Source organism: Somniosus microcephalus, unplaced genomic scaffold, assembly GCF_052327205.1.
Source record: "Somniosus microcephalus isolate GS21.2 unplaced genomic scaffold, FLI_Smic_1.0 unresolved_chr3, whole genome shotgun sequence".
In the NCBI taxonomy this organism is placed as follows: domain Eukaryota; kingdom Metazoa; phylum Chordata; class Chondrichthyes; order Squaliformes; family Somniosidae; genus Somniosus; species Somniosus microcephalus.
The window spans coordinates 35,039,395-35,111,483 of NW_028225181.1; the positions used below are offsets into that span (position 1 = coordinate 35,039,395).

A 72,089-nucleotide genomic window follows, 5' to 3' on the forward strand; every position below is an offset into this window, starting at 1 on the left:
TTGTGGGAGTCTGAAAGAACTCCTAAACTCTGACCTAACACTGTGTGTGGGAGCCTGAATGGGCTCCTGATCTCTCATCTAACAGTGTGTGTGTGGGAGTCTGAATGGGCTCCTGGTGTCTGATCTAACAATGTGTGTGTGGGATTCTGAATGAGTTCCTGGTCTCTGATCTAACAATGTGTTTGTGGGAGTCTGAATTAACTCCTGGTCTCTGATCCTACAGTGAGTGTGTGGGAGTCTGAATGAGCTCCTCGTCTCTGATCCTACAGTGAGTGTGTGTGAGTCTGAATGAACTCCTGGTCTGTGATCTAACAGTGTGTGTATCAGAATTTATTTGTGAACAGACCTGCTCCATGGTTCAGGGGTGTTGTCTATGTTTTTCTTCTCCGGGTGAATTGGATAGCCACTGAAATGACAGGATTAGAATTTATCACCAAAAGTACCTGAAATATGTGACTGAAAAGCTGCTCTGACTTCCGGCCAGTAGATCAGACTGTGGGGATCTTATTCTCTGAACTTCCGAATAGCGAGTGAAATAATATTCAGCTCTTGGGGAGTTCACCTTACAGATGGGCAATACTTGTCCAATTTTAATATAGATATAAAATAATATACTTTCTGTTTCTTATATAATGTGCCGGACCAGAATGGGTTAATTTGAGCCGTTCAGTGACTGTAATTGGTGCCAGTCTCCATGGGAACTAATTGTCTCTGCTTCTTATTAATTCCAGTCAGTTGAACACAGCAGGTCAGAGAGCATTCATTCCAATATTTATTATAATGGATATATATTTAAAATATATCACAGATCTGCATTTTGCTCACGTCAATAAATCAATTCCTATCATTTGATCATTAAACGCTCTCACTGTACGAGATGTTCTTCTCACTGAGCGAGGTTGCACTGTGGGTATCGGGTTCACTCTGCAGGATTGAATATGTAGACAGCTGGGTGGACCGGTGATAAGTAATATCAGGACTTTCAATATACGGCAACAGGTTTTCCCCAGTGTGAGCAGCACCTTTCCGGGATTCACTATTCCTCTTTCTGAGTTCAGTCTATACAGCATCAGTGTGAAAATCCCCAACTGTCCTAATAAGGCAGAGAAATGCAACACGGACGGTCCCTCATTGCACGGGATGGAGATTTAACTGAAAGTTCTGTCTACACTGCTGAGAATCTGGTTCATATATTGTAATGTTGTGATACTGAGCTGACTCTGACCAACACAGGATCCCTCTGAAATGTCCACCAGTCACAGTGAACCTGAATCCCAGCATTAAACAAGGCAGGTTACACTCCCGGCCATGGTTACATCTCTTACATCATTCAATCAGTTAAAGTAATGATTGAATTGTTGGGAGCTAATTGTTTATTTGAGCTGAGATTTGTATTGGGGAATCTTTTAAAATATGCTCTGTGATCTCAGAAATTGTAATGGGAGACTTGTGTAAGTCTGTTGTGCTCAGCTTACTGTAACTAATAAGAAACAGAGACTAGTAGGTTCCAGTTCAGTGATGTATCAGGAAGGGTAGTGAATATTTAAGTGAGATCAGTGACTGAACAATTGAGGTCAGTAATGTCTCGGAATGGGTAGTGACAGTACAATGGATGTCAGAGATACTCCCAGAGTTGTAATTACAGTACAATATCTGTCAGTAATGCAGCTCGGTTTGTATTGACAGTACAAGTGAGGTCAGTAATGTACCTGGAATTGGAACGATGGCGCAAGTGAGGTTCCTGGACTACAGACTGGATAGTGACAGTATAACTGAGGTCAGTGACATATCGGAATGGGTAGTAACAGTAGATATGAAGTCAGTGACATTTCTAAGTAACTATCAAATCTTCCCGCATGTTCTGTGAGAAGCGATGATTTCTGTTGCTTGTGTTGAAAGCGGCAGTGAGCCTGTCAGCATTGAGGGGCATATTAGTGCCAGTCAGTTGGTCACAGCAGCATCAGACATTATTCCTGCTCATGTTTTTTACAGAACTGAAAATATCTAAATTGAGATATCGAGGAGGGGCAATCAGGACAATCCACTTCTCCCAAAGATCAGCTTCTGAACATTTCAGATTTGCTGAATCAAACTGATCATTAGGTCGTGCTGTACCAGAGAATTTTATTTGTGAACTGACATGCTCCATGTTTCAAGGACAGCGTCTGAGTGTAAACTGACCGGGAGAATTGGATGGACACTCGCTGAAATGACTGGATTAGAATTTATCACCGAAATTGTCTGGAATCTGTAACTAAATCTGTGCTCTCAATGCAATGCTATCGGACTGTGGGGCTCATATTTTCTGTTATTCCCAATTCTAGTGAAATAATATTCAGTTCTTTGGGGAGTTCACCTTACAGACGGGCAATATCTGTCTAATATTAATTTATAGATTTAAAATAATATACTTTATATTTGCTATTTGAAGTGCCAGACCAGAACAGGTTAATTTCAGCCGTTCAGTGACTGTAATTGATGGCAGTCTCCATGGGAACTAATTGTCTCTGCTTGTTATTAACTCCAGTCAGTTGAACACAGCAGGTCAGAGAGCATTCCTTCCAATGTTTATTATAATGGATATAATTAAAATATATCACAGATCTGCATTTTGCTCACATCAATAAATCAATTCCTATCATTTAATGAGTAAACACTCTGACTGTACAAAACCAAGAGATGTTCATCTCACTGAGCGAGGTTGCACTGTGGGAACCAGGTTCACTCTGCAGGATTGAAAATGTAGACTGCTGGGTGGAACGGTGCAAAATAATATCAGGACTTTCAAAATATGGTAACAGATTGTCACCATTGTGAGCAGCACCTTTCAGGGATTCACTATTCCTCTTTATAAGTTCAGTCTATGCAGCATCGGTGTGAAAATCCCCATCCCCCTAATAAGGCAGAACACAGACAACATCGAATGTCCCTCATTGCAGGGGATGGAGATTTATCTGAAAGTTTTGTCTGCTCTGGTTAGAATCTGTTTCATATATTTTAATGTTCTGGTACTGAGCTGACTCTGACCAACACAGGATCCCTCTGAAATGTCTGCCAGTAACTGTGAACCTGAATCCCAGCATTAAACAAGGCAGGTTACATTCCCGGCCATGGTTATATCTCTTACTTCATTCAATCAGTGAATTTAATGATTGAATTGATAGGGAGTTAATTTTTATTTGAGCTTAGTGTCACTTTGGGGAATTTTTAAAAATATATTCTGTGATCTCAGAAATGATAATGGGAGACGTGTGTAAATCTGTTGTCAGCTCACTGTAACTAATAAGAAGCAGAGACATGTAGGTTCCAGGGTGAGTCACATTAATTCCAGTCACTGAACAGCAGCAACTTTAAACCATGTATTGGACAGATGTATATTAAAAACCCCACAAACCATAGAATAGGCTCATTTTAATAACTATTGGCAATAACAGATGGTGCGAATCGCTTGGTCTGACGGGAATGATGTGAAGTGGGAGCCGATTCATTTAAAGCTTTCAAATCATTTCCATGAGCCGTTGTAATCATGTCATTCCATAAAATTTCTATGCACTTCTCAGGGGTGGGCTGAACACTCACACATAGAAACTGAAACATTTCACTGGTCAAACTCCCCCAAAAAAATCAGAAATGGGGAAATCAGCAGATTATATTTCTATTATAATTCACTTCATAGTTCCTCACCTGTGATCTTTCAGATAATCTAAAATAGGTTCTATGTCCTGTATTTAATTAAATGAATGTATAAATCTACTGTAATGTTGTACTATTCGTTTATATTGGACAGTGCTGCCCTGGATCCATGAGATTTCAGGAGTAGTGATAGAGTGAGCCTTATGTCTGTGGCAGCGCCATCATGCAACGGTGCACCAGCGATGCATCTGGATGGGTAGTGACAGTATGAGTGAGGTCAGTGATAAATCTGGATGGGTAGTGACAGTATGAGTGAGGTCAGTGATAAATCTGGATGGGTAGTGAAAGTAAGAGTGAGGTCAGTGATAAATCTGGATGGGTAGTGACAGTATGAGTGAGGTCAGTGATAAATCTGGATGGGTAGTGACAGTATGAGTGAGGTCAGTGATAAATCTGGATGGGTAGTGACAGTATGAGTGAGGTCAGTGATAAATCTGGATGGGTAGTGAAAGTAAGAGTGAGGTCAGTGATAAATCTGGATGGGTAGTGACAGTATGAGTGAGGTCAGTGATAAATCTGGATGGGTAGTGACAGTATGAGTGAGGTCAGTGATAAATCTGGATGGGTAGTGACAGTATGAGTGAGGTCAGTGATAAATCTGGACGGGTAGTGACAGTATGAGTGAGGTCAGTGATAAACCTGGATGGGAAGTGACAGTCTGAGTGAGGTCAGTGATAAATCTGGATGGGTAGTGAAAGTATGAGTGAGGTCAGTGATAAACCTGGATGGGAAGTGACAGTATGAGTGAGGTCAGTGATAAACCTGGATGGGAAGTGACAGTCTGAGTGAGGTCAGTGATACATCTGGATGGGTAGTGACAGTATGAGTGAGGTCAGTGATAAATCTGGATGGGTAGTGACAGGATGAGTGAGGTCAGTGATAAACCAGGATGGGTAGTGACAGTATGAGTGAGGTCAGTGATACATCTGGATGGGTAGTGACTGTATGAGTGAGGTCAGTGATAAATCTGGATGGGTAGTGACAGTATGAGTGAGGTCAGTGATAAATCTGGATGGGTAGTGAAAGTATGAGTGAGGTCAGTGATAAATCTAGATGGGTAGTGACAGTATGAGTGAGGTCAGTGATAAATCTAGATGGGTAGTGACAGTATGAGTGAGGTCAGTGATAAATCTGGATGGGTAGTGAAAGTATGAGTGAGTTCAGTGATAAATCTAGATGGGTAGTGACAGTATGAGTGAGGTCAGTGATAAACTTGGATGGGTAGTGACAGTAAAAGTGAGGTCAGTGATAAATCTGGATGGTAGTGACAGTATGAGTGAGGTCAGTGATAAATCTAGATGGGTAGTGACAGTATGAGTGAGGTCAGTGATAAACCTGGCTGTGTAGTGACAGTATGAGTGAGGTCAGTGATAAACCTGGATGGGTAGTGACAGTATGAGTGAGGTCAGTGATAAACCTGGCTGTGTAGTGACAATATGAGTGAGGTCAGTGATAAATCTAGATGGGTAGTGACAGTATGAGTGAGGTCAGTGATAAACCTGGCTGTGTAGTGACAGTATGAGTGAGGTCAGTGATAAATCTGGATGGGTAGTGACTGTATGAGTGAGGTCAGTGATAAACCTGGCTGTGTAGTGACAATATGAGTGAGGTCAGTGATTCACCTGGATGGGCATTGATAACACAGGTCAGTTCAGTGATGAATCAGGAAGGGTAGTGAATATTTACGTAAGATTAGTGACTGAACAATTGAGGTCAGTAATGTCTCAGAATGGGGAGTGGCAGTACAATGTATGTCAGAGATAGTCCTAGAGTTGTAATGACACTACAATATCTGTCAGCAATGCACCCCGGTTTGTATTGACAGTACAAGTGTGGTCAGTAATGTGCCTGGATGTGGAATGATTGTGCAAGTGAGGTTCGTGGACTACAGAATGGATAGTGACAGTATAAGTGAGGACAGTGATATGTCGGAATGGGTAGTAACAGTAGATGTGAAGTCAGTGACCGTTCTAAATAACTATCAAATCTTCCCACATGTTCTGTGAGAAGCGATTTTTTCTGTTGCTTGTGTTGAAACCGGCAGTGAGACTCGCAGCTTGCAGGGTCATATTAGTGCCAGTCAGTTGGTCACAGCAGCATCAGACATTATTCCCGTTCATGATTATTACAGAACTGAAAATATCTAAATAAAGATATCGAGGAGGGCCAATTAGGACAATCCACTTCTCCCAAAGATCAGTTTTTGAACACTCAATATTTGCTGAATCAAACTGATCATTAGGTCGTGCTGTACCAGAGAATTATATTTGTGAACTGACCAGCTCCATGTTTCTAGGACAGCGTCTGAGTGTAAACTGACCGGGAGAATTGGATAGACAGTCGCTGAAATGACTGGATTAGAATGTATCACCGAAAATGTCTGAAATCTGTAACTAAACCTCAGCTCTCAATGTATTGCTATCGGACTGTGGGGCTCATATTTTCTGTCATTCCCAATTCTAGTGAAATAATGTTTTGTTCTTTGCAGAGTTCACCTTACAAACGGGCAATATCTGTATAATATTACTATTATAGATATAAAATAGATGTTTTATATTTGTTATATGAAGTGCCGTAACAAAACAGGTTAATTAAAGCTATTCAGTGACTGTAATTGGTGGCAGTCTCCATGGGAACTAATTGTCTCTGCTTGTTATTAACTCCAGTCAGTTGAACACAGCAGGTCAGAGAGTATTATTTCCAATGTTTATTATAATGCTTTGTATTTAAAATATATCACAGCTCTGCATGTTGCTTCTCTTAATAAATCAATTCCTATCATTTAATCATTAAACACTCTGAATGTACAAAAACTAAGAGATGTTAATTTCACTCAGCGAGGTTGCACTGTGGGAATCGGGTTCACTATGCAGGATTGAACATGTAGACTGCTGGGTGGAACAGTGATAAGTAACATCAGGAATTTCAAAATATGGTAACAGATTCTCACCATTGTGAGCAGCACCTTTCATGGACTCACTATTCCTCTTTATAATTTCAGTCTATACAGCAGCAGGAGTGAAAATCCCCATCCCCTAATAAGGCAAACCCTGAGATCATCGAATGTCCCTTATTTCGGGGGATGGAGATTTAACTGCAAGTTTTGTCTACAGTGGTTAGAATCTGGTTCATATATTTTGATGTTGTGGTACTGAGCTGACACTGTCCAACACAGGATCCCTTCGAAATTTCCACCAGTAACAGTGAACCTGAATCCCAGCGTTAAACAAGGCAGGTTTCATTCCCGGCCGTGATTACATCTCTTACTTCCTTCAATCAGCGAATTTAATGACAAATTGATAGGGAGTGAACTGTAGAATTGACCTGAGTGTCAGATTGGGAAATATGTTAAAATATGTTCTGTGATCTCAGAAATGATAATGGGAGACTTGTGTAAATCTGTTGTGCTCAGCTTACTCTAACTAATAAGAAGCAGAGATATATAGGATCCAGGGTGAGTAACATTAATTTCAGTCACTGAGCAGCAGCAGATTGCCTTTTCACTCTAAGACTCTTTACACAACAATATACTTTAAACCAGGTATTGGACAGATTTAAATGAAAACCCCCACAAACCATACAATCGGATCATTTTCATAACTATTGGGAATAGAAGATTGTGCGCATCACTCGGTCTCACTGGAATGATGGGAGATGAGAGCCAATTCATTTACAGATTTCAAATCACTACCTGGACTGGGCCTACACCTGACACCTGTCCCTCAATAACTGGTCTGGGCCTACACATGAGACCATCCCCACACTAACATGTCTGGGCCTACACCTGACTCCAGTCCCTCACTACCCAGTCTGGGCCTACAGCTGACTCCTGCCCCTCACTACCAGGTCTGGGCCTATACCTGACACCTGTCCCTCAATAACTGGTCTGGGCCTACACATGAGGCCATCCCCACACTAACTTGTCTGGGCCTACACCTGAATACAGTCTCTCACAACCCAGTCTGGGCCTGCACCTGACTCCAGTCCCTCACTACCCGGTCTGGGTGTACACCTGACACCTGTCCCTCACTACCCGGTCTGGGCCTGTACCTGATTCCAGTCCCTCACTACCGGTCTGGGTGTACACCTGACACATGTACCTCACTACCCAGTCTGGGCCTGCACCTGACTCCAGTCCCTCACTACCAGGTCTGGCCCTACACCTGACTCCAGTCCCTCACTACCCGGTCTGGGCCTGTACCTGACTCCAGTCCCTCACTACCTGGTCTGGGCCCACACCTGACTTCAGTCCCTCACTATCCAGTCTGGGTCTACACCTGACTCCAGTCCCTCACTACCCAGTCTGGGCCTACACCTGACTCCAGTCCCTCACTACCCAGTCTGGGTCTACACCTGACTCCAGTCCCTCACTACCCAGTCTGGGCCTACACCTGACTCCAGTCCCTCACTACCCAGTCTGGGCCTGCACCTGACTCCAGTCCCTCACTACCCGGTCTGGGCCTACACCTGACTCCAGTCCCTCACTACCTGGTCTGGGCCCACAACTGATTCCAGTCCATCACTACCTGGTCTGTGCCTACAACTGACTCCAGTCCCTCACTACCCGGTCTGGGCCTACACCTGACTCCAGTCCCTCACTACCTGGTCTGGGCCCACACCTGACTCCAGTCCATCACTACCTGGTCTGTGCCTACAACTGACTCCAGTCCCTCACTACCCGGTCTGGGACTACACCTGACTCAAGTCCTTCACGACCCAGTCTGAGCCAACAACTGACTCCAGTCCTGCACTACCCGGTCTGGGCCGACAGCTGACTCCAGTCCCTCACTAACCGGTCTGGGCCTGCACCTGACTCCAGTCGCTCACTACCCGGTCGGGGCCTACAGCTGAATCCAGTCCCTCACTACCCGGTCTGGGCCAGCATCTGACTCTAGTCCCTCACCACCCGGTCTGGGCCTACACCTGACTCCTTTCCCTCACTACACGGTCTGGGCCTGCAACTGACTCCAGTCCCACACTACCCAGTCTGGAGCTACACCTGACTCCAGTCCCTCACTACCCCGTCTGGGATCACACCTGACTCCTGTCCCTCACTACGCAGTCTGGGCCTTGTCCTGACTCCAGACCCTCACTACCCGGTCAGGGCCCACACCTGACTCCAGTCCCTCACTACCCGGTCTGGGCCCCCACCTGACTCCAGTCCCTCACTACCCAGTCTGGGCCTACACCTAACTCCAGTCACTCACTACTCGGTGTGGGCCTGCAACTGACTCCAGACCCTCACGACCCGGTCTGGGCCTACAACTGACTCCAGTCCCTCACTACCAGGTCTGTCCTACACCTGACTGCAGTTCCTCACTACCCGGTCTGGGCCTACACCTGACTCCTATCCCTCACTACCCGGTCTGGGACTACACCTGACTCAAGTCCTTACTACTCGGTCTGAGCCAACACCTGACTCCAGTCCCTCAATACCCAGTCTGGGCCTACACCTGACTCCAGTCCCTCACTACCCGGTCTGGGCCCACGCCTGACTCCAGTCCCTCACTACCCGGTCTTGGCCCTTACCTGGCACCAGTCCCTCACTACCCAGTCTGGGCCTACACCTGACTCCAGTCCCTCATGACCCAGTCTGGGCCCACTCCTGACACCAGTCCCTCACTAACCGGTCTGGGCCCACACCTGACACCAGTTCCTCACTCCCCGGTCTGCGCCCACACCTGACACCAGTCCGTCACTACCCAGTTTGGGCCTGCACCTGACTCCAGTTCCTCACCACCCGGTCCGGGCCTGCACCTGAATCCAGTTCCTCACTACCCAGTCTGGGTCAACACCTGACTCCAGTCATTCACTGCCCGGTCTGGGTATACAGCTGACTCCAGTCCCTCACTAACTGGTCTGGGCCTGCACCTAACTCCAGTTCCTCACTACCCGGTCTGGGCCTACACCTGACTCCAGTCTCTCACTACCCGGTCTTTTCCTGCACCTGACTCCAGTGCCTCACCACCTGGTCTGGGTCTGCACCTGACTCCAGTCCCTCACTACCTGGTCTGGGACTAAAGCTGATTCCAGTCCCTCATTACCCGGACTGGGCCTGCACCTGAATCCAGTCCCTCACTACCCGGTCTGGGCCCACACCTGACTCCAGACCCGCTCTACACAGTCTGGGCCTTCACCTGACTCCAGTCCCTCACTAGCTGGTCTGGGCCTGAACCAGAATCCAGTCCCTCAGTACCCGGTCTGGGCCTGCACCTGACTCCTGTCCCTCACAATCCGGTCTGGGCCAGCACCTGAATCCAGTCCCTCACCACCCGGTCTGGGCCTACACCTGACACCAGTCCCTCACTTCCCGGTCTTGGCTTGCACCTGACTCCAGTCCCTCCCCACCCGATCCGGGCATGCACCTGACTCCAATCCCTCACTACCCGGTCTGGTCCTGCACCTGACTCCAGTCCCTCACAACCCGGTCTGGGCCTGCACCTGACTCCTGTCCCTCACAACCCGGTCTGGGCCTGCAACTGACTCCTGTCCCTCACAACCCGGTCTGGGCCAGCACCTGACTCCAGTCCCTCACCACCCGGTCTGAGCCTACACCTGACTCCAGTCCCTCACTACTCGAACTTGGTCTGCACCTGACTCCAGTCCCTCACTACCCGGTGTGGGCCAGCACCTGACTGCAGTCCCTCAATCCCGGTCTGGGCCCACAACTGAATCCTGTCCCTCATTACGCAGTCTGGGCCTTGTCCTGACTCCAGACCCTCACTTCCCGGTCTGGGCCTACAGCTGACTCCAGTCCCTCACAACCCGGTCTGGGCCTGCACCTGACTCCTGTCCCTCACAACCCGGTTTGGGCCTGCACCTGACTCCTGTCCCTCACTTCCCGGTCTGGGCCAGCACCTGACTCCAGTCCCTCACCACCCGGTCTGGGCCTACACCTGACTCCAGACCCTCATTACACGGTCTGGGCCTGCACCTGACTCCAGTCCCACACTACCCAGTCTGGGCCTACAGCTGACTCCAGTCCCTCACTACCCGGTCTGGGCCTACACCTGACTCCAGACACTCACTACCCGGTCTGGGCCTACAACTGACTCCAGTCCTTCACTACCGTTCTGGGCCCATATCTGACTCCAGTCCCTCACTACCCGGTCTGGGCCTACACCTGACTCCAGTCCCTCACTACCCGGTCTGGGCCCACACCTGAATCCTGTCCCTCATTACGCAGTCTGGGCCTTGTCCTGACTCCAGTCCCTCACTACCCGGTCTGGGCCTACAGCTGACTCCAGTCCCTCACTACCCGGTCTGGGACTACACCTGACTCCAGTCCCTCACTGACCGGTCTGCGCCCACACCTAAAACCATTCCTTCACTACCCAGTCTGGGCCTGCACCTGACACCAGTCCCTCACTGACCGGTCTGCGCCCACACCTAAAACCATTCCTTCACTACCCAGTCAGGGACCACACCTGACACCAGTTCCTCACTGACCGGTCTGCGCCCACACCTAAAACCATTCCTTCACTACCCAGTCTGGGCCTGCACCTGACTCCAGTTCCTCACCATCCGGTCCGGGCCTGCACCTGACTCCAGTTCCTCACTACCCAGTCTGGGTCAACACCTGACTCCAGTCCCTCACGACCCGATCTGGGCCTACACCTGTCCCCAGTCCCACACTAACCGGTCTGGGCCTGCACCTGACTCCAGTTACTCACTACCCGGTCTGGGCCTACACCTGACTCCAGTCCCTCACTACCCGGTCTGTGGCTGCACCGGACTCCAGACCCTCACCACCTGGTCTGGGCCTGCACCTGACTCCAATCCCTCACGACCCGGTCTGGGTCTGCACCTGACTCCAATCCCTCACTACCCAGTCTGGGCCTACACCTGTCTCCAGTCCCTCACTACACGGACTGGGCCTGCACCTGACTCCAGTCCCTCATTACCCGGTCTGGGCCCACACCTGACTCCAGTCCCTCTCTACAAAGTGTGGACCTGCACCTGACTCAAGTCCCTCAACACCCAGGCTGGGCCTGCACCTGACTCCCGTTCCTCACCATCCGGTCCGGGCCTGCACCTGAATCCAGTTCCTCACTACCCAGTCTGGGTCAACACCTGACTCCAGTCCCTCACGACCCGATCTGGGCCTACACCTGTCTCCAGTTCCACCCTAACCGGTCTGGGCCTGCACCTGACTCCAATTCATCACTACCCGGTCTGGGCCTACACCTGACTCCAGTACCTCACTAACCGGTCTGTGGCTGCACCGGAATCCAGTCCCTCACCACCTGGTCTGGGCGTGCACCTGACTCCAATCCCTCACTACCCGGTCAGGGCCTGCACCTGATTCCAATCCCTCACTGCCCAGTCTGGGCCTACACCTGTCTCCAGTCCCTCACTACACGGGCTGGGCCTGCACCTGACTCCAGTCCCTCACTACCCGGTCTGGGCCCACACCTGACTCCAGTCCCTCTCTACAAAGTCTGGGCCTGCACCTGACTCCAGTCCCTCAACACCCAGGCTGGGCCTGCACCTGACTCCAGTCCCTCACCAGCCGGTCTGGTCTGCACCTGATTCCACTCCCTCACTACCCGAACTGTGCCTGCACCTGACACAAGTCCCTCATTAGCTGGTCTGGGCCTGCAACTGAATCCAGTCCCTCAGTGCCCGGTCTGGGCCTGCATCTGACTCCTGTCCCTCTCTACCCGGTCTGGGACTGCACCTGACTCCAGTCCCTCACCACCCGGTCTGTGCCTACACCTGACTCCAAGCTCTCAATACCCTGTCTGTGCCTACATCTGACACAAGTCCCTCACCACCTGGTCTGGGCCTATACCTGACTCCTGCCCCTCACTACCCCGTCTGGGCCTGCACTGACTCCAGTCCCTCAGTAGCTGGTCTGGGCCTGCACCTGACTCCAGTCCCTCCCTACCCTGTCTGGGCCTTCACCTGACTCCAGTCCCTCACCACCCGGTCTGAGCCAACACCTGACTCCAGTCCCTCACCACCCGGTCTGGGCCTACACCTGACTAAAGTCCCTCACTACCCGGTCTGGGCCTGCACCTGACTCCAGTCCCTCACTACCCTGACTGGGCCTGCACCTGACACCAGTCCCTCACTACCCGGTCTGAGCCAACACCTGACTCCAGTCCCTCACTACCCGGTCTGGGCCTGCACCTGACTCCAGTCCCTCACTACCCTGACTGGGCCTGCACCTGACACCAGTCCCTCACTACCCTGACTGGGCCTGCACCGGACTCCAGTCCCTCACTACCCGGTCTGAGCCAACACCTGAGTCCAGTCCCTCACTACCCGGTCTGGGCCTACACCTGACTCCAATACCTCACCACCCGGTCTGGGCCTACACCTGACACCAGTCCCTCACTTCCCGGTCTTGGCTTGCACCTGACTCCAGTCCCTCCCCACCCGATCCGGGCATGTACCTGACTCCAATCCCTCACTACCCGGTCTGGTCCTGCACCTGACTCCAGTCCCTCACAACCCGGTCTGGGCCTGCACCTGACTCCTGTCCCTCACAACCCGATCTGGGCCTGCAACTGACTCCTGTCCCTCACAACCCGGTCTGGGCCAGCACCTGACTCCAGTCCCTCACCACCCGGTCTGAGCCTACACCTGACTCCAGTCCCTCACTACTCGAACTTGGTCTGCACCTGACTCCAGTCCCTCACTACCCGGTGTGGGCCAGCACCTGACTGCAGTCCCTCAATCCCGGTCTGGGCCCACAACTGAATCCTGTCCCTCATTACGCAGTCTGGGCCTTGTCCTGACTCCAGTCCCTCACAACCCGGTCTGGGCCTGCACCTGACTCCTGTCCCTCACAACCCGGTTTGGGCCTGCACCTGACTCCTGTCCCTCACTTCCCGGTCTGGGCCAGCACCTGACTCCAGTCCCTCACCACCCGGTCTGGGCCTACACCTGACTCCAGTCCCTCATTACACGGTCTGGGCCTGCACCTGACTCCAGTCCCACACTACCCAGTCTGGACCTACACCTGACTGCAGTCCCTCAATCCTGGTCTGGGCCCACAACTGAATCCTGTCCCTCATTACGCAGTCTGGGCCTTGTCCTGACTCCAGACCCTCACTTCCCGGTCTGGGCCTACAGCTGACTCCAGTCCCTCACTACCCGGTCTGGGCCTACACCTGACTCCAGACACTCACTACCCGGTCTGGGCCTACAACTGACTCCAGTCCTTCACTACCGTTCTGGGCCCATATCTGACTCCAGTCCCTCACTACCCGGTCTGGGCCTACACCTGACTCCAGTCCCTCACTACCCGTTCTGGGCCCACACCTGAATCCTGTCCCTCATTACGCAGTCTGGGCCTTGTCCTGACTCCAGTCCCTCACTACCCGGTCTGGGCCTACAGCTGACTCCAGTCCCTCACTACCCGGTCTGGGACTACACCTGACTCCAGACCCTCACTGACCGGTCTGCGCCCACACCTAAAACCATTCCTTCACTACCCAGTCTGGGCCTGCACCTGACACCAGTCCCTCACTGACCGGTCTGCGCCCACACCTAAAACCATTCCTTCACTACCCAGTCTGGGACCACACCTGACACCAGTCCCTCACTGACCGGTCTGCGCCCACACCTAAAACCATTCCTTCACTACCCAGTCAGGGACCACACCTGACACCAGTTCCTCACTGACCGGTCTGCGCCCACACCTAAAACCATTCCTTCACTACCCAGTCTGGGCCTGCACCTGACTCCAGTTCCTCACCATCCGGTCCGGGCCTGCACCTGACTCCAGTTCCTCACTACCCAGTCTGGGTCAACACCTGACTCCAGTCCCTCACGACCCGATCTGGGCCTACACCTGTCCCCAGTCCCACACTAACCGGTCTGGGCCTGCACCTGACTCCAGTTACTCACTACCCGGTCTGGGCCTACACCTGACTCCAGTCCCTCACTACCCGGTCTGTGGCTGCACCGGACTCCAGACCCTCACCACCTGGTCTGGGCGTGCACCTGACTCCAATCCCTCACGACCCGGTCTGGGTCTGCACCTGACTCCAATCCCTCACTACCCAGTCTGGGCCTACACCTGTCTCCAGTCCCTCACTACACGGACTGGGCCTGCACCTGACTCCAGTCCCTCATTACCCGGTCTGGGCCCACACCTGACTCCAGTCCCTCTCTACAAAGTGTGGACCTGCACCTGACTCAAGTCCCTCAACACCCAGGCTGGGCCTGCACCTGACTCCCGTTCCTCACCATCCGGTCCGGGCCTGCACCTGAATTCAGTTCCTCACTACCCAGTCTGGGTCAACACCTGACTCCAGTCCCTCACGACCCGATCTGGGCCTACACCTGTCTCCAGTTCCACCCTAACCGGTCTGGGCCTGCACCTGACTCCAATTCATCACTACCCGGTCTGGGCCTACACCTGACTCCAGTACCTCACTAACCGGTCTGTGGCTGCACCGGAATCCAGTCCCTCACCACCTGGTCTGGGCGTGCACCTGACTCCAATCCCTCACTACCCGGTCAGGGCCTGCACCTGACTCCAATCCCTCACTGCCCAGTCTGGGCCTACACCTGTCTCCAGTCCCTCACTACACGGACTGGGCCTGCACCTGACTCCAGTCCCTCACTACCCGGTCTGGGCCCACACCTGACTCCAGTCCCTCTCTACAAAGTCTGGGCCTGCACCTGACTCCAGTCCCTCAACACCCAGGCTGGGCCTGCACCTGACTCCAGTCCCTCACCAGCCGGTCTGGTCTGCACCTGATTCCACTCCCTCACTACCCGAACTGTGCCTGCACCTGACACAAGTCCCTCATTAGCTGGTCTGGGCCTGCAACTGAATCCAGTCCCTCAGTGCCCGGTCTGGGCCTGCATCTGACTCCTGTCCCTCTCTACCCGGTCTGGGACTGCACCTGACTCCAGTCCCTCACCACCCGGTCTGTGCCTACACCTGACTCCAAGCTCTCAATACCCTGTCTGTGCCTACATCTGACACAAGTCCCTCACCACCTGGTCTGGGCCTATACCTGACTCCTGCCCCTCACTACCCCGTCTGGGCCTGCACTGACTCCAGTCCCTCAGTAGCTGGTCTGGGCCTGCACCTGACTCCAGTCCCTCCCTACCCTGTCTGGGCCTTCACCTGACTCCAGTCCTTCACTACCGGATCTGGGCCTGCAGTTGACTCCTGTCCCTCACCACCCGGTCTGGGCCTACACCTGACTAAAGTCCCTCACTACCCGGTCTGGGCCTGCACCTGACTCCAGTCCCTCACTACCCTGACTGGGCCTGCACCTGACACCAGTCCCTCACTACCCGGTCTGAGCCAACACCTGACTCCAGTCCCTCACTACCCGGTCTGGGCCTGCACCTGACTCCAGTCCCTCACTACCCTGACTGGGCCTGCACCTGACACCAGTCCCTCACTACCCTGACTGGGCCTGCACCGGACTCCAGTCCCTCACTACCCGGTCTGAGCCAACACCTGACTCCAGTCCCTCACTACCCGGTCTGGGCCTACACCTGACTCCAATACCTCACCACCCGGTCTGGGCCTACACCTGACACCAGTCCCTCACTTCCCGGTCTTGGCTTGCACCTGACTCCAGTCCCTCCCCACCCGATCCGGGCATGCACCTGACTCCAATCCCTCACTACCCGGTCTGGTCCTGCACCTGACTCCAGTCCCTCACAACCCGGTCTGGGCCTGCACCTGACTCCTGTCCCTCACAACCCGGTCTGGGCCTGCAACTGACTCCTGTCCCTCACAACCCGGTCTGGGCCAGCACCTGACTCCAGTCCCTCACCACCCGGTCTGAGCCTACACCTGACTCCAGTCCCTCACTACTCGAACTTGGTCTGCACCTGACTCCAGTCCCTCACTACCCGGTGTGGGCCAGCACCTGACTGCAGTCCCTCAATCCCGGTCTGGGCCCACAACTGAATCCTGTCCCTCATTACGCAGTCTGGGCCTTGTCCTGACTCCAGTCCCTCACAACCCGGTCTGGGCCTGCACCTGACTCCTGTCCCTCACAACCCGGTTTGGGCCTGCACCTGACTCCTGTCCCTCACTTCCCGGTCTGGGCCAGCACCTGACTCCAGTCCCTCACCACCCGGTCTGGGCCTACACCTGACTCCAGTCCCTCATTACACGGTCTGGGCCTGCACCTGACTCCAGTCCCACACTACCCAGTCTGGACCTACACCTGACTGCAGTCCCTCAATCCTGGTCTGGGCCCACAACTGAATCCTGTCCCTCATTACGCAGTCTGGGCCTTGTCCTGACTCCAGACCCTCACTTCCCGGTCTGGGCCTACAGCTGACTCCAGTCCCTCACTACCCGGTCTGGGCCTACAGCTGACTCCAGTCCCTCACTACCCGGTCTGGGCCTACACCTGACTCCAGACACTCACTACCCGGTCTGGGCCTACAACTGACTCCAGTCCTTCACTACCGTTCTGGGCCCATATCTGACTCCAGTCCCTCACTACCCGGTCTGGGCCTACACCTGACTCCAGTCCCTCACTACCCGTTCTGGGCCCACACCTGAATCCTGTCCCTCATTACGCAGTCTGGGCCTTGTCCTGACTCCAGTCCCTCACTACCCGGTCTGGGCCTACAGCTGACTCCAGTCCCTCACTACCCGGTCTGGGACTACACCTGACTCCAGTCCCTCACTGACCGGTCTGCGCCCACACCTAAAACCATTCCTTCACTACCCAGTCTGGGCCTGCACCTGACACCAGTCCCTCACTGACCGGTCTGCGCCCACACCTAAAACCATTCCTTCACTACCCAGTCAGGGACCACACCTGACACCAGTTCCTCACTGACCGGTCTGCGCCCACACCTAAAACCATTCCTTCACTACCCAGTCTGGGCCTGCACCTGACTCCAGTTCCTCACCATCCGGTCCGGGCCTGCACCTGACTCCAGTTCCTCACTACCCAGTCTGGGTCAACACCTGACTCCAGTCCCTCACGACCCGATCTGGGCCTACACCTGTCCCCAGTCGCACACTAACCGGTCTGGGCCTGCACCGGACTCCAGACCCTCACCACCTGGTCTGGGCCTGCACCTGACTCCAATCCCTCACGACCCGGTCTGGGTCTGCACCTGACTCCAATCCCTCACTACCCAGTCTGGGTCTGCACCTGACTCCAATCCCTCACGACCCGGTCTGGGTCTGCACCTGACTCCAATCCCTCACTACCCAGTCTGGGCCTACACCTGTCTCCAGTCCCTCACTACACGGACTGGGCCTGCACCTGACTCCAGTCCCTCATTACCCGGTCTGGGCCCACACCTGACTCCAGTCCCTCTCTACAAAGTGTGGACCTGCACCTGACTCAAGTCCCTCAACACCCAGGCTGGGCCTGCACCTGACTCCCGTTCCTCACCATCCGGTCCGGGCCTGCACCTGAATCCAGTTCCTCACTACCCAGTCTGGGTCAACACCTGACTCCAGTCCCTCACGACCCGATCTGGGCCTACACCGGTCTCCAGTTCCACCCTAACCGGTCTGGGCCTGCACCTGACTCCAATTCATCACTACCCGGTCTGGGCCTACACCTGACTCCAGTACCTCACTAACCGGTCTGTGGCTGCACCGGAATCCAGTCCCTCACCACCTGGTCTGGGCGTGCACCTGACTCCAATCCCTCACTACCCGGTCAGGGCCTGCACCTGACTCCAATCCCTCACTGCCCAGTCTGGGCCTACACCTGTCTCCAGTCCCTCACTACACGGGCTGGGCCTGCACCTGACTCCAGTCCCTCACTACCCGGTCTGGGCCCACACCTGACTCCAGTCCCTCTCTACAAAGTCTGGGCCTGCACCTGACTCCAGTCCCTCACTACCCGGTCTGGGCCTGCACCTGACTCCAGTCCCTCAACACCCAGGCTGGGCCTGCACCTGACTCCAGTCCCTCACCAGCCGGTCTGGTCTGCACCTGATTCCACTCCCTCACTACCCGAACTGTGCCTGCACCTGACACAAGTCCCTCATTAGCTGGTCTGGGCCTGCAACTGAATCCAGTCCCTCAGTGCCCGGTCTGGGCCTGCATCTGACTCCTGTCCCTCTCTACCCGGTCTGGGACTGCACCTGACTCCAGTCCCTCACCACCCGGTCTGTGCCTACACCTGACTCCAAGCTCTCAATACCCTGTCTGTGCCTACATCTGACACAAGTCCCTCACCACCTGGTCTGGGCCTATACCTGACTCCTGCCCCTCACTACCCCGTCTGGGCCTGCACTGACTCCAGTCCCTCAGTAGCTGGTCTGGGCCTGCACCTGACTCCAGTCCCTCCCTACCCGGTCTGGGCCTTCACCTGACTCCAGTCCTTCACTACCGGATCTGGGCCTGCAGTTGACTCCTGTCCCTCACCACCCGGTCTGGGCCTACACCTGACTAAAGTCCCTCACTACCCGGTCTGGGCCTGCACCTGACTCCAGTCCCTCACTACCCTGACTGGGCCTGCACCTGACACCAGTCCCTCACTACCCGGTCTGAGCCAACACCTGACTCCAGTCCCTCACTACCCGGTCTGGGCCTGCACCTGACTCCAGTCCCTCACTACCCTGACTGGGCCTGCACCTGACACCAGTCCCTCACTACCCTGACTGGGCCTGCACCGGACTCCAGTCCCTCACTACCCGGTCTGAGCCAACACCTGACTCCAGTCCCTCACTACCCGGTCTGGGCCTACACCTGACTCCAATACCTCACCACCCGGTCTGGGCCTACACCTGACACCAGTCCCTCACTTCCCGGTCTTGGCTTGCACCTGACTCCAGTCCCTCCCCACCCGATCCGGGCATGCACCTGACTCCAATCCCTCACTACCCGGTCTGGTCCTGCACCTGACTCCAGTCCCTCACAACCCGGTCTGGGCCTGCACCTGACTCCTGTCCCTCACAACCCGGTCTGGGCCTGCAACTGACTCCTGTCCCTCACAACCCGGTCTGGGCCAGCACCTGACTCCAGTCCCTCACCACCCGGTCTGAGCCTACACCTGACTCCAGTCCCTCACTACTCGAACTTGGTCTGCACCTGACTCCAGTCCCTCACTACCCGGTGTGGGCCAGCACCTGACTGCAGTCCCTCAATCCCGGTCTGGGCCCACAACTGAATCCTGTCCCTCATTACGCAGTCTGGGCCTTGTCCTGACTCCAGTCCCTCACAACCCGGTCTGGGCCTGCACCTGACTCCTGTCCCTCACAACCCGGTTTGGGCCTGCACCTGACTCCTGTCCCTCACTTCCCGGTCTGGGCCAGCACCTGACTCCAGTCCCTCACCACCCGGTCTGGGCCTACACCTGACTCCAGTCCCTCATTACACGGTCTGGGCCTGCACCTGACTCCAGTCCCACACTACCCAGTCTGGACCTACACCTGACTGCAGTCCCTCAATCCTGGTCTGGGCCCACAACTGAATCCTGTCCCTCATTACGCAGTCTGGGCCTTGTCCTGACTCCAGACCCTCACTTCCCGGTCTGGGCCTACAGCTGACTCCAGTCCCTCACTACCCGGTCTGGGCCTACAGCTGACTCCAGTCCCTCACTACCCGGTCTGGGCCTACACCTGACTCCAGACACTCACTACCCGGTCTGGGCCTACAACTGACTCCAGTCCTTCACTACCGTTCTGGGCCCATATCTGACTCCAGTCCCTCACTACCCGGTCTGGGCCTACACCTGACTCCAGTCCCTCACTACCCGTTCTGGGCCCACACCTGAATCCTGTCCCTCATTACGCAGTCTGGGCCTTGTCCTGACTCCAGTCCCTCACTACCCGGTCTGGGCCTACAGCTGACTCCAGTCCCTCACTACCCGGTCTGGGACTACACCTGACTCCAGTCCCTCACTGACCGGTCTGCGCCCACACCTAAAACCATTCCTTCACTACCCAGTCTGGGCCTGCACCTGACACCAGTCCCTCACTGACCGGTCTGCGCCCACACCTAAAACCATTCCTTCACTACCCAGTCAGGGACCACACCTGACACCAGTTCCTCACTGACCGGTCTGCGCCCACACCTAAAACCATTCCTTCACTACCCAGTCTGGGCCTGCACCTGACTCCAGTTCCTCACCATCCGGTCCGGGCCTGCACCTGACTCCAGTTCCTCACTACCCAGTCTGGGTCAACAACTGACTCCAGTCCCTCACGACCCGATCTGGGCCTACACCTGTCCCCAGTCGCACACTAACCGGTCTGGGCCTGCACCGGACTCCAGACCCTCACCACCTGGTCTGGGCCTGCACCTGACTCCAATCCCTCACGACCCGGTCTGGGTCTGCACCTGACTCCAATCCCTCACTACCCAGTCTGGGCCTACACCTGTCTCCAGTCCCTCACTACACGGACTGGGCCTGCACCTGACTCCAGTCCCTCATTACCCGGTCTGGGCCCACACCTGACTCCAGTCCCTCTCTACAAAGTGTGGACCTGCACCTGACTCAAGTCCCTCAACACCCAGGCTGGGCCTGCACCTGACTCCCGTTCCTCACCATCCGGTCCGGGCCTGCACCTGAATTCAGTTCCTCACTACCCAGTCTGGGTCAACACCTGACTCCAGTCCCTCACGACCCGATCTGGGCCTACACCTGTCTCCAGTTCCACCCTAACCGGTCTGGGCCTGCACCTGACTCCAATTCATCACTACCCGGTCTGGGCCTACACCTGACTCCAGTACCTCACTAACCGGTCTGTGGCTGCACCGGAATCCAGTCCCTCACCACCTGGTCTGGGCGTGCACCTGACTCCAATCCCTCACTACCCGGTCAGGGCCTGCACCTGACTCCAATCCCTCACTGCCCAGTCTGGGCCTACACCTGTCTCCAGTCCCTCACTACACGGACTGGGCCTGCATCTGACTCCTGTCCCTCTCTACCCGGTCTGGGACTGCACCTGACTCCAGTCCCTCACCACCCGGTCTGTGCCTACACCTGACTCCAAGCTCTCAATACCCTGTCTGTGCCTACATCTGACACAAGTCCCTCACCACCTGGTCTGGGCCTATACCTGACTCCTGCCCCTCACTACCCCGTCTGGGCCTGCACTGACTCCAGTCCCTCAGTAGCTGGTCTGGGCCTGCACCTGACTCCAGTCCCTCCCTACCCTGTCTGGGCCTTCACCTGACTCCAGTCCTTCACTACCGGATCTGGGCCTGCAGTTGACTCCTGTCCCTCACCACCCGGTCTGGGCCCACACCTGACTAAAGTCCCTCACTACCCGGTCTGGGCCTGCACCTGACTCCAGTCCCTCACTACCCTGACTGGGCCTGCACCTGACACCAGTCCCTCACCACCTGGTCTGGGCCTGCACCTGACTCCAGTCCCTCACTACCTGGTTGGCCCTACAGCTGACTCCAGTCCGTCACTACCCGGACTGTGCCTGTACCTGACTCCAGTCCCTCACTAACTGGTCTGGGCCCACACCTGACTCCAGTCCCTCGCTAAACAGTCTGGGCCTCCACCTGACTCCAGTCCCTCACCACCCGGCCTGGGCCTGCACCTGACTCCAATCCCTCACTACCCAGTATTGTCCTGCACCTGACTCCTGTCCCTCAGTCGCTGGTCTGGGACTGCACCTGACACCAGTCCCTCCCTATCCTGTCTGGGCCTGCACCTGACCCCAGTCCTTCACTACCGGATCTGTGCCTGCACCTGACTCCTGTCCCTCACCACCCGGTCTGGGCCTACACCTGACTCAAGTCCCTCACTACCCGGCCTGGGCCTGCACCTGACTCCAGTCCCTCACTACACAGTCTGGACCTACACCTGACTCCAGTCCCTCACCACCCAGGCTGGACTTGCACCTGACTCCGGTCTCTCACCAGCCGGTCTGACCCTACACCTGACTCCAGTCCCTCACTACCCGGTCTGAGCCAACACCTGACTCCAGTCCCTCACTACCCGGTCTGGGCCTACACCTGACTCCAATACCTCACTACCCGGTCTGGGCCCACACATGACTCCAGTCCCTCACTACCCTGTCTGGGACCACACCTGACACCAGTCCCTCACTACCCGGTCTGGGCCGACAACTGACTCCAGTCCCTCACGACCCAGTCTGGGCCCACACCATACACCAGTCCCTCACGACCCCGTCTGGGTCCACAACTGACAGCAGTTCGTCACTACCAAGTCTGGGCCTGCACCTGACTCCAGTTCCTCACCACCCGGTCCGGGCCTGCACCTGACACCAATTCCTCACTACCCAGTCTGGGTCAACGCCTGACTCCAGTCCCTCACGATCTGGTCTGGGCCTATACCTGACTCCTGCCCCTCACTACCCCGTCTGGGCCTGCACTGACTCCAGTCCCTCAGTAGCTGGTCTGGGCCTTCACCTGACTCCAGTCCTTCACTACCGGATCTGGGCCTGCAGTTGACTCCTGTCCCTCACCACCCGGTCTGGGCCTACACCTGACTAAAGTCCCTCACTACCCGGTCTGGGCCTGCACCTGACTCCAGTCCCTCACTACCCTGACTGGGCCTGCACCTGACACCAGTCCCTCACCACCTGGTCTGGGCCTGCACCTGACTCCAGTCCCTCACTACCCGGTCTGGCCTACAACTGACTCCAGTCCCTCACTACCCGGTCTGAGTCAACACCTGACTCCAGTCCCTCACTACCCGGTCTGGGCCTACACCTGACACCAGTCCCTCACTACCTGGTCTGGGCCCACACTTGACTCCAGTCCCTCACTACCCGGTCTGGGCCTACACCTGACTCCAATACCTCACTACCCGATCTGGGCCTGCACCTGACTCCAGTCCCTCACTACCCGGTCTGAGCCAACACCAAACTCCAGTTCCTCACCACCCGGTCCGGGCCTGCACCTGACTCCAGTTCCTCACTACCCTGTCTGGGTCATACACCTGACTCCAGTCCCTCACGATCCGGTCTGGGCCAACACCTGACTCCAGTCCCTCACTACCCGGTCTGTGCCTGCACCTGACTCCATTCCCTCACCACCTGGTCTGGGCCTGCACCTGACTCCAGTCCCTCACTACCCGATCTGGGCCTACAACTGACTCCAGTCCCTCGCTACCCGGACTGGGCCTGCACCTGATTCCAGTCCCTCACTACTCGGTCTGGGCCCACACCTGACTCCAGTCCCTCACTACAAAGTCTGGGCCTGCACCTGACTCCAGTCCCTCAACACCCAGATTGGGCCTGCAGCTAACTCCAGTTCCTCACCAGCCGGTCTGGTCCTGCACCTGATTCCAGTCCCTCACTACCCTGTCTGGGCCAAACCTGACTCCAGACCCTCACTAGCTGGTCTGGGCCTGCACCTGACACCAGTCCCTCACCACCTGGTCTGGGCCTGCACCTGACTCCAGTCCCTCACTACCCGGTCTGGGCCTGCACCTGACTCCAGTACCTCACTACCTGGTCGGCCCTACAACTGACTCCAGTCCCTCACTACCCGGACTGGGCCTGCACCAGATTCCGGTCCCTCACTACCCAGTCTGGGCCTTGTCCTGACCCAAGTCCCTCACTAACCGGTCTGGGCCTACAACTGACTCCAGTCCCTCACTACCCGGTCTGAGCCAACACCTGACTCCAGTCCCTCACTACCCGGTCTGGGCCTACACCTGACACCAGTCCCTCACTACCTGGCCCGGGCCCACACTTGACTCCAGTCCCTCACTACCCGGTCTGGGCCCACACCTGACACCAGTCCCTCACTACCTGGTCTGGGCGTACAACTGACTCCAGTCCCTCATGACCCAGTCTGGGCCCACACCTGACTCCAGTCCCTCACTTCCCGGTCTGTGCCTACACCTGACTCCAGTCCCTTACTACCCGGTCTGGGCCTACACCTGACTCCAATACCTCACTACCCGATCTGGGCCTGCACCTGACTCCAGTTCCTCACTACCCTGTCTGGGTCATACACCTGACTCCAGTCCCTCACGATCCGGTCTGGGCCAACACCTGACTCCAGTCCCTCACGATCCGGTCTGGGCCAACACCTGACTCCAGTCCCTCACTAACTGGTCTGTGCCTGCACCTGACCCCAGTCCCTCACTACCTGGTCTGGGCCTGCACCTGATTCCAATCCCCCACTACCCGGTCTGGGCCTACAACTGACTCCAGTCCCTCACTTCTCGGTCTGGGCCCACACCTGACTCCAGTCCCTCACTACAAAGTCTGGGCCTGCACCTGACTCCAGTCCCTCAACACCCAGATTGGGCCTGCAGCTAACTCCAGTCCCTCACCAGCCGGTCTGGTCCTGCACCTGATTCCAGTCCCTCACTACCCTGTCTGGGCCAAACCTGACTCCAGACCCTCACTAGCTGGTCTGGGCCTGCACCTGACTCCAGTCCCTCACTACCCAGTCAGGGCCTGCACCTGACTCCTGTCCCTCACTACCCGGTCTGGGCCTGCACCTGACACCAATCCCTCACCACCTGGTCTGGGCCTACACCTGACTCCAGTCCCTCACTACCCGGTCTGGGCCTGCACCTGACTCCAGTCCCTCACTACCCTGTCTGGTCCCACACCTGACTCCAGTCCCTCACTACCCTGTCTGGGCCTATACCTGACTCCAGTTCCTCACCACCTGGTCTGGGCCCACACCTGACTCCAGTCCCTCACTACCCGGTCTGGACCCACATATTACGTCCGTGAATGATTGAGACACGGACAGCAGGAGTTGAACAAAACAAGTCTTTACTGCTGGAAGTCAATAGTGAAACTGAAACAACAGAGGCTCACTAGCACCTTTTATACATAGGTGATCACTGCCGGTACTGCAGTCTGAGACCAGTTATTCTCTTAAAGGTACATACACAACAATTCCTCCCCTTTTAGATAAACAGTACATAACATTCATTTAACAACTCAATGATAACTAATTACAATCACAATTACGGTTGCTAGATACATTGGTTAAGTTTAAGCAATTATAAGTTCAGTCTTTGAGGAGGCTTCCTGATTCTGTCTGGAATACGCCTCTTTGGGGTATCAGTTTCTTCTGGCAATGTTGAGTCAGGATCAATGTCGTTGTTTGGTTCATCTGCTTCCAATATTACCGGTTCTGCGGTAGCTGCAATTGGTACGTCGATTTCATTACCAGGTGTATCAGATCGTGGTGTGGAGTTAACGATTTCCAGTGACTCTAGAATCTGTTCAGCATGGCGTCTTACAATGCTCTCTCCAACGTCCACAGTATACATGAGAGGTCCTTGCCATGTACAAATCGTTCCTGGCTGCCATTTATCGGTGCGGTACTCCCGGGCCAAATCTGGTTGACCTATCTTAAAACTCCTGGTCGGCCTTTCATTCATATTCTGAAACTGCCTGTTCTCCACATCTCGTCGGACGTTTGGCTTAACCAAATCCAAGCGGCATCGTAGTCTTCGATTGAAGAACATCATGGCTGGAGTTTGGTTGGTAACCGCATGTGTCGCATTCCGGTAGGCAAACAAGAAGTTGTCCACCTTGTGTTGTAGGGGTATACCTTCATTACACATTGCCTTACATAGATACATAGATACATAGAAGATAGGAGCAGGAGTAGGCCATTCGGCCCTTCGTGCCTGCTCCGCCATTTAATGAGATCATGGCTGATCCTTTAATTCAGTATCCCGTCCCCGCCTTCTCTCCGTAACCCTTAACCCCTTTTGCCCGTAGAAATATATCTAATTCCCTCTTAAATATATTTAATGAGCTGGCGTACACTGCCCTCTGTGGCAATGAGTTCCACAGGTTCACCACTCTCTGAGTGAAGAAATTCCCCCTCATCTCTGTCCTAAATGGTTTAGCCCTTATCCTTAAATTATGTCCTCTAGTTCTGTTCTCACCCGCCAAGGGAAACATTCCTTCTGCATCCAGTCTGTCTAGACCTGTCAGAATTTTATACACTTCTATGAGGTCCCCTCTCAATCTTCTAAACTCCAGTGTGTACATCCCTAAACTACATAGTCTCTCCTCATAGGTCATTCCCGCCATTCCTGGTATCAGCCTGGTGAATCGCCGCTGCACCCCCTCCATGGCAAGAACATCCTTCCTCAGATGAGGCGACCAAAACTGTACACAGTACTCGAGGTGTGGTCTCACCAGTGCCCTGTACAGCTGCAGCAAGGTATCCCTGTTCCTGTATTCTAACCCTTTTGCTATGAAGGCCAGCATACCGTTTGCCTTCTTGACCGCCTGTTGCACCTGCATGCTCGCCTTCAGTGACTGGTGTACAAGAACACCCAGGTCTCTCTGTACTTCCCCCTCTCCCAATCTATTGCCATTTAAATAATAATTTGCCCTCCCGTTCCTGCACCCAAGGTGGATAACTTCGCACTTGTCCACATTATAGTGCATCTGCCATTTATCCGCCCAATCGCCCTCTTGAATGTATGGACAAACCTCTCGGCCAATCCATTAGTGGCTGAATGATATGGGGCAGATGTGTAATGCTTAACACCATTGTTCTTTATGAACCCCCGGAACTCTTCAGACACAAACTGTGGTCCATTGTCAGAGTAAATCTGTTCAGGCAGCCCATTCCTGGCGAATATGGTTCGTAAAACTGTGATAGTTTTTTCCGTGGTGGTTGAGGACATTTTTATTGCCTCTGGCCACTTTGAATGTGCATCCACCGCAATTAAAAACATCGAGTCCATGAAGGGACCAGCAAAATCAATGTGCACCCTTTGCCATGGAGATGAGGGCCACTCCCATGGATGCAGAGGAGCTTGTGGTGGGGCGTTTTGGACCTTCTGGCATCCTGCACAGCTCTTGGTCATCTCTTCGATTTCTCTATCGATTCCTGGCCACCACACAAACGCTCTGGCTAAGTTCTTCATTTTTAGCCCACCCAGATGACCCTCATGAAGCTCATTGAGCACTCTATCCGTCAACTTAGGTGGAATTACTAATCTGGATCCTCACATCAAGGTTCCTCTGCACACTGACAGCTGTTCTCTTCTCGGCGAGAATGCTGGCAGCAGTGGTTCGCCATGTGCTGGCCATCCCTTCACCGTTAAATCATAGACCCGTGATAGTGTCGGGTCATTCCGTGTTTCCTTTTCTATGTTTGCATTCGTCACAGGGAGACATTCGACTATGGTCGAATGGAATAACTCCATTGGATCCACTGCAAGGTCTTCTTCTTCCACCATCGGCAATGGTAGGCGTGACAATCCATCAGCATTTCCATGCTGTTTAGTTCCTTTGTACACAATGTCATATTGGTGTGCCCCTAGGAAAAGGGACCACCTCTGCAGCCGCTGTGCTGTCATTATCGGTACACCTTTCTGAGGGTTGAAAATGGAGACAAGAGGTTGATGATCGGTTAGTAGAGTAAATTTTTGACCGTGCAGGTAGTGATTGAACTTCTTCACCCCCACACTAGGCTGAGGGCCTCTCTGTCAATCTGAGCGTAGTTACACTCGGCAGAAGTTAACGCGCGTGACGCAAAAGCTATCGGCCTCTCTAAACCATCAAGGAATTTACGTGACAGTACCGCCCCAATGCCGTAGGGAGATGCATCACACGCCAGTCTGATCGGCAGTGCTGGGTTGTAGTGAGCCAATACTTCCCTTGAAGTGATTAAGTCCTTACTCTTCTGGAAAGCCCACTTACAATCATTGCTCCATTCCCATGCTACTCCCGTTCGTAGCAGGGCGTTCAGTGGGTGCAGAATTGTCGACAAATTCGGCAAAAACTTATGGTAGTAATTCACCAATCCGAGGAATGACCTCAGTTGCGACACATTTTCAGGCACTGGGGCCTTAACAACCGCTTCAATTTTGTCAGGGGACTTATGTAACCCCTCTTCATCAATCACGCGGCCACAATACGATATCTGTTTCTTAAAAAACTCGCACTTCGGGCGGTTGGCTCGCAGCCCATGTTCCCATAGTCTAGTGAGCACCTGTTCTAGGTTATTAAGTTGTTCACTGTCATCTTTACCTGTCACAAGGATGTCGTCCAAGTAACACTGAGTCCTCGGAATCCCTTGCAGGACTTGTTCCATCGCTCTTTGCCATATCGTCGGAGCCGATGCTACTCCGAATACCAATCGATGATACTGGTAAAGACCTTTGTGAGTGTTTATCGTGAGATACTTCCTAGAGGACTCTTCAACCTCCATCTGCAAATATGCTTGTGCTAGGTCAATTTTTGTAAAACGCTTCCCTCCAGACAGTGAGGCGAAGATGTCTTCTATCCTTGGAAGAGGATATTGTACTGTGTGAAGGACTGGGTTCACCGTCACCTTGAAATCCCCACAGATGCGAATCTTCCTTGGCTCCCCGGACTTATTACTTAACGTTTTCTTCATGACAGGAATGATGGGTATCGCCCACTCGCTCCAGTCGACCTTAGACAACACGCCTGCCTTCTCCAGATTCTCCAGCTCTGCCTCGACGGCTGGGCGAATTGCATATGGTACCGGTCTTGCTTTGAAAAACTTGGGAACTGCATTCTCTTCTATTTTTATCGAGGCGGTTATGCCTTTAAGCGTGCCCAGTTCTTGTTGAAATACCTCTTTGGCGTTAGCTAAGATTGTTGACAATCGTCCAGGAGTGACGTCTTCATCTTTTTTACCATCCACCGTCATTACATGAAGGGAGTGCCAATCTAAGTTTATCTTCCTGATCCATTCCCGTCCCAATAACAGTGGTCCACCATTTGGCAGTATGTAGAGATAAAATTTCCGTATTTTCTTGCCGTTGTATTCGACAGGCACCCTCATTTCACCTCTGGGGTATACTTTTTGCCCCGTATACGTCGTCAAGACGATGGATGTCCCTCTCAAGGGTATGTGTGAAAATAGCCGCTCGTAGTCTCGTCGATTCATGACGGTTAGCGCTGATCCTGTATCCAATTCCATTTTAACTTGGGACCCTGCTATCGTGAGGGTGACCCAAATGGTTCGGTGATCCTCTTTTGCGATTACATTGTGAAGTTTGAGACAGCTTAGTCTCCTGTTCCCGGATTCACTATCGCTCTTCTGGTCTTTGGAACTACTGTCCGTCATCTTTTGTACTTTCTTGTACGGTTCCTTAGTAGCCTTTTTGTTGTCGCTGGTCTTCTTCCCAGACCTGCAAACTCGTGCAAAGTGTCCCATCTTCCCGCATTGCCTGCATAGTTTGTCTTTGGACCAACAGTCCTTCTGGTCATGGTTAGTTCTGCCGCAACGATAACATTTTGCAAATCCCCGTGTCATTTCGTAGGTGCTGTATTCCTGTGGCTTTTGTTGAATTTCTGCAGCTCCCCTGGCTGCTGCTTCATACGATACTGCCACGCTAAAAGCCTTATCTAGCGTCAGCTCTTTCTCTGATAATAACTTCTTCTGTGTTCCTTCACTCAGGAGTCCACAGACAAATTTGTCCCGTAGGGTGTCTGCCATTCCTTCTCCAAACTGGCAGTGCTTTGATAGCTTGCGTAGTTCCGTAAGGTACTCAGCGTTGCTCTCATCTTTATGCTGAGTTCTCCTGTGGAATTTAAATGTTTCTGCTATCAACAGCGGTGCAGGGTTTGGGTGTTCCTGTAGGACAGCAACAATTTCGTTAAAATTCTTCGCCTTCGGTTTGGCTGGAGTAATCAGGTCCCGCAATAGGCTGTACATTCTAGCGCCCATTAAATTTAGCAATATCGATGCCTTTTTCTCCTCAGCTATTTCGTTTGCCTCGAAATATACCTCGACTCTTTCCACATACATGGTCCAGTCCTCTATTGTATTATCAAAAGCAGTGATACAGCCAGTCTTCGGCATCTTGCAAATGTAAAATGGCACCTCCCGTGCTTTGCCTTCTTCCCCGATTTAACAAAATGGCGCCTCCCACACTTTGCCTTCTTCCCCGCTGATTAAGATGGCGCCTCCCGCGCTTTGCCTTCTTCCCCGCTGTTGCTAGTGCTGCTTTCCACGGTTCCCGTTGCAACCTGCAGCTCCTCGCAGTTACTTGCGCATTTACTATTTCTTTTTTTATTATTTTCCCGTTGTGGAACAACCCTGTGGGACTCTTGCCTCCCTCTTCTCGGGTCTATACGCAGCCCGGCTTCGTAGCACCGGCCGCGCCCTGTGTGCTCCACCCTCTCTCTCTCTTCTTCCCGACAATGCTGCTCGGCCCGTTGCAAACCACCCGCTCGAGTTCACGACCACCGCAGCCCAGGAAGGATCAGTGGACCTGCCACCAGCCCAATTAGCTGAAGCACCGTCGACAGGAACCAGGCCCCACTTCCGACAGCTTCTCCAGCAATCTTCAACTCCGCTAACACAGGGGCGGATGCCCACGGTCGACACCCGTTTCTACTGCTCCTCACTTTTTTTTCATTTTCTCTCTGGCCACGATCTCTGCTCACTTCGCTGTAGGAATGGATCCCAGGAGGTGGTGCAGACTGTAGGTAGGTTTGTACCTGCTTATCGCCAGTATTACATCCGTGAATGATTGAGACACGGACAGCAGGAGTTGAACAAAACAAGTCTTTACTGCTGGAAGTCAATAGCGAAACTGAAAAAGCAGAGGCTCACTAGCGCCTTTTATACAGGGGTGGTCACTGCCGGTACTGCAGTCTGAGACCAGTTATTCTCTTAAAGGTACATACACAACACCACACCTGACTCCAGTCCCTCACCACCCGCTCCGGGCCTACACCTGACTCCAGTCCCTCAGCACCTGGTCTGGGCTTGCACCTGACTCCAGTTCCTCACCACCTTCTCTGGGCCTACACCTGACTCCTGTCCCTCATTACCCGGTCTGGGCCCACACCTGACTCCAGTCCCTCACTACCCGGTCTGGACCCACACCTGACTCCAGTCCCTCACCACTCGCTCCGGGCCTACACCTGACTCCAGTCCCTCACTACCCTGCCTGGTCCCACACATGACTCCAGTTCCTCACTACCCTGTCTGGGCCTATACCTGACTGCAGTTCCTCACCACCTGGTCTGGGCCTACACCTGACTCCAGTCCCTCATTACCCGGTCTGGGCCCACACCTGACTCCAGTGCCTCACTACCCGGTCTGGACCCACACCAGACTCCAGTCCCTCACCACACGCTCCGGGCCTACACCTGACTCCAGTTCCTCACTACCCGGCCCAGGCCTGCATCTTCAGTCCTGTCAGTCATAATGGGCACTGAGTGTTGGAGAGAGGTTATTGCAGGTTAAATGCCTCCTATATCAGTAATGGGTCAGAATTGGGGAAATAGGTTATGTATATTAACGAAATGGTACAATTGTAAATTGATGCAGTAACAGAGAGACCAGTTCCCGCTTTAATGGGCCTCAGTGAATTATAGTTGTACAACCATAACTTGCGGGACTCGTCTCCGCTTTAAGGTCTCTCAGTGATTCCAGCGAGCAGAGCACCGCCGAAGCGGAATGATGTAATCAAGCTGGCCGGGGAATGACATAATGCTGCTTGGCGGGGATTGACAACAAAGGCTGCACTCCGATTGGTGGAAGCGCAGCGGCGCCACGCAGTGATTGGTTCACTCAGCTGTCCATCAGCATGTGGCTGGGGAGGCGGGAGCTGTGCTGCTCAGGTGCTGCAGCGACTGTTTGATTGATTGGTGAGCTGACGATTGTCGAGTGGGTTTCTGGATCCCCACCCGCCGAGCGGCGCTAGCTATAGGTTGGGGCTGCTTTTGGTCAAGCAACGAGTGGCTGCGATTGGTCAGCGGCCCCTTCAGTGGGTGGGGCAGGGGAGCAGAGTGGAGGCCGATCCGTCAGCACTGGAAGCGGCGGCAAAAGCCCCGGGATTGGGCAGGGGGTGCAAGGGGAGGGCCGAGTCGAGCCCAGAGCCCAGAACAGGTGGTCAGACCGGCAGCTAATTTCCCCAATCCCCACCCGGCCCTGCCCGGGACTAGGCTTCAAGCCTCTAGCTGGAGGAGGAGGAGGCTGAATCAGTGAGGGGAGGCCAGAAACCCCAGGGAGGGAGAAGAGTTTGCGGGGCCTGGAACACACCCTCCCCTCCGCAAAGGTGGAAATCCTCTGCCTCTGGGCATCCCAATGGGAGATCCTATGTAAACATATCACGCTGCAGTTCCCACTCCTGCCAGAGGGGTCGCTGCAGCAGCTGGATTACGTAGGAGATACGGCACTGCAAGCGGCCATTTGGCCCAACCAGTCTATGCCGGGGTTTATGCTCCTTTCGAGCCTCCTCCCGTCTTTCCTCACCTAACTCTATTAGAGTAACCCTCTGTTGCCTTTCCCCTCATATGCTTATCTAGCCTCACCTTAATTACATCAATATGCATTCCACATTCTCACCACTCGCTGGGTGAAGAAGTTTCTTCTGAATTCCCTATTTGTTTTCCTGGTGACTATCTTATAATGATGGCCTCCAGTCTTGCACATCCCCACAAGGGGAAACACACTCTCTGTATCTACTCTTCCAAATCCTTTCATTATTTTAAAGAAGTTTGTTATGTCACCTCTCAGCCTTCTCTTTTCAAGAGAAAAGCATGTTCCTCCTTTCCTGATATCAGCCTTGCAAATCTGCCCTGCACCCTCTCCAGCGTATCTATATCATTTTTATAGTATGGTGACTAGAACTTTATGCAGTACTCCAAGTGTGGTCTAACCAAGGGTCGATACAGGTTTAGCATAACTTCACTTTTTTTTAAATTTAATCCGCCTAGAAATAAACCCTCACTTGGTTTGCTTTTTTATGGCCTCATTAACCTGTGTCGCTACTTTCAGTGCAGTGTGTATTTGTACTCCGAGATCTCTTTGCTCCTCCACCCCATTTAAATTATTATTTTCCAAGTGATACAAGACCTCTTTATTTTTCTTTCCAAAATGTAATACCTCACATCTATCTGTGTGGAAATTCATTTGCCAATTATATACCAATTAAAGATCTGTTACTAACGCATAATAAATAATATCAATCAATAATGCAAATATATGACTATAATGATAATATTCCCCATCTCCTCTCTCTCCCCCTCGGTCTCTCCTCCTCCCCCTTCTTTTCCCTCTCCATCTCTCCCTCACTTTCTCTCTCCCTCGGAATTATAAAATGTCTTTTTGCTGATACACATAGGACATGCGGCAATGAAACAGACCATTCAGCCAAAGCAGTCCATGCCTTATTACAGGTCTCCAAGCCACTGGGATCTGCTACAGAGGAGTAGTTGAGGAGGACAAACACAGTTATCATGTCAGCCTGTAATCCAGGCTCCATTCACCGGGTGAGGATCAGGGTAACTCAGCACAGGCCGGGGATGAAACCTGGGCCTTTCCTGCTCTTTGTGTTTGGGGGGGGTCTCACTACCTCACCGGGCATGGATCAGGCTAAGTCGTCACAGGCCAGGGATGGAGCCTGAGCCTTTCTTGCTCTGTGTGTGGGGATCTCAGTGCCCACTTCGGGTGGGGTCATTTCAGGGGTGAGGCACTCATCATTGTGTGGGTCTAATTGCCACCTCTCTCCCTCTCTTACAGTCAGTTTCGCAGTTTGTGACTGAGCAGAGTGGGCCGCTGCTGCCCCGTGGATTCAAAATGGACGATCTGCTGGTGGAGATGCAGCTGATTGAGAACGTGAGACTAAGACACGCTCCGCAGTGAGTTAAGAGCACCCATGGGAGTAGAGGGTAGAGCAGGGGGTCAACTCAGCACAGGCCGAGGATGGAGCCTGGGCCTTTCCATGTGTGTGTGTGTGTGACTGACCCCGGGCATTGTTTGTGCCGGGTCACTGACGCCGGGTATTGTGGGTACAGGGCCACTGACCCCAGGCATTGTGGGTACAGGGACACTGACCCCGGGCATTGTGGGTACAGGGTCACTGACGCCAGGTATTGTGGGTACAAGGTAACTGACCCTGGGCTCCGTGCTTAAGGTTGAGGGTGATTACGGCCCCCTGTGACTGTTTGACTTTAAATGGGGTTTGACCCCTGGACCCCGCTGTGACCTGTCCAGCAAAGTGTACCCTGGAACACACCGCAGAGGAGCTGTGCCTGGGGAACCCGAGCTGGAGCAGAGTCAGGAACAGAAATGGTATGGAGTGGGAAGGAGTAACAGTGGTAATGTCAGAGTAATGTAGAGAGAGCTCTGCATTGTACTTGCACTGGGAGTGGGCGGGGCTTCGGCCACTTTGTGACATTGTTCCCGGCTGCCATATGATTGGCTCCCGGTTCCTTTCTAATGTCACCTGGAGTCAGGGCCCCGCCCCTGGTTAAGGCCCATCAGTGGGATGTCAGTGTGGGAGCAGCTGGAGTGACAGCTGACACTGGGAGTGTGCAGCTTCCGATAAACGGGGCAAAGGACAGACTAGAACAATTTGGTAAAAATTGTAAGTAATTCATACACACTCATTAATTGCAAATTTATTCAAATTAGTTACAATCACAGTCTCAAAAACCAGCTCACTGTGTTCCAGGTACAGATTCTGGCATTTATATGACTCATTTTTCTATTGACAGTCTCTGAGATTGAGCAATATCTCAGGAAGGTGGAGAGAGAGAAGTCGAATCATCGCCACACTCACTGGGACTGGAGAAATGTCGCTGGTTTCACAGAGCAAGTCTGGTGGGACCAAGAGTCCCCGTATCAGAGACGGGAATACACGGGAAGTTACAACACTGATTGGAAAGGTAAGGAACTTTGCTGAGAATCCCACCAGTCCAGGAATTTTCCAAGGTGCGAGTCTAAGCAGATATTCGGAGCTGCTGAACATCTGCCGTCAGGCTAGCCTCAGATGTGGCAAGTTGAGCGGAGCTTAACTCATAGATAAAACTTGCTCGTACCTCACGTGGGAGTGTTTGACACTTACAGGTAGAGGGATCTTTAGTCACCCTATGCTGTGCCTGACCTGGTTGTGCTTCATTGGGTAGTGTCGAGGGAGCCGTACGCTGCATTGAACACGTGCTGTATCTGAGTTGGTTTTGATTGTGGGTAGAGGTTCCTGACCCCAGGTATTGTGGGTCTAGAGTCAATGACCCTGGGGATTGTTGATAAAGGTCACTGTACTCGGGCACTTTCGGTACAGGTCACTGAACCTGAATCTTCTTGGTATAGGTCACTGACCCTGTGCCTTGTGGTTACTGGGGCACTGACTCTGAGCATTGTGGGTAAGCTAACTGACCCTGAGGAATAGTAAGTAGAGGGTCACTGAGTCTGGGTATTGTGCAAAGAGCTCACTGATCCTGGGCATTGTGGGTGCAGGGGACGGATACTGGGCATTGTGGGTAAGCTCAATGACCCTGGATATTGTTGGTAAATGGTCACTGCCCCTGGGCATTGTGGGTACAGAGTCACTGCCCCTAGGAATTGTGGATACAGCGCCATTGACCCTGGGCATTGTGGGAAAGGTCCTGAGGGTGATTACAGCGGCCTGTGGGTGTATAACTTTAAATGGTGTTTGACCTCTGACACTTCCTGTCCCCCCGCAGAACCTGCTGCGTCCTGCCCAGCGAAGTGGGCCCATGAATACCTGCAAAAGAGGGAAGAGAAACTGTAGCTGGGGGAACACGAGCTGGAGAACAGTCAGGAACAAAGTTGGTACGGAGCGGGGAGAGGGAGGTAGTAATAATGTTAATGTCATGGTAATATAGATGGAGCTCTTTATTGCACCTGCCACGGTCACGCTCGATGCTGACACTGGGTGTAATGTATGGGGACACTGTCAGGGTAACGTAGAGGGTGCTCTGTATTGTACCTGCCACGGGAGCGCTCCATGCTCACACTGGGTATAAAGTGGGGGGACACTGTCAGGGTAATGTAGAGGGAGCTCTTTATTGTACATGCCCTGGGAGCGCTCCATGCTCACACTGGGTATGAAGTGGGGGTAAACTGTCCGGGTAATATAGAGGGAGCTCCTTATTGTACCTGCCCCGAGAGTGCTTGCTGCTGATACTGGGAATAAAGTGGGGATACTCTGTCAGAGAAATGTACAGGGAGATCAGTATTGTACCAGCGCTGGAAGCACTCAATGCTGACACTGGCTATAAAGTGGGGGTACACTGTCAGGGTAATGTAAAGGAAGCTCTGTATTGTACCTGCCCCGGGAGTGCTCGATGATGACACTGGGTATAAAGTGGGGGTACACTGTTAGCATAATGTAGAGGAAGCTCTGTATTGTAGCTGCCCTGGGATTGCTCGATGCTGACACGGGGTATAAAGTGGGGATACACTGTCAGCATAATGTAGAGGGAGCTCTATTGTAGCTGCCCTGGGATTTCTCGATGCTCACACTGGGTATAAAGTGGGGTACACTGTTGGAGCAATGTAGAGGGAGCTCTGTATTGTACCTGCCCCGGGAGCGCTCGATGCTGACAGTGGGTATAAAGTGGGGGTACACTGTCAGGGTAATGTAGAGGGAGCTCTGTACTGTACCTGCCCCGGGAGCGCTCGATGCTGACAGTGGGTATAAAGTGGGGGTACACTGTCAGGGTAATGTAGAGGGAGCTCTGTATTGTACCTGCCCCGGGAGTGGGAGATGCTACGGTCACTTTGTGACATTGTTCCCGGCTGCTGTGTGATTGGCTTCCGGTTACTTTGTGATGTCAGCTGGAGTCAGGTTTTTGCCCTGGTTACGGCCCATCAGTGGGATGTCAGTGTGAGAGGAGATGGAGTGACAGCTGACACTGGGAGTCTGTAGCTCCCGATAAACTGTGCAAAAGACAGAAAATAACAATTTAATATTATCTACAGTAATTCAAACACTCATTAATCACAAATATCTTCATAATAGATACAATCACAAACACGCTAATAGTCCCGCTGTATTACAGGTAGAGATTCTGGGATTAATATCAATCATTGTGCTGCCTCTCCCTCTAACTTAACCTCACTGTATATATTTAACTTACTTATATATGTATAACCTACCTGTTGGGGCCGTTGCCCCTTTAAATTACCTTTTAGGGCCATTGCCCCTTTAAGACGCGCCTTAGCGTACTGACGTCACGTCATGTACGACGTAGCGTGTTGAGGTCATGGCACGTACGACGTGACGTGCGTGAGGCGGCTGCCGGCCCGACTCGGCCTTCCAGAAAGGCCGCCGGCACAGCCCGGCCTAGCGTCTTCGGCCGCATCTACCAGCCGCCGGGAGCGACACGATCTTCCGCTCCCGTGGCAAGCACCGGCTCAGCCTGGCCTCCAGCTCCCGCTCCCGACTTCGGCCTCAACGGCCAGAAACGCGACCACGCGCATCACGTGACGCCCTAAGCGCGGACAACGTGACCGAGCGTGATGAGGTCATCACGCTCCCCACAGGACTGCTACGTAGTCCTCGTGGAGTCCTCGTTGGGACACAGACCTACACCACGGTGCTCCTACAGCAGCACAGGCTCCGGGCAGTTGTATTGTCCCCATGCTTGAGTCTTGGAAATTGTTTGACTGTAAGTATTTTAGAATGCTATAGATGATTACTGTACACTGTATGTTGTAGCAAATGTTTAGTTGTAACTTTTCTCTGTCTAGCTGATTAACTAGTAGCTGTATTTTGATACACTATGTACAGGGCTAATTTAAAGAGAATGCCTCCCAGTTTACTAAATGTACTGTGTCGCTCAGGCGTACCTAAATTTGTGTATACATATCAGTTATGCGCTTGTATACTAATGTGTGCTTCCATTTCTGTGTTGTATTTCAGTTTTACAATAATAAGAATCTTTCAGTAAAGCATTACAAGAAAAGTCAAGCCTTGTGATTTTATTGGAAGATATCAAGTTGTTCGCTATCTGTCTAGCTCTGCATAGGATCGCGTTGCGAGGGCAGAATAATAAAAAGACAACAGCACAGCGGGCTCAAGCACAGGAAGATACCACTCAGCTACCATGAGCCTACGCTCAGGAAGACAATATACCATAGAGGACGCCGACCAGTCAAGCGAGAAGCATGAGCCTCTCCTAGCAAACGATGCCAAGTCACAGTCCTCTAAAGTATCCTCTAGGTCATCTCGGCGGTCCAGCAGACCGTCGTCATCGACAGCTTCTGCAGCCACCAAAGCACGTGCCAAGGCAAAAGCCGCCCAGGCTCAATTCTCCTTCGCTGAAAAAGAAGCTGACCTTATGAAGCAGAGAGCCGACCTCGACGCTAGTATGATGAAGCAGAAAGCTGACCTTATGAAGCAGAGAGCCGACCTCGACGCTAGTGTGATGAAGCAGACAGTGCAGCCCTCTAAAGTATCCACTAGATCATCTCGGCAGTCCAGCAGACCGTCGTCATCGACTGCTTCGGCAGCCACCAAAGCACGTGCCAAGTCAGAAGTTGCCCAGGCTCAATTGGCCCTTGCTGAAAAAGAAGCTAGTGTGATGAAGCAGAGAGCTGATCTCGCTGCCATTCTCCACATTCTCCAAAGCCAGAGAGCTGCCGCTGCCGCTAAAGCCGAAGCCGCAGCTTATGAAGAAGGTGAGGAGAGCGAAAGCGGGGAGCCCAGCCAGGAAACATATGATCTGGAACAGCCCCTCAGTCCAGTGCAACGTACAAGTGAGTATGTCCAACAACACTCCAAATTGTTCTCAAAGGAAACATTCAGGTATCTCGACGTAGAACCAACCACTCACCACAGCAACAAACGGCCCGTTTTCGGAGACACTGAGCTTAAAAGAGAAGAAACAAGTAAGACTCACCTGCAGAGACCTCCACAACACCCGGCCAATCCAGCCAAGCAGTCCTCACCCGAGCCACAAGGTGCACAAGACCTCGCTAGGTACCTTACTCGCCGAGAATTGTTAAGTTCAGGCCTCCTAGAATTTGATGACCGTCCCGAAAATTATTGGTCATGGAAAGCATCCTTCCTGAGTACCACCAAGGATTTGAATCTGTCAGCCAGAGAAGAACTAGACCTGATGACAAAGTGGCTCGGAGCTGAGTCGTCCAAACAGGCGAAGAGAATTCGCTCAGCGCTCGTCAGCAATCCCACAGCAGGCCTCAACCTGGTTTGGCGACGTCTCGAAGACTGTTATGGGACACCAGAAGTCATCGAACACGCACTGCTCAAGAAGATTGAGGACTTTCCGAAGCTAACCAACAAAGATAATGTCGAGCTCCGAGAACTGGGCGACATTCTCCTCGAACTGGAGTGTGCCAAGGGAGAAGGTTACCTGACCGGCCTTTTGTATTTGGATACAGCTCGTGGGGTAAACCCAATAGTGGAAAAGCTCCCCCACAACCTTCAAGAGAAATGGATAGCTAAGGGATCCAAGTACAAGGAGGACAATGGAGTGGCATTTCCCCCCTTCTCTCTCTTCTCCAGATTCGTCCAACAACAGGCAAAGGTGAGGAATGATCCAAGTTTCACTTTCTCCACCTCCAGCAGTTACGCTCCTTCGAGAACAGAGAAATCCACAAAGTACAGCAATAAAGCCTCTGTGAGTGTGCACAAAACAGATGTTCCAGCCGAACCCTCAGTCAACCAATCCAGTTCTGCTGGGAATGAAGTGGATGATCCAGATCGTCAGTGTCCAATACACAAGAAGCTCCACCCACTCAAAAAGTGTCGAAGCTTTAGAGACAAGCCTATTGATGAGCGCACATCATACCTGAAAGAGAACCGCATCTGCTTCAGGTGTTGTGGGTCGACTATGCACATGGCAAAAGACTGCAAGGCGACAATCAAGTGCTTTGAGTGCAACAGCGAAAAACACATCGCAGCCCTGCATCCAGATCCTCCTCCGTCAACCACCGAGAGTGCCGCGGTTGACAAAGAGGATAGCGGGGAGCAAAGCGAAAGCACATCTTCAGTCACCTCCAAGTGTACAGAGGTTTGTGGAAATGCAAGCAGCCCACGCTCATGCTCCAAAATCTGCTTGGTTAAAGCATATCCTGCAGGGAGAAAGGAGAAGGCAATCAAAATGTATGCAGTGCTCGATGAGCAAAGTAACAAGTCTCTAGCAAAGACAGAATTCTTCAATCTCTTTGAAGTCAAGGCCAGCGCCGCTCCGTACACGCTCATAACCTGTGCAGGGACAACAGAGACTACGGGTAGGAGAGTTGGGAACTTCATGATCGAGTCCATGGATGGGAAACTACAGCTTCCCCTCCCCACCTTGATTGAGTGCGACATGATGCCAGAGGATAGGACGGAAATCCCCTCCCCAGAGGTCGCACGCCATCAGCCCCACCTACAGCCAATTGCCAACAAGATTCCAGCTGTGGACCCGGACGCTCCAATCCTCCTGCTCTTGGGAAGAGACATCTTAAGGGTGCACAAGGTGCGTGAACATATCAACGGGCCCCACAATGCTCCTTATGCGCAGCGGCTTGACTTGGGATGGGTCCTCGTGGGTGGAGTTTGCCTGGGAACAGTCCACAAACCAGCGGATGTCAGCGTCTATAAAGCAAACGTGTTGCACAACGATCGCACATCCTGTCTCAGCCCATGCCCAAACAGGATCCAGGTAAAGGAGGACTACGATGACATGACGCAGCATCATAGGTCAACCTCCTCTGCCTGTGAGGAAGAGGCAGGCCCCACTGTGAGCACAGATGGCCTAGGATGCTCAGTGTTTGAAAGGTCCAAGGACGATGGACACAGCTGGGTGGCACCCCTGCCGTTTCGCTCTCCTGGACGCCATCTTCCGAGTAGCGGGGAGCAGGCTGCGGGGTGCCTCTGCTCGCTCAGGAGAACCCTGGTGCCGGTGTCCACCGACCCAGACATGCCTGCAGTCCTCACCCCAGCGATGCTCCTGACTCAAAAGATGAGTGCTATTTCAGCTCCCTCTGGAAACTTCGACATGGCCGAGCTGCACGGGAAGCAGTGGAAGCACGGGAAGACACTTCTTGGAAGAGATGGAGAGGAAAGTATTTGTCCACCCTACAGAGCCGTAGGAAATGGACAGAAGACAAGCCAAATGTCAAAGTGAGAGATGTCGTCTTGCTGAAAGACAGCCAAGCACACAGAAACGAATGGCCAGTGGGACTGGTCGTCAAAACTCTGCCGAGCAGGGACAAGAGGGTCCGCAAGGTGGAGGTGAAGATCGTCAAGGAGGGGACTGTCAAAGTGTTTCTGAGGCCAGTCTCAGAGATCGTAGTCCTCCTTTCCGAAGAAACCTAGAGAACGGACTCTGAGTATGTTGCAGCCAAAGGACGTTTCCTTCAGATTTATTTTGTATCTGTAGTGGTACAATGGAATTGTACCAAGCGGGGAGTGTGCTGCCTCTCCCTCTAACTTAACCTCACTGTATGTATTTAACTTACTTATATATGTATAACCTACCTGTTGGGGCCGTTGCCCCTTTAACTTACCTTTTAGGGCCATTGCCCCTTTAAGACGCGCCTTAGCGTGCTGACGTCACGTCACGTACGACGTAGCATGTTGACGTCACGGCACGTACGACGTGACGTGCGTGAGGCGGCTGCCGGCCGGACTCGGCCTTCCAGAAAGGCCGCCGGCACAGCCCGGCCTAGCGTCTTCGGCCGCATCTACCAGCCGCCGGGAGCGACGCGATCTTCCGCTCCCGCGGCAAGCACCGGCTCAGCCTGGCCTCCAGCTTCCGCTCCCGACTTCGGCCTCAACGGCCAGAAACGCGACCACGTGCATCACGTGACGCCCCAAGCGTGGACAACGCGACCGAGCGTGATGAGGTCATCACGCTCCCCACAGGACTGCTACGTAGTCCTCGTGGAGTCCTCGCTGGGACACAGACCTGCACCACGGTGCTCCTACAGCAGCGCAGGCTCTGGGCAGTTGTATTGTCCCCATGCTTGAGTCTTGGAAATTGTTTGTCTGTAAGTATTTTAGAATGCTATAGATGATTAGTGTACACTGTATGTTGTAGAAAGTGTTTAGTTGTAACTTTTCTCTGTCTAGCTGATTAACTAGTAGCTGTATTTTGATACACTATGTACAGGGCTAATTTAAAGAGAATGCCTCCCAGTTTACTAAATGTACTGTGTCGCTCAGGCGTACCTAAATTTGTGTATACATATCAGTTATGCGCTTGTATACTAATGTGTGCTTCCATTTCTGTGTTGTATTTCAGTTTTACAATAATAAGAATCTTTCAGTAAAGCGTTACAAGAAAAGTCAAGCCTTGTGATTTTATTGGAAGATATCAAGTTGTTCGCTATCTGTCTAGCTCTGCATAGGATCGCGTTGCGAGGGCAGAATAATCATTATTCTATTGACAGTCTCTGGGTGTGAGCAATATCTCAGGAAGGTGCAGAGAGAGAAGTCGAATCATCGCCACAATCATTGCGACTGGAGAAATATCGATGGCTTCACAGAGCAGATCCGTTGGTAGCAACATCCCCAGTGTCGGAGATGGGATAAAACGGGAAGCTTTAACAATGATTGGGAAGGTGAGGATCATTACTGTTAATCCCATCAGTCCAGGGTTTTGCCGAGGTGAGAGTCTAACCAGATACTGGGAGCTGGTCAACATCTCGTGTTAGGCTCGGCCTTGGATGCAACAAGTTGAGTGGAGCTTAACTCGGCAATAAATCTTGTCTGTAGCTCACCCGGGACAGTTTGACATTTACATGTAGAGGGATGTTTATTCTCTATTGACCCCATGCTGTACATGAGTTGGTTGTGTTGATGAACCAAATTGGAGGGAGCTTTAATCTGTACCTAACCCGTGATGTACCTGCCCTGGGACTGTTTGGTGTGGCAGTGTAGAGAGAGCATTACTTTGTCTCTAACCCACCGTACCTGCCCTGGAGTTATTGATGAGAATTTTACTCTGTAACAGAGGCTTACATGGGATATACAGAACAGAACCAGGCCATTCGGCCCAACCAGTCCATGCCAGCATTTATGCTCCGCTCGAGCCTCCTCCCATCTCACCTCATCTAATTCTATCATCATAACCCTCTATTCACTTCTCCCTCATATGCTTATCTAACTGCCGCTTAACTGCATCTATACTATTCGCTTCAACCACTCCCTGTTGTAGCGAGTTCCACATTCTCACAACTCTCTGGGTAAAGACGTTTCTCCTGAATTCCCTATTGGATTTCTATGTGACTACCTTATATTGATGGCCTCTGATTTTGCTCTTCCCCACAAGTCGAAACACTCTCTCTGTATATAATCTTTCAAAACCTTAGCTCATTTTAAAGACCTCTAGTAGGTCACCCCTGAGCCTTGAAGAGAAAGCATACCAAGCCTGTTCATCCATTCCTAATATGTATACCCTGCTTTTCTGGTATCATCCACATAAATCTTCTCTGCTCCCTCTCCAGTGCCTCTATATCCTTTTTATAAATTAGCGACCAGATGTGTACGCTGTACTCCAATGCCCAAGCTGTATCTGCGTTAAATTTAATTTGCCAATTATATATATTTATTTTTATTCACTTAAGGGATCTGGGCGTCGCTAGCAATGCCAGCATTTATTGCCCATTCCTAGTGGCCCTTGAGAAGGTGGTGATGAGCTGCATTCTTGAACCGCTGCAGTCCGTGTGGTGACGGTACTCCCACAGTGCTGTTAGGGAGGGATTTCCAGGATTTTGAACCAGCGACGATGAAGTATCGGCGATATATTTCTAAGTCAGGATGATGTGTGACTTGGAGGGGAACTTGGAGGTGATGGTGTTCCCATGCGCCTGCTGCCCTTTTCCTCCTAGCTGGAAGATGTCGTGGGTTTGGGAGGTACTACCAAAGATGCCTTGGCGATTTGCTGCGGTGCATCTTGTAGATGGTACACTCTGCAGCCATGGCATGCCGGTGGTGGAGGGAGTGAATGCTTAAGGTGGTGGATGGGGTGCCACTCAAGCAGAGGGCTTTGCTCTGGATGGTTTCGAGCTGCTTGAGTGTTGTTGCTGCTGCACTCATCCACGCACTATGCCCAGTAAAGAGCTATGAGAAATGCATAATAAATAATACCAATCAGTAATGCAAATGCACGACTATAACTATAATATTTATGTCTCCCCCTCCTCTCTTTCTCTCTCTCTCTCCCTCGTTTTCTCCTCCTCCCCTCTCCCTCCCTCTCCCGCAGAATTATAAAATGTCTCTTTGGTGATAACAGGCCATTGGGCCCAACCAATCCATGCAATATTCCAGGCATGCAAACCACAGGGATCTGCCTCAGAGGAGCGGGTGACGAGGACAAACACGGTCATTGTGTCAGCCTGTAATCCAGGCTCCATTCACCGGGCGAGGATCACTAACACAAACAGGCCAGGAATGGAGCCAGGGCCTTTCCTGCTCTGTGCGTCGGGGGTCTCAGTACCCACTCCGGGAGGGGACATTTCAGGGGTGGGCACCCATCATTGTGTGGGTCTAATTGCCGCCTCTCTCTCTCCCTCTTTTAGTTATTTTCTGAGCTCGTGACTGAGCAGAATGGTCTGCTGATGCTCTGAGCACCGCACACCTTCAAGATGGACGACCTGCTGGCGGAGGTGCAGAAGATTGAGAAATCAAGTCTTTGACTTCCTCAGCAGCGAGATAAGATCAACCCTGGGGACAGAGGGTACAGCAGGGGATCAAATCAGCAAAGGCCGGGAATGGAGGCTGGTCATTTCCTGCTGTGTGAGTGTGTGTGTATATGTGTGTGTGTGTGTGGGGGGGAGGGGGAGGGGGAGGGTGCTCAGTACCACATCGGGTGAAATCAGTCTAACTGAGCACAGGCCGGGAATGGAGCCTGGGCGTTTCCTGCTCTGTGTCTGTGTGTGTGTGGAGGTGGGGTGGGGGGGTGCTCAGTACCACATCGGGTGAGATCAGGCTAACTCAGCACAGGCAGGAGATGTAGCCAGGGCCTTTCCTGCTCTGTGTGTGTGTGTGTGTGTGTGTGTGTGTGTGTGTGTGTGTGTTTCTGTGTTTGTGTGTGTGTGTGTGTGTGTGTGTGTGTGGTGGGCGGGGTGGTGCTGCTCAGTACCACACCGGTTGAGATCAGGCTAACTCGGCACAGGCCAGGGATGGAGCCTTTGCCTTTCATGGCCAGATTTAGGCCTTAATCTCTGGTGTTTTCCCTCCCCAATCCCCCGCTGTGGGAGACCTGGCAATGTCAGGAAAGTGGGCCGAGGAGTTTCTGGCCACCGAGCCGACTGTAGACATATCGCAGGCCGACAGTGAAGCCGATTGGCCAGTGGAGTTCATCACCGAGGTGTCAGGTATGGGCATGGGCCACTCAGCATTATGTTTATAGCGTCACTGACACTGAGCATTGTGGGTACAGGGTCACTGACACTGAGCATTGTGGGTACAGGGTCACTTCCGCTGGGCATTATGGGTACAGGGACGTCGCCACCGGGCATTGTGGATACCGAGTCACTGACCCTGGGCATTGTGGGTACAGGTTCAGGGACACTGGGACTTGTGGGTAGAGGGTCACTGACGTTGGGCTTTGTGGGTACAGGGTCAATGATACTGCGCATTGTGGGTACAAGTTCATTACTCCTGGGCATTGTGCAGAAATGGTCACTGCCCCATGGAATTGTGGGTACAAATTCACTGCCCCTGGGCATTCTGGGTACAGGGTCACGGACCTTGGGCATTGTGTGTACAAGGTCACTGCCCCAGGGCATTCTGGGTACAGGGTCACTGAACCTGGGCATTGTGGTTAAGGTCCTGAGGGTGACTACGGCCTCCAGTGACTGTTTGACTTTAAATGGTGTTTGACCTCTGAACCTTCCTCTATCCCTAGACCCAGCTGTGACCTGTCCAATAAAGTGGACCCTGGCATACCTGGAACAAACGGCCGAGGAACTGTGGCTTGGGAACCTGAGCTGGAGCAGAGTCAGGAACATAAATGCTATGCAGCGGGAGTGAGTAACAGTGTTAATGTCAGGGTAATGTAGAGAGAGCTCTGTATTGTTGCTGCCCTGGGAGCGCTCGATGCTGACACTGGATATAATGTCGGGGTACACTGTTGGAATTATGTAGAGGGTGCTCTTCATTGTCCCAGCACTGGGAGCACTCGATGCTGTCACTGGGTATAAAGTGGGGGTACACTGTCAGGGTAATGTAGAGGGAGCTCTGTAATGTACCTGCACTGGGAGCACTCGATGCTGACACTGGGTATAAAGTGGGGGTACACTGTCAGGGTAAAGTAGAGGGAGCTCTGTAATGTACCTACCCTGGGAGCACTCGATGCTGACACTGGGTATAAAGTTGCGGTACACTGTCGGAGTAGTGTAGAGGGAGCTCTGTTTTGTAGCTGCCCTGGGAGCGCTCGATACTGACACTGGGTATAAAGTGGGGGTACACTGTCAGGGTAATGTAGTGGGAGCTCTGTATTGTACCGGCCTGGGATTGCTCGATGCTGACATTGGGTATAAAGTGGGGGTACACTGTCAGGGTAATGTAGAGGGAGCTCTGTATTGTATCTGTCCTGGGATTGCTCGATGCTGACGCTGGATATAAAGTGGGGGTTCACTGTCAGGGTAATGTTGAGGGAGCTCTGTATTGTACCTGCACTGGGAGCGCTCGATGCGGACACTGGGTATAAAGTGGGGGTACACTGTCTGGGTAATGTAGAGCGAGCTCTGTATTCTACCTGTCCCGGGAGTGCTGGTTGCTGACACTGGGGATAAAATGGGGGTACACTGTTAGAGTAATGTAGAGGGAGCTCTGTATTGTACCTGACCCTGGAGTGCGAGGGGCTATGGTCACTTTGTGATATATTTCCTGGCTGCTGTGTGATTGGCTCGTGGTTCCTGTGTGATGTTACCTGGAGTCAGGTTTCCGCCCCTGGTTACGGCCCGTCAGTGGGATGTCAGTGTGGGAGGAGCGGGAGTGACAGCTGACACTGGCAGTGAGTTTAGTCCCAATAAACAGGGTAAAGGAGAGAAAGGAACAATTCATTATTAAAGTAAGTAATCCAAAAAATGTCATCAATTGAAAATATACTCAAATTAAATATAATCAGTCACAAAAACAGTCCCACTGTGTTCCAGTTACAGATTCTGGGATTAATATGTAACATTTCTCTATTGACAGTCTCTGGGAGTGAGCAATATCTCCGGAAGGTGGAGAGAGGGAAGTTGAATCATCGCCTCACTAACTGGACTGGAGGAAGGTCATTGGCTTCACCACACAGATCCGGCGGGAGCGCGACTCCCATTTTCTGACAAGGGATAAAACAGAAAACTTAAACAATGTTTAGAAAGGGGAGGAACTTTACTGTTTAACCATCGGTTCATTATTTTGTCGAGGTGAGAGTCTAACCAGATACAGGGAGCTGGTTAACATCTGCCATCAGGCTCGGCCTTTGATGCGGCAAGCTGAGCGGAGCTTAACTCGTAGTTTAACCTTGCTCGTACCTCACCTGGGAATGTTTGACCCAGACATGTAGAGGGATCTGTATTCTGTATTCACCCCGGGCTGTACCCGAGCTGGTTGTGCTTCATTGGGTAGTGTCAAGGGAGCTGTACGCTGCATTGAACATGTGCTATATCTGAAACGGTTTTGTTTTAGGAACGAAATTAGTGGGAGATTTACTCTGTATGTCACCCATGCTCTGACTGCCCAGAGAGTGTTTTGGGTTGTCATTCTAGTGGAAGCTTTGCTTTGTATCTCTCTATCTTACCCGTGCTGTACCTTCCCATGAATGTTTGGTTGTGCAGTGTAATGGGAGCTTAAAGATCATAAGAAATATGAGCAGGAGTAGGCCATTCTTTTTATTTGCTTATGGGATCTGGGCGTTGCTGGCAAGGCCAGCATTTATTGCCCATCCCTATTTGCCCTTGAGAAGGTGGTGATGAGCCACCTTCTTGAACAGCTGCAGTCCGTGTATTGAAGGTACTCCCACAGTGCTATTAGGTAGGGATTTCAAGAATTTTGACCCAGCAACAATGGAAGATAGGTGATATGGAGGGGAACTTGAGGTAGTGGTGTTCCCACGCGCCTGCTGCCTTTGTCTTTCTAGGTGGAAGAGGTCATGGGTTTGGGAACTGCTGCCGAAGAAGCCTTGGCGAGTTGCTGCAGTGCAACTTGTAGATGGTACACACTGCAGCCATGGCACGCCGGTGGTGAAGTGAATGAATGTTTAAGGTGGTGGATGGGGTACCAATCAAGTGGGATGCTTTGTCCTGGATGGTGTCAAGCTTTAGTGTTGTTGGAGCTGCACTCATCCAGGGAAGTGGAGAGTATTTCATCACACTCCTTACTTTTGCCTTGTAGATGGTGGAAAGACTTTGGGGAGTCAGGAGGTGAGACCTGCTCTTGTTATCACTGTATTTATGTGGTCGGTCCAGTTAGGATTCTGGTTAATGGTGACCCCCAGGATGTTGATAGTGGTGGATTCGGAGATGGTAATGCAATTGAATGTCAAGGGGAGGTGGTTAGACTCTCGCTTGTTGGAGAATGTCATTGTCTGGCACTTCTGCGGCACGAATGTTACCTGCCACTTATCAGCCCAAGCCTGAACGTCGTCCAGGTCTTGTTGGATGCAGGCATGGACTGCTTTATTATCTGAGGAGTAGTGAATGGCGCTGAATACTGTGCAGTCACCAGCGAACGTCCACATTTCTGACTTTATGCAGCAGCGAAGGCCATTGCTGAAGCAGCTGAAGATGCTTCTGCCTAGGAGATTGCCCTGAGGAACTCCTGCTGCGATGTCCTTGGGCTGTGATGATTGACCTTCAACCACCACCACCATCTTCCTTTGAGCAAAACATATAAGATTGTGAGGGGACTTGATCGGGTGGATGCGGGGAGGATTTTCCCACTGATGGGTGAGACTGGAACTAGGGGGCATAATCTTAGAATAAGGGGCTGCCCATTCATAACTGAGATGAGGAGAAACTTCTTCACTAGATGGTAGTAAATCTATGGAATTTGCTACCTCAGAGAGCTGTGGAAGCTGCAACATTAAATAAATTTAAAATGGAGATAGACCGTTTCCTAGCAGATAAGGGAATTAGGGGTTAATGGGAGCGGGCAGGGAAGGGGACGTGAGTCTAGTTTCAGATCAGCCATGATCCTATTGAATGGTGGAGCAGGCCCGAGGGGTCATATGGCCTAGTCCTGCTCTTAATTCTTATTATGTTCGTCTTATTTTTATGTTCTTATTATGTATGACTCCAGCCAGTGGAACGTTTTCCCCCTGATTCCCATTGACTTCAGATTTACTAGGGCTCTTTGATGCCAGACTCGGTCAAATGCTGTCGTGATGCCGAGGGCAGTCACTCTCACCTCACGTCTGGAATTCAGCTCCTTTGTCCATGTTTGGATCAAGGCTGTAATGAGGTCGGGAGCTGAGTGGTCTTGGTGGAACCCAAACTGGGCATCAGTGAGCAGGTTATTGGTGAGTAAGTGCCGCTCGATAGCACTGTCAATGACACCTTCCATGACATTGCTGATCATTGAGAATAGGCTGATGGGGCAGTAATTGGCTGGTTGTCCCTTCGAGACTGCTCCTCAATTCAATAAGTTCATGGTGGACATTCTACCTCAGCTCCACTTTCCTGAACTAGCCCCATATCCCTTGATTCCCTTAATATTCAAAAAATTTTTGCGTTTTCTTTCGTGAAGACAAACACAAAGTGTTTGTATAATTTTTCTGCCATTTCATTATTCCTCATTATAATTGCTCCTGTCTCAGCCAGTAAGGAACTCACATTTGCTTTCGCTAATCTTTGCCTCTTTTCATACCTATAGAAGCTTTTACAGTCTCTTTTTATGTCTCTCGCTTGTTTATCTCTTTCTATGTTCCCTTTCCTTATCTATTTCTTAATCATCCTTTCCTGAATTCTAAAATCTCCCAATCCTCAGGCTTGTTGCCCTTTTTGGCAGCGTTATATGCCTATTCCTTTGATATAATACTATATTTAACTTCTCTTGTTAGCCACGGTTTGATCACTTTTCCTGTGGGGTTTCTGTGCCTTAAAGGAATGTATATTTGTTTTGAATTTCGTATTAATTATTAAAATGCTAGCAATTGCTCATCCACTGTCATACCTTTTAATGTAGTTTCCCAAACTACCGTAACCATCTCACCCCTCATACCTACATAGTTTGCTTTGTTTAGATAATATTCTATCATATTATGGTCACTCTTCCCTAAATGCCCCTTTAATACAAGGTTATTAATTAACCCTTTCTCATTACACAATACTAGATCTAAAATAGCCTGTTCTCTAGTTGGTCCCTCAACATACTGATCTAGAAAACTACCTTGCATACTTCCATGAATTCGTCCTCCACACTAAAACTGCAAATTTGGTTTGCCCAGTCAAAATTTAGACGAAAGTCCCCCATGATTACTGTATTAACTTTGTTACATGCACCTCTAATTTCCTGATTTATACTCTGCCTTACATGACAACTACTGTTTAGGGGCTTATAAACAACTCTCACCAATGTTTTCTGTCCCTTGCGGTTTCTTTGCTCCAACCAAACTGATTCTACTTCCTGATTTTTCAGAGCCAAGATCCTTTCTTTCTACTGAGTTTATCCCATCATTTATTATCAGGGCTACCTGGCCTCCTTTTCCATTTTGCCTATCCCTTCCACAAGTTTTGTAGCCTGGAATATTTGGTTCCCAACCTTGGCCACCTTGCAACTACATCTCCGTTATGGCTATTAGATCAAACCTATTAATTTCTACCTGTACTAATAATTCATCTATTTTGTTGCGAATGCATTGCACATTCAGATATAATGCCTTTAGCATTGACTTATTTCTCTTCTTCCCCGAAGTCACCTTAGTCACTGATGTCTTATTATCTTTGTTACTCTCTCTGTCCCTTCCTGACACATTCTGTTTCTTTTTACCCAAAATTCTACTCTGCTCCAGAGCCTTGACATTTCTCTTGCTGTTTTTAAATTTACTATTTCCTGAATCCTCCCACCCCCCACCTTCATTAGTTTAAAGCTCTGTCTACTGCCCTAGTTATTTGATTCGCCAGTGCACACGTCCCAGCCCCATTTAAGTGGAGCCCGTCCCAATGGAAAAGCTCCCTCTGTCCCCAGTAATCGTGCCAATGCCCCATGAACCGAAACCCCTTCCTCTCAACACCATACTTTGAGCCACGGATATAAACCTCTAATCTGTTTGCCCATATGCGAACTTGCGTGTGTCTCAGTTAACAATCCAGACATTATTACCTTTGAGGTCCTGCTTTTGGATTCTAATTTGGATCCTAGCTCCTCAAATTCCCTCAGCAGAATATCATTCCTAGTTCTACGTATGTCGTTTGTTCCTACGTGGACCATGACAACTGGATCCTCCCACGCCCACACCAAATTCTGTGTGTAACGCATTCTATATGCAGGAAGATATCAATGGACTGGTCAGGTGTGCAGAAAATGGGCAAATTGAATTCAATCGCTGAAGTGTGAGGTAATACATTTGGGAAAGTCTAAAAAGACAAGGGATCCCACTCTCCCACACAGTACCAGAGAGTGACCGACACAGACTGAATCCCACACTCTCACACTGTACCAGAGACTGACAGATACAGAATGAATCCCAAACTAACACAGTGTACCAGAGATTGACAGATACAGAATGAATCTCACATTCTCACCCAGTACCAGAGACTGACAGGTACTGAATGAGTCCCACATTCACACACAGTACCAGAGAGTGACAGATACAAAATGAATTCCACACTCACACACAGTATCAGAGACTGACAGGTACAGAATGATTCCCACACTCACACACAGTACCAGCGACTGACAGATACAGAATGAATCCCAGACTCACACAATTCCAGAGACTGACAGATACAAGATGCTTAGCAAAGCATATGGGATCTTGGGCTTCATAGATAGAGGTATTGTGTACAAAAGTAGAGAAGTTATGCTGAAAGTTTAAAAAGCGCTGGTTAGGTCACAACTGGAGTATTGTGTCCAGTTCTGGTCACCACGCTTTAGGAATGTTGTAAAGGCCCTTGAGAGGGTGCAGAGGAGATTTACCAGAATGGTTCTGGGGATGGGGGATCTTAACTACAAGGACAGTTTGGTGAAGCTGGATTTGCTTTCATTAGAGCAAAGGAGGTTGAGCAGTGATTTAGTAGAGTTGTACAAGATTATGACGGGTATGGATAGGCTATACGTGGAAAGGCTGTTCACACTATTTAATGATAAAAGGAATAGGGGAAACAGAATAAAGATTTTTGGCAAGCGATACAGGGGGATGTGAGGAAAAACTTTTTTTATGCAGCGAGTGGTGAGAACCTGGAACTCACTGCTGATGGAAGTGGTGGAAGCAGAGACACTCAATTTTTTCAAGGGCAGACTGGATAAGCATTTGAGGGAAATAGACTTGCAGGGCTACGGGGATAGAGCGGGGGAGTAGGACTGACTGGAATATTCTACAGAGAGCTGGCACAGACTCGAGGGGCCAAATGGCCTCCTTCTGTGCCGTTATGAATCTATGAAAGCTAGCATGGATTTGTTAATGACAAATCATGTTTGACTAACTTTAATTGAATTCTTTGATGACGTAAGGAAGAGGGTGGATGAGGGTAGTGGCGTCGATATAGTGTATATGGACTTTCAAAAGGTGTTTGATGAAGTGGCACACATTAGGCTTGTTAGCAAAAGCCGATGGTGATAAAGGGGCAGCGGCTGTGTGGATACAACTTTGGCTGAGGATAGAAATCAGAGCGTCGCGGTGAACATTTGTTTTTTAGACTGGAGGGAAGCTTGCAGTGGTGTCACCCAGGGGTCGGTGTCAGGCCCAAATCCCATTTTGATATAAATTAATGAGCTAGACATAGGCATACAGGCATCACTTCAGAGATTGCAGATGACACAACATTCGGAAATATCGTAAATAGTGTGGAGAGTAGTAGCAGACTTTTTTAAATTCTTTTTTTTATTCATTGATGGGATGCGGGCGTCGCTGGCTAAGCCTGCATTTAGTGCCCATCCCTAATTGTCCTTGAGAAGATGGTGGCGAGCCACCTTCTTGAACCGCTGCAGTCCATATGGTGTAGGTACAGCCACAATGCTGTTAGGAAGGGATTTTGGCCCAGCGACAGTGAAGGAACGGCGATACAGGTCCAAGTCAGGATGGTGTGTGGCTTTGAGGAGAATTTGTAGGTGGTGATGTTCCCAAGCGTCTGCTGCCCTTGTCCTTCTAATGGTGGAGGTCGCGGGTTTGGAAGGTGCTGCTGAAGGAGCTTTGGTGAGTTGCTGCGAGTTGCAGGAGGTCAAAGACAGACTGGTGAAATGGGCAGACACAGGCCAGATTAAATTTAACAGAGAGAAGTGTGAAGTGATTCATTTTGGTAGGAAGAATAAGGAGAGGCAATATAAACTAATTGGTATAATTTTGAAGAGGGTGCAGGAACAGAGAGACCTGGGGGTGTACGGACACAACAGTTTGAAGGTGGCAGGACAGTTTCAGAAGGCTGTTAAAAAGACACACGGGATTCTTAGCTTTATATATATAGGCAGCATACAAAAGCAAGGAAGTTATTCTAAATTTTATAAATCATTTGTTAGGCCACAGCTGGAATATTGTATCCAATTCTGGGCACCATTTTGGAAGGGTGTTAAGGCCTTGGAGAGGGTGTAGAGGAGATTTACTGGAATGGTACCAGGGATGAGGGACTGCAGTTACGTGAAGAGACTAGAGAACCTGGTGCCATTGGAGCAAAGATTTGAGGGGAGATTTGATAGAGTTGCTCAAAATCCTGAAGGGATTTGATAGAGTAGATAAGGAGAATCAACTTCTAGTGGCAGAAGGGTCGGTGACCAAAGGACACAGATTTAAGGTGATTGACAAAAGAACCAGAGGCAACGTGAGGACATTGGCCCAGTAATTCGGGTCCAAATGCGTGAGTACGGTCTGGGTACTCATGCATCTGGCTGGATGAAATGCCGGCGTTCAGGAAACACCGTGCATGCAGAGAACGCTGGCATTTCCGGTCCTCTGAACGAAGGGGTTCAGAGGCACAGCGCGTGCGACTGCACAGGCAGCGCGTGCGCAGTGAACTTCGTCGACTTCATTCATGGATTCAGTGAGGGTAATCCTTACAAGTTACACTTGAAAAAAGCATGTGTAAAGTTGGTCCAAGGCTGCGGAGGAAGATATATTTTATCGTGGAGCTTCTGAAAGGCAATATTTTTGTTTGGGAAAGGGAGCAAAGTTATTTTAAGAGATGCTGAGGTTAGTTTTAAAGTTTAATTTTTTTTTAAACGTGTTTTCAGTACGGTAGGTAGAAGGAGCAATTGTGGCTGTGTGAATTGAATGTGAGAATGAGTGTTCTAAAATGAGTAATGTAACATTTCCAACACTTTTAAGAAAGAAACTTTTCATCAGTAATAAGTAATTATGTATGTATGTATGTCCGCATATATTCCTTTACGTATATGTATGTATGTTTTATATTCCTTTACTTATGTGTATGAATGTATGTTTTTAATTATGATTTTCCAATAAGTTACTTTCTCTGAAAGTCATAATTAAATACATACATTCATACACATAAATAAAGGAATATATTCATACATGCAAAGGAATATATACAGACATACATACATAATTACTTAAAAGAATATATTACTGATGAAAAGTTTCTTTCTTAAAAATGCTGGAGTCATTTTCACATTTAATAAACACAGCAAATTCAATTCACATAGCCACAATTGATCCTTTTACCTACAGTACTGAAAACCCGTTTTAAAAAAACAAAAATAAACTTTAAAACTTACCTCAGCATTTCTTAAAATAACTTTAATCCCTTTCCCAAACAACCGCAGCCTCTGGAGCAACTGTACTCATGCTTTTTTCATGTGTAAGTTGTATTGACTTGACCTCACTGAAAGCATGAATGAAAGCGGCAAATTTTACTGCGCACGCGCTGCCTGTACAGTCGCATGCGTTCTGCCTCTGAACCCCTTCGTTCAGAGGACAGGAAATGCCGGTTTTCCCCGCATGCGCTGTGCATGCTGAAAACCGGCATTTCCTCCAGACAGATGCGTAAGTACCCCGACCGTACTCGCACGTTTGGAAGGGAATTACTGGGCCAACATTTTACATGTCAATAAAATGAAAAATTTAACAATTGCACGATTTGCCCCCTCGCATCTGCGACTGAGGGTCCAAGGAGGTGCATTGCGCAAGAGGTCATCGTCGTACATATCCTCACACTGTTCCCTTTCAGGAACTGTATGAAGTGGTGGAAGGATTTCTGGCCACGTTAACACTCCTTCCGTGACCATAACCATCTTCATACCAGCCATTAGGGTGGTTAGTCCTATGGGGTGAGGGTTTTACGGGCTCCCACAACCCATCTGGGGGGGGGCACCCACACCCGCGGATGCAAGTATCCCGCTGGATGTCCACCCAGAATTTATAGTTGGAGCTCCGACTCCACTTGCCGGGACTGTCTGGAGCGGTGTTTGAAACCCTACTCCTTCTGGCCCAGCGGCGGGGATGCTTACCGCTACGCAAAAGTCCCACTCCGTGCAAAAGGTGACACCCATACGTTTCCTGCGCCTTTTCCCTCCCCGTGACTGGAGCCCTATGCTGCCACTTGAAAGACCAAGCTATCATCTGTCCTTTTTGCGGCGCCTTTGACTTCTCATTACCAATGATGAGCAGGTGCTGCGCCTCCACCTCGTTGAGGAGATTGCTGAGGTCATCATCAGTTCAATTGTGAGTTCTTTTAATGCCGTGAATTGTGCTCATTCCAGCCATTTCACGTTGCTAATCGGATTGGGCCTTTGGCGTAGCGGTAGGATCCCCGCCGCTGGGCCAGACGGGGTAGGGTTTCGTAACCCCGCTCCAGACAGTCCCGGCAAGTGGAGTCGGAGCTCCGGCTCTAAATTCTGGGTTGACATCCAGTGGGATATTTGCGTCCGTGGGTGTGGGTGGCCCCCCCTCCTTGTATAGCTTGTGGGAGCCCGTAAAACCCTCCCGCCATAGGACTAACCACCCTAATGGCTGGTTCAAAGATGGTTACGGTCACGGAATGAGTGTTAATCACGGCCATAAATCCTTCCACCACTTCATACAGTTCCCCAAAGGGAACAGTGTGAAGACAGGTATGACGACGACATTGGTAAATAAATAAATGGAATAAAAAAAATTATTTTAGGGCTTTAAAAAGTTTTTAAATAGCTTTAATTCTGTTTAAAACTACTTCAGATTCTTCAAAATAATGTAAACGTTTTTAAAAGTTTATATAAGTTACCAAAAGCTTCATAAAAATACCAAAAACCTATTTAAAATGCTGCTTTACATGTAAAAATGCTTAGCAGCTTGTGAGAAACATTGGGGGCGTGTCCTATTAAACTGAGACCTCAGGGGGCGTGTCTCACTTGCACAGCGCGCTCCAGGCTTTGCGCTGGCTGCACTCCTGGGCGGCGTGACGTCAGACGCTGCCCGGGATTCTTCTTTTTCAAACACGAATTCCAGGCGTCCCTGGAGGTGAAATGTCAGCGCGTCGGGTAAGTGCATATCAGGGGCTTGCACGCGCGGCAAGCCACTGACCCGAATTACTGGGCCATTTTTTACGCAGCGAGTTGCTGTGATCTGGAATAAACTGCCTGAAAGGGTGCTGGAAACAGATTCAACAGGAATTTTCAAAAGGGAATTGGATAAATACTTGAAGCTGAAAAAGATGCAGGGCTATGGGGAAAGAGCAGTGGAGTGGGACTAATTGGATAGCTCTTTAAAAGAGCCGGCACAGGCAGAGTGGGCTGAATGGGCCCCTCCTGAGCTGTATCATTCTATGATTCTATGAGGGGAGCGGGGTCGGAGACGGGGCTGATTGTACACCCTGTGTTCATGCCCAGTGAGACTGCACAGCTGGAGCCGAGCCTTGTCAATGTGACCCTGTGACACCTCGAATGGGAGGGGCTCCAGTCGCTTTGTGACATCACGCGTGGCTGCTGTGTGATTGGCTCCCAGTTCTTGTGTGATGTCACCAGGGGAAAGATCCCCGCCCCTGGTTATGGTCCATCAGTGGGATGTCAGTGTGGGAGGAGCTGGAGTGACAGCTGACACTGGGAAGGAGTTTAGTCCCAATAAACAGGACAAAGGGCAGAAAAGAACAATTTAATATTAAGGTAAGTAATGAAACAAACTCATTCGTTGCAAACATATTCAAATTAAATATAATGGTAGATGAGTGTAGTACATTTGATGTCGTGTATATGGACTTTAGCAAGGCTTTTGATAAGGTTTCACATGGCAGACTGGTCACGAAGTTGAAAGGCCATGGGATCCAAGGCAAAGTGTCAAGTTGGATTCCAAACAGTCTCGGAGACAGGAAGCAGAGGATAATGGTTGATGGGTGCATTTGTGACTGGAAGGCTGTTTCCAGTGGGGTTCCACAAGGCTCAGTACTAGGTCCCTTGCTTTTTGTGGTACATATCAATGATCTTGACTTGAATATAGGGGGTATGATTAAGAAGTTTGCAGATGATACTAAATTCGGCTGTGTGTTTGATACTGAAGTAGGAAGCTGTAGACTGCAGGAAGATATAATTAAATTGGTCGGGTGGGCAGAGAAGTGGCAAATGGAATTCAATCCGGAGAAGAGTGAGGTAATGCATTTGGGAAGGGCTAACAAGGAAAGGGAATACACATTAAGTGGTAGGACACTGAGTAGCATAGAGGAACAAAGGAGCCTTAGAGTGCATGTCCACAGATCCCTGAAGGTAGCAGGCCAGGTAGATAAGGTGGTTAAGAGGGCATACGGAATGCTTGCCTTTATTAGCCATGGCATAGAATAAAAGAGCAGGGGATTTATGCTTCAACTGCATAAAACACTAGTTAGGCTTCAGCTAGAGTACTGCGTGCAGTTCTGGTCACCACATTACAGGAAAGATGTGATTGCACTATAGAGGTTACAGAGGAGATTTACAAGGATGTGGCCGGGAGTAGGGAATCTTAGTCTGAGGAAAGACTGGATAGGCTGGGTCTGTTTTCCTTGGAACAGAGGAGGCTGAGGGGAGACCAAATTGAGGTTAATAAAATTATAAGGGGCATAAAGTGGATACAGAGGACCTATTTCCGTTAGCAGAATGGTAAGAAACCAGGGGTCACAGATTTAAAGTAATTGGTAGAAGGTTTAGAGGGGATTTGTGGGTAAATTTCTTCACCCAGAGGGTTGTGGGGGTCTGGAACTCACTGCCTGAAAGCGTGGTAGAGGCAGAAACTATCACCACATTTAAAAAGTACATGGATGTGCACTTCGGTTTCTGTAACCTGCAGGGCTACGGACCAAGAGCTGGGAAGTGTAATTAGGCTGGATAGCTCTTTGTTGTCCGACGTGGACACGATGGGACGAAATGGCCTCCTTCCATGCTGTAACATTCTATGATTCTATAATCACTGTCGTAAAAACAGCGCCACTGTATTCCAGGTAGAGATTCTGGGATTAATATGAATCATTTTTCTATTGACAGTCTCTGGGAGTGAGCAATATCTCAGGAAGATGGAGAGAGAGAAGTCGAATCATCGCCGCACTCACTGGGACTGGAGAAATGTCGCTGGCTTCACAGAGCAGATCCAGCACGACCAAGACCCCCAGTGTCGGTGCCGGGATAAAACTGGAAGCTTCAACAATGATTGGAAAGGTGAGGAACTTTGCTGAGAATCCAATCAGTCCAGGATTTTGCCGATGTGATTCTAACCTGTATATCTGCTGTTAGGCTCGGCCTTTGATGCGATAAGTTGTGTGGAGCTTAACTCCGAGATAAACATTGCCCATACCTCACCTGGGAATGTTTGACACTTAAATGTAGAGGGATCTTTTTTCACTCCATGGTGTAGCTGAGCTCGTGGTGCTTCATTGGGCAGTGTCAAGGGAGCTGTACGCTGCATCGAACGCATGCTCTATCTGAGTTAGATGTGCTTGATGAACCAAGTTAGAGCGAGATTTACTCTGTACCTAACCCGTGCTGTTCCTGCCCTGGGAGTGTTTGATGGGAGAGTGTAGAGGGAGCTTTACTCTGTACCTAACCCGTGCTGTTCCTGCCTTGGGAGTGTTTGATGGGACAGTGTAGAGGGAGCTTTACTCTGTATCTAAACCGTACTGTACCTGCCCTGGCAGTGTTTGATGGGACAGTGTAGAGGGTGCTTTACTCTGTATCTAAACCGTACTGTACCTGCCCTGGCAGTGTTTGATGGGGCAATGTAGAGGGAGCTTCACTCTGTATCTAAACCATACTGTACCTGCCGTGGGTGTGTTCACTGGACAGTGCTGTGGTAGATTTACACTGCATCCAACCTGCACGATAGCTGGCCTAGGTGTTTTTGATGGGACAGTGTAGAGGCAGTTTTAATCTGTATCTAGCCATTGCTTTACCTGCCCTGTGAGTATTTGGTGGGACAGTGTAGAGGGAGCTTTACTCTGTATCTGAACCGTGCTGAACCTGCCCTGGGAGTGATTGATGAAGCATTGTAGAGGGAGCTCTATTCTATATCTGCTGTACCTGCCCTGGGAACATTTGTATGGACAGTGTAGTGGAAGCTTTACTCTGTGTCTAACCCATGCTGTACCTGCCCTGGGAGTGTTTGATGTGATTGTGTAGAGTGAGCTTTACTCTCTATCTAAACCATGCTGTACCTGCCCTGTGACTGTTTGATGGGGCAGTGTAGGTGTAGTCTGTATGTAACCTCTGCTGTTACTGCCCTGGGAGTGCTTGATGTGAATGTGTAGAGGAAGCTTTACTCTATATCTAATCCGTGCTCTACCTGCCCTGGGTGTGTTTGATGTGTAGATGTAATAGCTGTTCCTCTCACTTTATACTCCTGTCCAGTAACTCTATTTATTCCTGGCCAATTTCAGACGATAACCAATACACAGAGCAATAAAGATGCAGTTAATTGTTACATTGGACATGATACCCAATACACAAGGTAATAAAGATGCAGTTACTTGTTAATTTGGACATGGTAATCAATGCACAGCGGATGAGCAGACATTTTCTGCAACTAAATATTGAGAACACTGATTCCATTGTCTCTGGTTCCCGCCACAAACTCCATTCCCTAATCAGTTACTCCATTCCTGTTCCAAGCGATTGTCTGAGGCTGAATCAGACTGTTTCGAGGAACATAGGAGCAAGGATAGGAGGGCTTGTATTATCTGCGAACTAACTCCATATACACAGCTTTGCCCTATATTCTTCAAAACCTTTGGTTAACTACAATCTATCAATTTCAGATTCAAAATTAAAAATTGATCGAGCATCAATGGCCGTTTGTTGAAGAGAGTTCCAAACTTCGAGCATCCTTTGTGTGTAGAAGTGTTTCCTAATATTACTCCTGATCGGTCTGGCTCTAAGTTTTAACGATGGACCCTATTCATAGACTCCACAGCCAGCGGAAATCGATTCTCTCTATCGACCCTATCAGTTACCCTAATATCTTGAAACATTGATCAAATTAGCCCTTGAGCCTTTAAATTCCAGAGAATGCAGCCCTAGTTGGTGCAATCTCCTCTCGTGATTTAACCCTTGGTGTCCAGTTATCATTCTGGTAAGCCCAGGCTACACTCCCTCCAAGGCCAGTATATCCTTCCAAATGTGTGCTGCCCAGACGTGTTCACAGTACCCCAGGTGTGGTCGAACCAGGGCTTTGTATAGCTGCAGAATAACTTCTGACCGCTTGTCCTCCAATCCTTTAGATATAACAGAGAACACTCCATTAGCTTTTTTGATTATTTTCCGGACCTGGCCATGACATTTTAATGATCTAAATATATGGAGCCCCAAGTATCTTTGGAACCCCACTGTTTTTAGCCTCGTAATTATTTAGAAAGTAACATGTTCTATCCTTTTAAGTTCAAACGTGGATGGAGCCCCCAGTGCTGAAACCTGGAGATGTCCACTGTATACCTCCCTCTAGATAGCAGTACTGAACCCTGGGGAACTCCACTGTATACATCCCTCCAGCCCCCCAGTACTGAACCCTGGTGAACAGCACTGGATACCTCCCGCCAGCCCCCCAGTACTGAACCCTGGGGAATCCACTGTATACCTCCCGCCAGCCCCCAGTACTGAACACTGGGGAATCAACTGTATACCTCCCTCCAGTCCCCAGTACTGAACCCTGGGGAACTCCACTATACACCTCCTCCCAGCCCCCAGTACTGAACCCTGGGGAACTCCACTGTATACACCCCTCCAGCCACCAGTACTGAACCCTGGGGAACTCCACTATACACCTCCTCCCAGCCCCCAGTACTGAACCCTGGGGAATCAACTGTATACCTCCCTCCAGTCCCCAGTACTGAACCCTGGGGAACTCCACTATACACCTCCTCCCAGCCACCAGTACTGAACCCTAGGGAACTCCAATCTATACCTCCCTCCATCCCCCAATATTGACCCGAAAGGAACACCACTGTATACCTCCCTCCAGATCTCAGTAATGAACCCTGTGGAATTCCACGGTTTCTCTCCCTAAAGCCCCCATTACTGTACCCTGAGAATCTCCACTATTTATCACCCCCCAGACCCCAGCACTGAACCATGGGGAACTCCACTGTATACCTCCCTCCAGCCCCCAGTACTGAACACTGGGAAACTCCACTGTATACCTCCCTCCAGCTCCCAGAACTGAAACCTGGGGTACTCCACTGTATATCTACCTCCAGACCGCAGCACTGAACCATGCGAACTCCACTGTATACCTACCTCCATCCCTCAGTACTGAACCCTAGGGATCTCCACTGTATACATCACTCCAGCCCCCAGAACTGAACCCTGGGGAACACCACTGTATACCTCCCTTCAGCCCCCAGTACTGAACCCTGGGGACCTCCACTGTATACCTCCCTCCAGCCCCCAGTACTGAACCCTGGGGACCTCCACTGTATACCTCCCTCCAGACCCCAGAACTGAAACCTGGGGAACTCAACTGTATACCTCCCTCCAGCCCCCAGTACAGAACCCTGGGGTACTCCACTGTATACCTCCCTCAAGCCCCCAGTACTGAACCCTGGGGAACTCCACTATATACATCGCTCCAGGCCCCAGTACTGAACCCTGTGGAAATCCACTGTATACCTCCCTCCAGCCCCCAGTGCTGAACCCTGGGGAATTCCACTGTATACATCCCTCCAGCTCCCAGTACTGAAAACTGGGGAACTCCACTGTATACCTCCCTCCAGCCTCCAGCACTGAAACCAGGGGAACTCCAATGTATACTTCCCTCCAGCCTCCAGTACTGAAACCAGGGGAACTGCAATGTTTACTTCCCTCCAGCACCTAGTACTGAACCCTGGGTAGCTGCACTGTATACCTCTCTCCAGCACCCAGTACTGAACCCTGCGGAACCCCACTGTATACATCCGTCCAGCCCCCAGTTCTGAACCCTAGGGAACTCCACTGTATACCTCCCTCCAGCTCCCAGTAATGAACCCTGGTGAACAGCAATGTACACCTCCCACCAACCCCCAGTACTGAACCCTGGGGAATCCACTGTATACCTCCCACCAGCCCCCAGTACTGGACCCTGGGAAATCCACATTATACCTCCCACCAGTCCCCAGTACTGAACCCTGGGGAACTCCACTGTATACCTCCTCCCAGCCCCCAGTACTGAACTCTAGGGAACTCCACTCTATGCCTCCCTCCATCCCTCAGTATTGAACCCAAAGGAACCCCAATGTGTACCTCCCTCCAGATCTCAGTAATGAACCCTGGGTAACTCCACTGTTTCTCTCCCTCCAGCCCCCATTACTGTAACCTGGGGAACTCCACTATTTACCTCCCTCCAGAGCCCAGTACTGAACCATGGGGAACTTCACTGTATACCTCCCTCCAGAGCCCAGTACTGATCTCTGGGGAAATCCACTGTATTCCTCCCTCCAGCCCCCAGTACTGAATCCTGGGGAACTCCACTGTATTCCTCCCTCCAGCCCCCAGAACTGAACACTGGGGAACTCCACTGTATACCTCCCTCCAGCCCCCAGAACTGAACACTGGGGAACACCACTGTATACCTCCCTCCAGCCCCCAGAACTGAACACTGGGGAACACCACTGTATACCTCCCTCCAGCCCCCAGTACTGAACACTGGGGATCTCCACTGTATACCTCCCTCCACCCCCCAGTACTGAACCCTGGGGAACTCCACTGTATACCTACCTCAAGCCCTTAGTACAGAACCCTGGGAACTCCACTATATACCTCGCACCAGAGCCCAGTACTGGACCTTGTGGAATTCCACTGTACACCTCCCTCCAGCCCCCAGTGCTGAACCCTGGGGATCTCCAATGTATACCTGTCTCCAGACCCCAGTACTGAACCCTGAGGAACTCCACTGTATACCTCCCTCCAGACCCCCAGAACCGAACCCTGGGGAAATCCACTTTAAACCTCCCTCCAGCCCCCAGTACTGAACCCTGGGGAAATACAATGTACACCTCCATCCAGGACCTAGTACTGAAACCTGGGGAACCCCACTGTATACCTCCATCCAGCCCCCAGTAATGAACCCTGGGGTACTCCACAGTATACCTCCCTCCAGGTCCCAATACTGAACCCTGGGGAACTCCACTGTATACCTCCCTCCAGCCACCTGTACTGAACCATGGGGAACTCCACTGTAAACCTCCATCCAGCCCCCAGTACTGAACCCTGGGGTACTCTACTGGTTCTCTCCCTCCATCCCACAGTACTGAACCGTGGGAACTCCAATGTATACCTCCCTCCAGCCCCTGCTACTGATCTCTGGGTACCGTCACTGTTTGTCTCCCTGCAGCCCCCAGGACTGTACCCTGGGGAACAGCACTGTATACCTCCCTTCATCCCCCAGTACAGAACACTGGGCAACCGCCATGTAATCCTCCCTCCAGCCCCCAGTTCTGAAACCTGGTGAACTCCAATGTATACCTCCCTCCAGCTCTCAGTACTGAACCCAGGGGAACTCCACTGCATACCTCCCACAAGCCCACAGCACTGAACCCTGCTGAAATCCAATGTATACCTCCCTCCAGCCCCCAGTACTGAACCCTGGGGAACTCCACTGTATAGCTCCCTCCAGCCCCCAGTACTGAACCCTGGGGAACTCCACTGTACACCTCACTCCAGCCCCAGTACAGAACTCTGAGGAACTTCACTGTATCTCTCCCTCCAGCCCCCGTACTGAACCCTGGGGAACTGCACTGTATACCTCCCTCCAGCCCCCAATTCTCAACCCTGGGGAACTCCACTGTATACCTCCCTCCAGCCCCCAGTACTGAAACCTGGGGAACTACACTGTATTACACCCTCCAGCCCCCAGTACTGAACCCTGGGGAACTACAATGTATACCTCCCTCCAGCCCCCAATATTGAACCCTGGGGAACTCCACTGTATACCTCCCTCCAGCCCCCAGTCTGAACCCTGGGGAACTCCACTGTTTCTCTCCCTCCAGCCCCCAGTACTGAATCCTGGGTATCTCCCCTGTATACCTCCCTCCAGCCCCCAGTGCTGAACCCTGGAGAACACCACTGTATACCTCCCTACATCCCCCATTAATGTACCCTGGGGAATCCACTTTATAGCTCCCTCCATACCGCAGTACTGAACCCTGGGGAATTCCACTGTATTCCTCTCTCTGGCACCCAGAACTGAACCCTGGGGAACCCCACTGTATATCACCATCCAGCTCCCAGTACTGAAACCTGCAGAACTCCTCTGTATACCTCCCTGCAGCCCCCAATACTGAACCCTGGGAACTCCACTGTATACCTCCCTCCAGCTCCCAGTACTGAACCATGGGGAACTCCACTGTATACCTCCCTCCAGCCCCCAGTACTGAACCGTGGAAAACTCCACTGTACACCTCCCTCCAACCACTATGCCACCCTAGGGCAGCACGGTGGCATAGTGGTTAGCACTGTTGCCTCACAGTGCCAGGGACCCGGGTTCAAATCCGGCCTCGGGTGACTGTCTGTGTGGAGTTTGCACATTCTCCCTATGTTTGCGTGGGTTGTCTCCGGCTGCTCCGGTTTCCTCCCACAGTCCAAAGATGTGCGGGTTAGGTTGATTGGCAATGATAAAAAAATTGGCCCTTAGTGTTAGGGAGGATTAAATACGTGGGGTTACGGGGATAGGGCTTGTGTGGAATGGCTGTCGGAGTAGGGACTGGGTGCTAGGGTTTGGATGATCAGCCATGATCTCATTGAATGGCAGAGCAGGGCCGAATGGCCTACTCCTGCTCCTATCTTCTATGTTTCTATATTTCAATGAACTCTTCTGTTTCTCTCCCTGCAGTACTGAACCCTGGGGAACACCACGGTATACCTCCCTCCAGCCCCCAGTACTGAACTCTGGGGAACTCCACTGTATACCTCCCTCCAGCCCCCAGTACTGAACTCTGGGGAACTCCACTGTATACCTCCCTCCAGCCCCCAGTACTGAACTCTGGGGAACTCCACTGTATACCTCCCTCCAGCCCCCAGTACTGAGCACTGGGGATCTCCACTGTATACCTCCCTCCAGAACCCCAGTACCGAACACTGGGGAACTCCACTGTATACCTCCCTCCAGCCCCTAGTACTGAACCCTGGGGAACTCCACTGTATAATTCCCTCCTTCCCCCAGTACAGAACCCTGGGGAACTCCGCTATATACCTCCCTCCAGCCCCCAGATCTGAGCCCTGGGGAACTCCACTATATGTCTCCCTCCAGCCCCCAGTAATTAAACCTGGGGAACTCCAATGTCTACCTCCCTCCAGCCCCCAGTACTGAACCCTGGGGAACATCACTGTATACCTCCCTCCAGCACCTAGTACTGAACCCTGGGGAACTCCACTGTACACCTCCCTCCAGCACCCAGTGCTGAACCCTGAGGAAATCCAATGTATACCTCTCTCCAGACCCCAGTACTGAACCCTGAGGAACTCCACTGTATACCTCCCTCCAGCACCTAGTACTTGTTAAATCCGTGATTCGGAGAGTATGATGTTTTTTTAATAACCACACGGATGCTGTAACTTAACAATCAACAGGTATTTACTGGAGTAGGGTAGGCTCAAGACTGGGGGTACAGAGGCATGCTCAAGGCTTATATACAGGTGCGGTCACTGCCAGTACTACAGTATACAGGAGCTGTAAAAGTAGTTCTCTCTTAAAGGTACATACACTACAATTCCTCCCCTTTTAGATTAACATTACCCATAATATTCAAATAACAATTAACACTTTAACATGTACATTAAACAACAATAGTCCATTTATAGATCCAGCCTTTGGGGTGGCTTCCTGATCCTTTCGGGATAGCGCCTTTCCTGAGGTTCTTGTTCTTGGTGCGGAGGCGATTCTGGCCCCTTTTCGTCGGTTAGTTCATCGGTTTCCACTGCTACTGGTTCGGAGGTAGATGCTACCGGTATGTCGGGTTCATCCCCAGGTACGCGAGACATGGGGTTGACTCATTCCTGTGATGCTAAGATCTGATCTTCTCCCCGAAATCCACTGTGTACCTTAATGGCCCCTGCCTTGTGCATATCATTCCGGATTGCCATTTCTCTGTTCGGTAGTCACGGGCCAAGACTGGTTGTCCTGCGTTGAAGCTCCTTGTCGGCTTCTCATTGATGTGCTGGAATGGTCTATCCTCGACATTTCTTCGCACATTTGGTCTGAGCAAGTCCAGACGAGATCTCAACCTTCGGTTAAAGAACATCATGGCCGGGGTCTGGTTGGTAACTGCATGTGTCGCGTTTCGGTAGGCTAATAAGAAATTGTCCACCTTATGCTGTAGTGGAATTTCATCGTCGCACATGGCCTTTATCGCCTTCTTAAAGGTTTCTACAAACCTCTCAGCCAATCCATTTGTGGCTGGGTGATACGGGGCGGATGTGTAATGCCTTACCCCATTCCTTCTCATAATTTTTCAAAACTCTTCGGACACAAACTGTGGTCCATTATCAGAGCAAATCTGCTCTGGCAAGCCGGTTCTGGCAAATATGGTCCGTAGGACTGCAATCGTTTTGTCTGTAGTGGTTGAGGACATTTTTATCACCTCAGGCCATTTCGAATGAGCATCCACTGCTATTAAGAACATTGAGTCCATGAATGGACCAGCAAAATCAATATGCACCCTTTGCCATGGAGAGGAGGGCCACTCCCATGGGTGTAGAGGGGCATGTGGTGGTGCATTTTGGACCTTCTGGCATCCTGAGTAGCTCTTGGTTAGGTCTTCGATTTGTTGATCGATTCCCGGCCACCACACATAAGCCCTAGCAAGGCTTTTCATTTTCACTCCCCCCAGATGACCTTCATGAAGCTCATTTAGCACTCTCTCCCTCAACTTGGGTGGAATCACCACACTTGATCCACACACCACTGCCCCCTGGCATACTGACAGCTATTCTCTTCTGGATGAGAATGCTGGCAACAGTGAGTCGCCATGTGTTGGCCATCCCCTCACCGTCAAATCATATACCCGAGACAGCGTCGGATCATTGCGGGTCCCCTTCTCTATATCCGCGTTCGTTACTGGCAATCGTTCAATTATTGATGAATAAAATATCTCGATAGGGTCCACTGCTGGTGCTTCCTCCACAGTAGGCAGTGGCAGGCGCGATAGCCCATCAGCGTTTCCATGCTGTTTCGTGCCTTTATATTCTATATCACATTGATTCGCCCCTAGAAACAGGGACCACCTTTGTAACCGTTGTGCAGTCATCACTAGAACGACCTTCTTAGGATTAAAGATGGAGACAAGTGGTTGTTGGTCAGTCAGCAATGTGAACTTCTGCCCATGCAGGTAGTGGTTGAATTTTTTTACTCCCCATACTAGGCTGAGGGCCTCCCTGTCAATCTGGGCGTAGTTGTGCTCGGCTGAGGTTAGTGACCGAGACGCAATGGCTAGATCAATTTTGGTGAAGCGTTTACCGCCTGATAGCGAGGCGAAAATATTCTCAATTCGTGGAAGCGGATATTGTACCATGTGAAGGACTGGGTTCACTGTCACCTTAAAATCCCCACAGATGCGGACCTTCTTTGGTTCCCCAGGCATATTACTCAATGACCTCTTCATTACAGGAACGATGGGTGTAGCCCACTCGCTCTAGTCTACTTTGGACAGTACTCCTGAACGTTCCAACCCTTCCAGCTCTGATTCGACAGCTAGTCTGATCGCATAAGGCACTGGTCTGGCCTTAAGAAACTTTGGGCTTGCATTTTCCTCTATTTTAATCGTTGATGTTATGCCTTTTAGTGTTCCGATTCCCTCCTGGAACACTTCTTTTGCGTCAGTTAGCATTTTTGACAGTCGTCCAGGTGTGACATCGTCATCTTTTTTGGCCTCAACCTTCAGTGCCTGTATGGAATGCCAGTCTAATTGTATCTTCCGGATCCATTCACGTCCTAGCATTGGTGGTCCTCCATCTGGCAATGCATATATGTCCATTTTAGGTATTTCCTGGCATTTGTATGTCACCTTCACCCTTATTTTTCCTTTGGGGTAGACTTTTTGCCCCGTGTACGTCTTCAAGACAATCTCTGTATCTTTCAAGAGTATATGTGAAAATAGTCGCTTGTAGTCCCTTTGGTTTATGACTGTTAGGGCTGATCCTGTGTCCCATTCCATTTTCAATTGGACTCCTTCTATCTTGAGTGTAACCCAGATAGTCTGGTGATCCTCCATTTTAGTTACCTTATGTAGTTTCAGACAACCCAGCTCCTTGCTTCCGGAGTCTGTGTCACTTTTCTGTTCATCTGAACTACTGACCATCACCTTGTGTACTTTTTTGTACTTCTCCTGTGGAGATTTCTTGCTGTTGGTTTTCTTCCCAGACCTGCAGACTCTTGCTATGTGTCTTGCTTTTCCACACTGTCTGCACACTTGGTCCTTGAACTAACAATCCTTCTGGTTGTGTGTTGTTCTGCCGCAGCGATAACACTTCCCTGTTCCATAGGAGATTTCATTGGTGCCATATTCTTGTGGTCTCCGTTGTATCTCTGCAGCGCCCCTTGCGGCTGCTTCCTGTGATACTGCCATACTGAAAGCCTTGTCCAGCGTAAGATCCTTTTCTGATAGATGCCGTTTCTGGGTTCCTTCACTTTGCAGCCCACACACAAACTTGTCCCTTAACGTATCTGCTAGTCCCACTCCAAACTGGCAGTGTTTCGATAGCTTGTGCAGTTCCGTTAAGAACTCAGCATTGCTTTCGTCTGTGTGTTGGTTCCTTTAATGGAACTTAAATCGCTCTGCTATCAGCAGCGGTGTGGGGTTTAAGTGGTTCTGTAGGATTTCGACTATGCTTTCGAAATTCTTGTTCACAGGCTTCTCTTGGGTTATTCGGTTTCGCAGTAAACCATAAGTTTTTGCACCCATGGAATTTAACAAAACCAGTGCTTTCCTAGCATCTGGCACTTCATTCGCCCTGCAGTACACCTCAATACGTTCCACATATGTCGCCCAATCTTCAACTTCATTGTCGAACGTAGAGATACTGCCACTCTTCGGCATCCCTGGGTGTGATTTAACTGTCAAAAATGGCATCTCCCGCGCTTTCCCTTCTTCTCCGCTGGCACAAACTGGCGTCTCCCGCACTTTCCTTTCTTCCCGTGCTCACCCTTCTTCTCCGCTGCGGCTTAAAAAATGGCGCCTCCCGTGCTCTTCCTTCTTCTCCGCGGCTCAATTGCGTCTCCCGCGCTCTCCCTTCTTCTCCCTGCGGACACTGTTCAGCCGTTGAGCCCTGGCTGTGCTCTGCGAGTTTTTTTATTTTTCTGTGCGCCTTGCCCATTTCCGCCGCTCGGTCCTGAACCCGGCTGCTGCTTTACCCTCTCTCTCACTGTTTTGTTTTTCCTCGACGCCGCTTGGTTTTCAACCCCCGGCTGTGCCCTGTGCGCTTCACCCTCCATCTTACCCCGTCGACGCTGCTCGGCATTTTCTCCGCCATCGGTCGGCTCCAGCCGCCGCTGTCCAGGAAGGGTCTGCGCTGTACCTGTCGTCAGTCTGTTGCTGATCGTCATGGCTGGGGAACCAAGCCCGGCTCTCCACAGCCTCCCCTGCGATGTTCACTCTCTGTCGGATGACTGGGCAGTTGCTCATGGTCGACGCCCGTCCTTCTGGCCGCGATTTTCTTCCACTGCCCTCCCGGAGCGAATCCTGGAAGGGAAATGCAAAGTTGCAGGTAGATTCGATTCGACACTCGTCGACACTCGTCGCCACTGTTAGATCTGTGATTTGGAGAGTATGATGTTTTTTTAATAACCACACGGATGCTGTAACTTAACAATCAACAGGTATTTACTGGAGTAGGGTAGTCTCAAGACTGGGGGTAGTGAGGCATGCTCAAGGCTTTATATACAGGTGTGGTCACTGCCGGTACTACAGTATACAGGAGCTGTAAAAGTAGTTCTCTCTTAAATGTACATACACTACAGTACTGAACCCTGGGGAACCCCACTGTATACCTCTCTCCAGCACCCAGAACTGAACCCTGGGGATCTCCACTGTATACATCCCTCCATTCCCCTGTACTGAACAATGGGGAACTCCACTGTATACCTCCCTCAAGCCCCTGCTACTGAGCACTGGGTACCATCACTGTTTATCTCCTTGCAGCCCCCAGGACAGAACCATGGGGAACTCCAATGTATACCACCCTCCAGCCCCTGCTACTGAGCACTGGGTACCATCATTTTTTATCTCCCTGCAGCCCCCAGGACTGAACCCTGGTTAAGGGCACTGTATACCTCCCTTCATCCCCTAGTACAGAACAATGGCCAACCGCCATGTAAACATTCCTCCAGACCCCAGAACTGAATCCTGTGGAACTACACTGTACACCGCCCTCCATCCTCCAGGACTGAACACTGGGGAACTCCACTGTATTCCTCCCTCCAGCCACCAGTACTGAAGCCTGGGGAACTCCACTGAATATATCCCTCCAGTCACTGTTACTGAACCCTGCGGAACTCCACTGTATACCTCGCTCCAGCCCCAGTACTGAACTCTGGGGAGCTCCACTGTAAACCTCCCTCCAGCCCTCGTACTGAACCCTGGGGAACTGCACTGTATACTTCCCTCCAGCCCCCAGTACTGAACCATGGGGAACTCCACTGTATACCTCCCTCCAGCGCCCAGTACTGAACTCTAGGGAACTGCACTGTGTACCTCCCTCCAGCCTCCAGTGCTGTACCCTGGGGAACTACACTGTATACCTCCCTCCAGCTCCCAGTACTGAACACTGGAGAACTAAATTGTATACCTCCCTCCAGCTCTCAGTACTGAACCCTTTGGAACTCCACTGTATACCTCCCTCCAGCCCCCAATACTGAACCCTGGGTAACTCCACAGTATACATCCCTCCAGTCCCTGCTACTGAACCTTGGGGAACTCCACAGTATACCTCGCTCCAGCCCCAGTACTGAAACCTGGGGAACTTCACTGTATATCTCCCTCCAGCCCCCGTACTGATCCCTGGGGAACTGCACTGTATACGTCCCTCCGGCCCCTGGTACTGAACCCTGGGCAACTCCACTGCATACCTCCCTCCAGCCCCCAGTACAGAACCCTGGGGAACTCCACAGTATACCTCCCTCCATCCCCCAATATTGAACCCTGGGGAACTCCACTGTATACCTCTCTCCAGCCCCCAGTACTGAGCCCTGGGGTACTCCACTGTTTCTCTCCCTCCAGCCCCCAGAACTGAACCCAGGGTATCTCCATTGTATACCTCCCTACAGCCCCCATTAATGTACCCTGGGGAACACCACTATACACCTCCCTC

The 72,089-nt window shown here is 51.2% G+C and overlaps 1 protein-coding gene across 1 annotated transcript; it reads left to right on the forward strand.

The window, feature by feature from the left end:
* The first annotated feature begins 34,048 nt into the window (after positions 1-34,048).
* On the forward strand, positions 34,049-59,290 carry LOC147091362 (uncharacterized). The gene is made up of 7 exons (XM_085976748.1): positions 34,049-34,167; positions 35,026-35,196; positions 35,995-36,103; positions 38,199-42,850; positions 44,810-45,026; positions 46,141-46,261; positions 58,815-59,290. The coding sequence occupies exon 4, from the start codon at positions 38,383-38,385 to the stop codon at positions 41,410-41,412; it is 3,030 nt and encodes a 1,009-aa protein (XP_085832874.1). The 5' UTR covers positions 34,049-34,167; positions 35,026-35,196; positions 35,995-36,103; positions 38,199-38,382; the 3' UTR covers positions 41,413-42,850; positions 44,810-45,026; positions 46,141-46,261; positions 58,815-59,290.
* The last annotated feature ends 12,799 nt before the right edge of the window (positions 59,291-72,089 follow it).

What these genes read in the sequence shown, in the direction of transcription:
- LOC147091362 (XM_085976748.1), top strand. Translation starts at nt 38,383, where the DNA reads ATGAGCCTACGCTCAGGAAGACAATATACCATAGAGGACGCCGACCAG.